Source organism: Elaeis guineensis, chromosome 7 (genome assembly GCF_000442705.2).
Source record: "Elaeis guineensis isolate ETL-2024a chromosome 7, EG11, whole genome shotgun sequence".
Taxonomy (NCBI): domain Eukaryota; kingdom Viridiplantae; phylum Streptophyta; class Magnoliopsida; order Arecales; family Arecaceae; genus Elaeis; species Elaeis guineensis.
This window is the reverse complement of record NC_025999.2, coordinates 86,283,283-86,355,371: the sequence shown is the minus strand read 5'-3', so window position 1 is coordinate 86,355,371 and position 72,089 is coordinate 86,283,283. Positions and strand designations below refer to the sequence as shown.

The 72,089-nt window shown below is 37.0% G+C and overlaps 2 protein-coding genes across 4 annotated transcripts in view; both read left to right on the top strand.

The window, feature by feature from the left end:
* LOC105048678 (uncharacterized) overlaps positions 1–2,973 on the top strand; it is a 20,495-nt gene extending 17,522 nt beyond the window's left edge. For 2 of the 3 annotated variants that reach the window (XM_010928070.4, XM_073261372.1), the window contains exons 4-6: positions 2,048–2,227; positions 2,325–2,480; positions 2,541–2,973. In XM_010928070.4, coding sequence (XP_010926372.2) covers positions 2,048–2,227; positions 2,325–2,480; positions 2,541–2,735 — 531 coding nt within the window. In that variant the 3' untranslated portion in view covers positions 2,736–2,973. The remainder of the gene's footprint in view (positions 1–2,047; positions 2,228–2,324; positions 2,481–2,540) is intronic. The other variant, XM_010928071.4, reaches the window with a different exon arrangement.
* A 35,111-nt stretch (positions 2,974–38,084) lies between these two features.
* LOC105048677 (polyadenylate-binding protein RBP47) lies at positions 38,085–59,839 on the top strand. The gene is made up of 6 exons (XM_010928069.3): positions 38,085–38,464; positions 42,505–42,958; positions 57,834–57,901; positions 57,984–58,114; positions 58,227–58,323; positions 59,341–59,839. Exons 1-6 carry the CDS (start codon positions 38,132–38,134, stop codon positions 59,494–59,496), a joined length of 1,239 nt encoding a protein of 412 aa, XP_010926371.2. The 5' UTR covers positions 38,085–38,131; the 3' UTR covers positions 59,497–59,839.
* Positions 59,840–72,089: the final 12,250 nt, after the last annotated feature.

The following is a 72,089-nucleotide window of genomic DNA, read 5'->3' as shown; positions in this document are numbered from 1 at the left end:
TGGATGGTTTCAGCATCCTGGCACCCAGATGGGTGCCAGTTTTGCATCTGAATGATAGAATACCAATGGCACCATCTCTTTCTGGCAATTTTTGAATCCATGATTTAAACAAGTTACTGCCGAGGTATTTATGCTAACCTAATCATTTAAGCAGTTACTTAAGCACTTAAGTGGCCATCTTGGTGATGTTTGTCTAAAGTGATTTCTCTCCTTCGTTACAAGTCTCTTGCCATTCCATAATAGGAAAAGTGATTTCTCTCCGCTAGTTAGTTTTATGTTATGATTTGCTGAATGTATGTAGATCACAACAGAGAGAACATGTTCTCATAAGTCACATTGTCATATTTTCACTTATTTAATGTGCTCAAAATGAGATATCCTCCTTTTCTTTCTTTTGGATAAGATGGGATCAAATTATTGACTATTCCCTATTTATGAAAGTTTATGGGTGCATGTGAGCAGGTATGATGAGGGTGAAGGTTGTAACTATCAACCCTATTTGCTTGACCTCTAGGCTTGGATGCAGCCCATAAGTTAATGGGATGTCCCTTAGTAGGAATTGTCAGTCCAGTGGATGTGCTTGTTAAGAAAAGGTTCCAACTTTCCTATGGATATCTCTTTGGAAAAGTGACCAACTATTCAATGGACATATATCTTGGAAACCCTTTACACCCAAGATATGTCTTTTCTGAGGCAACTCAAATTAGAGGAACAGCATAAATGTGAAAGGATGTTTACATTCAGAGGAGAACTAAAATATAAATTAGCAAGACCTTTAATTAAATTTGAATTGTAGACAAATAAAAAATTTACCAAGGTAATCCAACAAAGAAGAACTAAGAAAGTTTTACAATGTGTAGACTGAGTAGCCTTATATGGTGAACTGCTATATCCAAGAACTGTTTTTGATGCTTCAAGACGTTATTTGTTATGATGAAATTGCTGTTCACAACAGCAAAGATTTATATACTCTATATGATGAAATGGTAGTGTTTGTTTGACAGGAAGATATGAAGAAACCCTTTGATTTTGGGGATACATTATTTTCCTGATGAGAGAGAGGTTGCTAAGTTTATTCCATGTAGAAATTTATCTTGGAAGACAAATTTTGTATCTTTATCTGCTCATTAATCTGTTTAACAGCATTGCCATGGACATGGATTATAAGAATCGGATTTAGATGCGTATCGAAGTGTCTAACTCGACGACAAGGAAAAATGAGATATTGGATACATAGGATAAACTATAATTTTAACTAATATATGTATATTGCCTTTAATATTATCTCTTTAAATGTTAAAAATAAATAGTAAAAGGATATTGTTTGCTAAGGTCTTTCAATACATGTTTCTCATTTAAACTTTTCAATTAACTTAAGAATATAAGAAAAAGAACATTTTTTCCAAGTTATTTTAATACCTACATTGCTGGCATCACTAAAAAGAATGAATACTCACTTCTAACATGTAAATGGAGGGTCAAACTCATTGTTGGAAGAGTTCAAGTCTCAGCCAATATGTAAAGCGGCAACGGTAGAACTCCATGAGTATCCAATTATCTGATAGATATATCCAACTAGCATACAAATTTTATACAGATTTTTGGAGTCCAGGTCACACAACTCTTTTTAGGCCTAAATAAGTCACCCTTTTTATCATCAACTCTTCTGGACATTTACAGAAGTTCTTCCAAGCACTTCCTCTGTATGCAATTGGGGAACTTCTCGTGCATATTGGCCATCATGTATTGTCCTATATGATATAAAAAATTGAGAAGGACTTCATCTCGATCACAGAAATTTAGTGGAGAAGAATGGTACAATAGATTGTTCTTGTGCGAGTTTGCATAGTTGCTTATCTTTTACTTTCAATCACCTATTCCATTTCTCTGTGTATGTTTGATAAAATCTTCCGTCATTAGGGCCACTCCACTTGTTGTATATCAAATAATGTCTTGTATACTAGTATCTGTTCTCTTGGTTTGTTCTCTTAAAATATTGTAGAATATGACGGTCTACCCAACATCCGTGGTTTTATTGCTACTGCAGGGTCTCGTGACATATCATGAAGAAATAGTTGATTACTTCAAGATGAGAGGGGTCTCTGCAATATTCCTCTTCAGAAGAAACCTACTTCGCCAGATGGTTTCAGTACTAGCTAACAATTATGATCGAAATACTAAGCAGTTAAATGGAACACATAAAGCTCACGTGCACTCAAGAGATGAGGTCACTCTCTCTCATCATATGCTAGCACAGACTCTTAAAAATCAAAACAAGATTCTATGGCAGGTTCTTAGGATTTTTGGTTGATAATTGTTTGCAGGCTTATGTGCTTGCACGATACAAGCCCACAATCAATGCAACATCATTGATTCCAGATCTAAGAAACACAAGGGAGTCGACCACCAAAACTCTCAAATACTTTAAGAGCACACGCCACATTGTTCTCTACTATGAGGACCTCATTCAGAACCATACTGTGAGTTCGATACTTCTCTGCTTTTAATTTAGAAAACATTTAAATTGTTCCTCAAACCAGCCTTGTTTCCTCCAGAAAATGGTGGATGTTCTGGACTTCCTTAGAGTGCCTCGGAGAAAGCTGGTCAGTCGTCATGTAAAAATACACACAAGGCCATTGTCTGAGCAGGTGCAGAACTGGAATGATGTCTACCATGCCCTTGAAGGAACTCGATACGAGAACTTCTTGACTGCTGACTACAAAATATTTTCTTGACTGCTGACTGCAAAATTAGAGTGTGACCATGAGCTCAGTAGGTGTAAATAATTTCCTTTCTTTTCTCCCTGTTCCAGTAGCTGGCTTTGTTTATCCAATGTTTAGCCAGAAAGTTGTCGTTGTTGAAATAGCATTTGATGCTAAAAGAATTATTGCGTAAGCCTTCCCAAGTTTTCAGCTTCCTGAAGAAGATCATTCCAGGTATACAAGTTGGTCTTATACGCAGATTGTTCTCATCTTCATCTTGTGTCGGCACCTTATCATTCTTGATCATTTTCTCACTTGGTACCGGTCATTGATGGCAAAGTGATCTTGTTTACGGCAGGTGTCGTAGTTATAACATGATCTGCTTGCGAGGAATCGAGTGATCTCTTGTTATAACAGTTCTTTTTTATCTATATATTTCATTTTGGGTGCAGAGAGGGCTTTTGAAGTTTTGTAGATGATAAGTGAGTTTTTCCTCACTCTGCCGGGTATTCTGTGCAATTCTTGAAATCGTTGTCACATTCCACATTGTGCGGTATATTTTAGTGGCTCTCAACCCACTTCCAACTTTAGGACATTGCAGATTGGGAACTCTCTTCTGCACGCGTCTATGAGGATTGTTAGATTTTTGTCCCCGTGGGCTGCTAACATTTATTCAGACTAAATTAATTACTTCTTTCCTTGAGGACTGAGAAGGCAACAGCAGTGGTAATAGGAAGGGTATTGACCCCCCTGCAAGAGTTTTTCATGCGTGGGCACTCAAACTCGGAAGCTGGTCAGATGGACTTCCTCCTGTACATTGCCCTTTTGGAAGAAATGTTCTTAACATTAACCAGCACAACGTCATAGTGGTTAGCCATAGCCATTACATATCAATTATCTTGTTTAAAGCTCAAACCAAGACCAGCTTCCGGTGGGGCTTTCAATAAAATTCTCTCTTTGCTGCAAAAATATCAGACTAAATCTCGATTTGACTCTGGGTGTGGACGAGATTGGAAGTATGTACAGTGACCTCAACGATGCAGTCAACGTGGAAGCCAGCTACCTAATGGAGGCATTATCATCATAATTTCAAATTTTTTTGAGAAAATTTTAGGACTAGATTGGCTCAAAAGCTCTCCCTCTCCCCCCTTCCTGTGAGAGATACAAGGAGGGACCCATCACCATGGCGCCTAGAATCTCTCTCCTAATGAGAGGGGTATCGATCAGCTGACCTCAATCTTGCGCGCAGCTACAGAACAAATTTATTCCAGCTGACAAAAATATCGAGTTTTTGGACTTCTTCCTGGTGTATCTGGTACATGTTTAGCCCTGTGCCATCTTTCATGTGAAGTAAGAGATATATACAAGTGGCATAAGGAAACAGAGGTCAATTTGCTGTAACTCTTGTTTTATTTGGTATGCTATAGTTCTTGTTTGAAGTATCCTTTCTGAAAAGAAGAGATTGGTGACGGCTATCACATACTTAGCCTGTCTGTGAATGACGTTAAGTTTACATTAATCCTTATGTTTGGTTCAATTATTTTCAAGGACTCGTCTGTATCAATATTTATTGTGTGAGAATAACTTGATGGCAATGGACGAGCTAGCCAAGTGTTTGGGTTTTGAAGGCAAGGAGGTAAGCCGTCCTTCTGTTCATCATCACTTTAATCACTATATATATATATATATATATATATATATATATATATATATATATATATATATATATATATATATATATATATATATGTTGGGATATACCGACGGACGACCCCGACGGACGATCCCGACCGACCCCACTCACGCCGACTCATCGTCGGGCTTACATGATCAGCGCTCGACTCTGCCGACCGACCAATGGCTGCCGTTACCGATTGACCGAGGATACGTCGGTCAAGCAGACCCTTTCCTCTCTTCCGACCGGCTACACTATGGAGTCCGTTGCCCGACTTTTGCGACGCGCCCGACTGACTGTCGGAGGGGCCCCGAGTTACCACCCGACGCCCCTCAGTTAGCCGCCGACCTATGGTCGGTCGGCTCCTTCAGACGCCATACGGCTGCTGGGAATTGTCAGCCCTGACAACGGCATGCGGCACTACCGCCTAGGGGCATTATCCCACCTAAGGCATGAGTCAACCCTAGCGATTTGACAGCCCCACGGCGATTTGACATCCTCGCGGCGACTCTGACAGTCCTCAGTGAGTTGACAATTCTTCAATTATCTGCGCCATTAATGACGGCGCCATACCATGCTCCACTATATATATCGGAGAAGGCAACAGTGCTAGGGGGATTCGAAACCCCCTCTCCCTCTCTCTCTCTCTCGTTGAGCTCCTTGTTTTCTTTTCACTGTTGCCTAGTCTCCTCTCTGACTTGACCGTCGGAGGGTCCCCGCCGGAGCCACCTCCGGTCAGTGCAGACTTTCTTTTGCAGGCGCTCGTTCCCCGCAACCAGGCGACGAGGGGATTGGCCGCAACAGATTGGCGCACCAGGTAGGGGGTAGGGCAACGCACGGGACGTTATGGGTTCTCGTAACGGTACAGTATCCCCATAAAATTCGAGATGACAAAGACAAGAGCCCAACGGTCGAGGGTCACTGGATCGGCGAGGCGCTCTTCCCGCTGGGAAGAGGCCTCCCCTCCACCCTCCATGGCGGAGCTCAGCTCTCCGCGTCCCGCGGTGACCGCGGAGGCACAGATTGCGGCAATAATTCGGCAGATGACCGTGCTGACGGACGCGGTCAAAAGCCTTCAGCAACAACCGATCCGGCTGCCGCCTTCTTCGGGCAAGCAACCGGCGGCACGTCCGATACCCTCCAGGAGCAGCCGCCGACGCCCGCACCGATTGCCGTCGCCTTCTCCGGAGTCCCTGTCACGCCGCTCCCACCGGAAGGAGAAGGAGCACCCACGGCGTGACATCCGTCGGTCTCGACGGCCCTCCCCTTCCCAGCTGGAACGAACAAGGAAGGAGAAGCGACCGCGAACACCGTCCGCCTCTCTCTCGGACTCCTCTGGAGACTCCACTCTTGGGATCTCCCAGTACCGGTGGATCGACGACTACGAACGCAGGTTCGACGAGATCGACCGTCGGCTTGCCCAGTTGCAGGTGGACGGACAGAAGTCCTCGAACGACGTTGACTTCCAGACCTCCCAACCTCTCTCCCGACTCATCCTTGACGAGCCGATCCCCAATCGGTTCAAAATGCCACACGTGGAGCCTTACGACGGCTCCACCGACCCGATTGACCACCTGGAGAGCTACAGAGCTCTCATGACGATCCAAGGGGCAACCGACGCTCTCCTTTGCATCGGCTTCTCCGCCACGCTACGCAAAGCTGTCAGGGCCTGGTACTTCGGTCTTCGATCGGAAAGTATCCACTCCTTCGGACAGCTTGAGCACTCCTTCGCAGCCCACTTCAGCACCAGCCGAAAGCCATCTCGAACATCGGACAGCCTTTTCTCTCTTAAACAAGGGAAAATGAGACGCTCCGACACTTCGTGGCACGATTCAACGCGGCCACGCTCGAGGTTCGGGACCTCAATGAGGACATGGCCGTCTCGGCCATGAAGCATGGGCTGAGGGCATCCCGGCTCACCTACTCCCTGAACAAAACCCTCCCCCGAACGTACGCTGAACTGCTGGAGCGCACATACAAGTACATGCGTGCGGACGAGGGAGCTTCCGACCGACGTCTGGCCGAGCCCAAAGGCCCGAAGGAGAAGCGGAGGAAGGGTCGGGACCCCGCTGTGCCTAGCAGGCCCCCGACCGACAGTCGGGCCTCACCCCCACAACGGGGCCAGAGGTCGCCCCGACGGCGGAGCCCGAGGCCGACACGCCCCAGGTACGATTCCTACACCCCCCTCTCTGCTCCTCGTGTGCAGATTTTGATGGAGATCGAAGGGGAAGAGTACCTGCGACGGCCCCTGCCTCTGAAGGCAAAGGGCTTCGACCAATGCAGCTGGCTAACTTGCCAACTTAGCTTCGACTAAGAAAGGGTAAAACACCAAGACAACCGCGACATACCCGTCCGACCAAGGTCTGGGCAACGGGTATTCGACTTGCGACATACCGACCCGGTCACGATCGGTCGAAGGATATTCGGCTTGCCACCGTCTATCATACGACTCGACATGCTACGTCGACGGGTATTCGACTTGCGACATACCGACTCGGTCACGACCGATCGAAGGATATTCGGCTTGCCACCATCTATCATACGACTCGACATGCTACGTCGATGGATATTCGACTTGTCATTGTTATCCTATTCGAATACGCCGGACGCTACTCGACTATCAGACTCTGCGGAACGATCGTGTCGACGAGCAACGTTCGGAGGTTGGCCGACCTCCGACCCGACGTGCATGCTCGACCTACTGTCGAGACGACCGACATCGGATCATTCGTTGATGCGATCTCCAGAGTCGGGGCAAGACGTGATGGAAAACCACTCCTTTCGTCCGAAGCCGTCGCCCATATGTTCATGCGAGCCAACACGCCATCGGACTCAGGAGTGGGGGGGCAATTGTTGGGATATACTGACGGACGACCCCGACGGACGACCCCGACCGACCCCACTCACGCCGACTCATCGTCGGGCTTACATGATCGGCGCTCGACTCTGCCGACCGACCGACGGCTGTCGTTACCGACCGACCGAGGATACGTCGGTCAAGCAGACCCTTTCCTCTCCCGACCGGCTACACTATGGAGTCCGTTGCCCGACTTTTGCGACGTGCCCGACTGACTGTCGGAGGGGCCTCGAGTTACCACCCGACGCCCCTCAGCTAGCCGCCGACCTATGGTCGATTGGCTCCTTCAGACGCCGTACGACTGCTGGAAATTGTCAGCCCTGACAACGGCATGCGGCACTACCGCCTAGGGGCATTATCCCACCTAAGGCATGAGTCAACCCTAGCGATTTGACAGCCCCACGGTGATTTGACATCCTCGCGGCGACTCTGACAGTCCTCAGTGAGTTGACAATTCTTCAATTATCTGCGCCATTAATGACGGCGCCATACCATGCTCCACTATATATATCGGGGAAGGCAACAGTGCTAGGGGGATTCGAAACCTCCGAACCTTCTCCCTCTCTCTCTCTCGTTGAGCTCCTTGTTTTCTTTTCACTGTTGCCTAGTCTCCTCTCTGACTTGACCGTCGGAGGGTTCCCGCCGGAGCCACCTCCGGTCAGTGTGGACTTTCTTTTGCAGGCACTCGTTCCCGACGACCAGGCGACGAGGGGATTGACCGCAACAATATATATATATATATATATATATATATATATATATATATATATATGAACCATCCTCATTCCACAAACAATAATTCATCTATAAAAGGAAGAATCATTTTAGGCTGCCATGGATATGACAACGGTCAACATTTATCTACATTCATTAGAAGGCAAAACCTATTCCGAGGACTTCAGAAGAATCAATTTAGGCTGCCATGGATGTCTCACCTTAAACTCAAAATGCTTGCCATCTTAACACGAAATCAATGTGTGCGCCATTGGTGCACACATGCAGCTCTTCATGCAACCATGGGGGTGCGAACACAGTGAGCTACAACTCTACAGTTGCTCGTCATGTGATAGACACCCTTCGTCTCCTTGTGCGCTCCCCTGGCGTAGATTCCACGTTCAGTCCCCACTATTCCGGAGGATTCTCTTATCGATATCTTTAAATAAACTGTAAATAAATATAAATTTTATATAGATAAATAAAAATTATGTATAATAAAAATAAATTTTATGTTGATAAATAAAAACTTCTCAGAATAAACATAAATTCGAGATTCAAAAGTTAAATGATCTTGGAGTCCACTCACGATAAACAACAATAAAAGAGGAAGGGAAGAAGATAAACACTAAGTCATACGGAAATAAATATAAACTATCAGATAATAAACACAAACTTCAAATAATAAACAGAAACTGTAAATAATAAATATAAGTTCTGTGCAGGTAAATAGAAACTACGAATAATAAACGCAAATTCTATACCAATAAACAGAAACCTTTCATAATATATACAAACTCGAATTGGGCTTTGATTGGAGTTTGTGTTTATTATTTAGAATTTATATTTATTATTTGGAGTTTATGTTTATCCTCCGATAATTTGTATTTATTTCCATAGGACTAGTACTTATCCTCCTTCCTCTCTTGTTGTTTATTGTGGTAAACCAGGACCACTCGATAAATTTGTATTTATCCTGAAAAATTTCTATTTATCGGCATAGAGTTTGTATTTTTTATTCATAGTTTCTGTTTATTATTCAAAATTTATATTTATTATTCACAGTTTCTATTTATTATTTGGAGTTTGTATTTTTCTTCAAATAGTTTGTATTTATTTGGATAGGACTTAGTGTTTATCATCCTCTCTTATGTTTTATCCTGGATAGATCATTGGATCATTCAACTTTTGAACCCCAAGTCTGTATTTATTTTGAAAATTTTTTATTTATTGATATGAAGTTTGCATTTTGTTAGGATTTGACGTCTCGAGATTCAGCCCATATTGAGCCCACAGCGAGGTTCGCAGCGAAAAACGGAGTCCAACGAGATCAAGATCATCCCAAACGGAGCTCGGATGGAGGAGATACGAGCTTTTGAAATCGACACGAGACTCGAGGTGGTGGAGGACCGTCGGTAGGCGGCGGCGGGCCGGCGAAGCGGCGGTGGTGCGACCATAGGTGGCGGCGCGCTGCCCAGGTGGGGCCAACGCGCGGGATGCGCAACCCAGGCCAGTGGCCCGGTGGGCGGGCGGTCCGATGGGCACGCGGCCCAGGCAGGCGCGCGTCCCAGGCCCAGGCGCCCTGCCTAGGCCTGTATCCCGATCTACCATAGACCGGGTGGTCCACGACTGGGCATGTAGATCGCATGGGCGTTTTCCATGCATCTCTCACGGTCCACGATACTATTTCGTGGATCAGAGCGCGATCGGAGGGCGTAGGGTTGATCTGGTTTTCGATCCAACGGTCCAGGTCCTTATATGGGTTGATTAAAGAGTCTTAAACCTAATCTAATTAGGTTAAGCCATTTAAAAGGGCCTGTGAGGCAACAGAGAAGTGTATGGTCTGGTTTTTTGTAGAGAGTGCCGCACGGAACCCGAAGAGAAGGAGAGAGAGGCGTGAGGCCACTGTGAGAGAAGGAGCAGGGCTCCTGGACAGCGAACGTCGGTCACTTCAGGGGTTCAAGAGGTCTTTCAAGAGAGAGAAAGCTTTTGAGAGGAAAACTTCTAGAGAAAGAGAATTGGGTGTACAAGGGTTGAGGATAAGGTCTCCTCTTATAAAATTTTCTTTTTCATAGTGAAATTTGCATGCCTCGTAGAGGCAAGCTTTTTTGTGGCTGATCCACGTATTTTAATTGTTTTGTTTCTTCTTTCTTCCTACTGCATCACGTGGTACTGAAAAGGTCTTGAGAGGTGGTGTCCTGGCCAGATATCCACCCAACAAGTGGTATCAGAGCCAGGTTGTACAAGGATGCAGATTGCAGCGGTGGTGAGCAAGACTGAAGATGGAGAAAATAGGAACAATCAAGATGGAGATCAACAAGTTTGATGGTAATAGCAATTTCTCCTTGTGGCAGGCAAGGGTGAAGGACGTGCTCATCCAACAGGGGTTGATTGATGCTCTCTTGTGCAATGAGAAGCCGACCACCATGGAGGTGCGGTATTGAAAATAGCTACAGATGCAGGCGGTGAGTACCATCTGCATGTACCTGACGGATGAGGTGGTGATCCATGTGCTGAGCGAGACTTCTCCGACGGTATTGTGGTCGAAGCTCGAAGAGTTGTACATGGCAAAGTCTCTCACCAACACTTTTTTCCTCTGGAGGCAGTTCCACCAACTGCGGATGATTGAGGGATAGAGCATGCAAGAGCATCTCAGCCACTTTTAGAAAATCCTCACCGACCTTCTCAGCGTTGGTGAGAATGTTGAGGAGAAGACCAGGGCGTAGATTTTGCTGGCGTCACTTCTCCCTTCATATGAGTCCTTGGTGACTGCTCTTCTAGTGGAGAAGAGCACCATCAAAATGGATGAGGTCACCATGGCGATACTCCAGAATGAGGTTCTCAGAAGGGAGAACCCAACTTTGAGCTCAGGTGACGGTAGCTCAGCTTTTGTGGCTTCTGGAGAAGCAGGAGGTGGTAGATGGAGCTACGGGAGATCGCAACAAGGGCGGTCCAAGTCCAGGAGGAATTTGAGCAAAACTAGGTATTACCGGTGTGAGGAGTTGGGGCATCTAGCCAGAGATTGCCCTCAACTCAAAAATCGAACGGTGGCTGCTGTAGCAACGACCGGCAGCGATTCAGATGGAGATGTTCTAGAGATATCTGACGAGGTATCTACTTCTTTCCAGTAGTGGATATTAGATTCTGCATGCCTTTATCATGTATGTTGCAGAGAGGAGCAGTTTGACTCTTTGGAGAATAGTGAGGGCACTTTATATCTGTCGGATGGATCGAGCTGTGCGATCAGAGGCATTGGGACGGTCAGCTGGAGGACACATGACGGTGCAGTGAGGAGATTGGGGGAGGTCCGATACATACCCGATTTCAGATAGAATCTTATCTCACTTAGCAGACTGGATTTAAGAGGCTACATGACGGTAGCTGATGGAGGAATCCTGAGGGTGCTACGCGGCGATAGGATTGTGCTGGAGGGGAAGAAGAGGAGCAGAGGATATTATTATCTAGCGGGGAGCCCAGTGCGAGGTGGAGCTTCGGGAGTCAGGTGGAGCCCAGAGTGAGGTGGAGCTCCAGGAGGCGGATCGGGCACGAGACAAGAGACTCGGGAGGACGAGAGACGATGTCGCAAAGTAAGATTCCTATTACCGCAGGATGATGCCCCGAGCAGGTCTCAGGTCAGGAGGAGCACAGCATACGATGGAGATGGGATCGAGCAGCCTAGCTCGACTCCCATGTTTGCCCATCCATGATCAGCAGGCGATTGTCATAGTGCATGGAGGTGAGGAGATCCAGAAGCTCTCGGAGTTTGGAGGAGGCCAAATATCGAGTCGAGGTAGAGATTGTTAGGATTTGATGTCTCGAGATTCAGCCCATATTGAGCTCACAACGAGGTTTGCGATGAAAAACGGAGTCCAACGAGATCAAGATCATCCCAAATAGAGCTCGGATGGAGGAGATACGAGCTTTTGAAGACGGCACGAGACCCGAGATGGCGAAGGACCGTCGGTGGCCGGCGGCGGGCCGGCGGAGCGGCAGCAGCGTGCGGCCAGGTGGGGCCAACATGCGGGACATGCGACCCAGGCCCGCGGGTGGCCCAGGCGGGCACGCGGCCCAGTCCATGCGCGGGCGCGGCCCAGGCCCGCGCGCGCGGGCCGGCCCAGGCCCAAGTGCCCTGCCTAGGCCTGTACCTCGGTCCACCATGGATCGGGCTGTCCACGGCTGGGCCTGTGGACCGCGTGGGCATTTTTCATGCATTTCTCATGGTCCACGGTACTATTCTGTGGATCGAAGTATGATCGGAGGGCGTAGGGTTGATCTGGTTCTCGATCCAACGGTCCAGGTCCTTATATGGGTTGATTAAGGAGTCTTAAACCTAATCTAATTGTGTTTAAGCCCTTTAAAAAGGCCTGTGAGGCAACAGAGAAGTGTATGGTTTGGTTTTTTGCAAAGAGTGTCACACGGAACCCGAAGAGAAGGAGAGAGAGGCGTGAGGCCGCTGTGAGAGGAGTAGGGCTCTTGGACAGCGGACGTCGGTCACTTCAGGAGTTCAGGGGGTCTTCCAAGAGAGAGAGCTTTTGAGAGGAGAATTTCTAGAGAGAGAGAATTGGGTGTACAAGGATTGAGGGTGAGGTCTCCTCTTGTAAACTTTTTTTTTTCATAGTGAAATTTGCATGCCCCGTAGAGGCGAGTCCTTTTGTGGCTGATCCACGTATTTTGATTATTTTGTTTTGTTTCTTCTTTCTTCCTGCTGCATCACGTGGTACTGAAAAGGTCTTGGAAGGTGGTGTCCTGGCCAGACATCCACCCAACATATTTATTATGAATTGTAGATGCCTACATGAGGTGGGACAGTGGATGTCGGCGGTGGGCTGGTGGATAAGCGAACGCCTCATCTAGGAGAACGTAGTGTCTACATGTGAATTGTAGATGCCTATAATTCAATTGTAGACGTCTATATGTGAATTGTAGGCACCTACAATTCACATGTAGGTGCCTACAATTGCCTTCAATTCATATGTAGGCGTCTACATGCTCCATGTAGGTGAGGTGCATGCATTCGTCGGGTCTGACTGTGCCGCTGTCAGCTTCTGCCGGCCTGCCGCACCCCGTGGGCCATGCCATCTGCTTCGGACTTCTCTTGCACGTATTTTTGCCGTCTGAAATCTATTTGGGATGTTCTTGGCTCGTTGGACTCTGCTCATCGTCCTGAACTTTGTTCTAGGCTTATTATGGGCCGAATCTCTAGAGTGAGGGAAGCGTAGAGCCGAGAGGTGGAGGACGGGGTGGTGGGGCGGGTGCCTGGGGGAGGGGGACCACGGTAGGTGTGGGGCTAGGGGGATGGCACGGAGGAGCGATGGAACCGCGGGTGGCATCGGATGGGGTAGGGCGGTCGCAGGAAGAGGAAAGCAGAGGATCCGAGGGGGGAATCGAAGGAGATGCGTGCGGGGCGGCCGCATCTGTCCATCACTTTTTTTTTGTTTATGGTGAATAAAAGTGCCTCCATGGTTCATGAAGGCGCCTTCAGTAATGTAGCATAATGGAAGGGAGAGGGTGGCATCGCATCGCATTCAATGCGTGCTTTCTCCGTCGTGTCTCTCTTTCTTTTTAAAAATAATGCCAGATCAACTAACGAGCAAGGGAAGTCTTTCGTTTGCTTTTTAAGAAGTCTTGAAGATGCGCGCCGATCCAAGGACCGGGGATTCGATTGTATATAGATTGAAATCCGATCGATCGGAACCTAATCTACCTCTCTCTCTCTCTCTCTCTCTCTCTCTCTCTCTCTATATATATATATATATATATATATATATATATATATGAACCATCTTTATTTGACAAATAATAATTCATCTATATAAAAAAAAAAAAAAAAAGGATACGACAACCGTCAATATTTATCTACATTCATTAGAAGGCAAAACCTATTCTGAGGACTTCAGAAGAACCAACTTAGGCTGCCATGGATGTCTCACCTTAAACTCAAAATGCTAACCATCTTAACAGGAAATCATTGTGTGCGCCGTTGGTGCACACATGCAGCTCTTCATGCAACCATGGGGGTGCGAACACAGCAAGCTACAACTCTACAGTTGCTCGTCATGTGATAGATACCCTTGGTTTCCATGTGCGCTCCCCTGGCGTAGATTCTATGTTCAGCCCCCTCTATTCTGGGGGATTCTCTTGCCGACATCCTATGTTGGAAGAGATTCTCCACCAGTCTTGGTAGTTAACACTCTCCTCCTTGCTCCATCGTGATGCCATTATCTAATACCCACCTATGAAACAATAAAGACATCAAATGGGTCAGTAGATGTCACGGTTTATAATGAGTTCCTGACTCTTTACGGGTAGTTAAATGCAATGTGACAGGTAGCACACAGTTTGCCTATTCAATGCTTTGTATTAAAAAAGACAATAGAAAACCGTAGCCTCTTGCCATAGCATGTCCTAACGCCATCTAAACTAGTATAAATAAATCAAAGTTCCCTCCCTAGTCTAAGGAAAGCAATTTGGTCCTCCTACCCTTCCGAAAGGACTACCACAATGAAGGAATCTGTTTGAAGCTTTTGGCTTCTAATATGATCACACATACAACTTAAAGGGCTCCAATCTCAAAAGAACGGGCCTCTTGTTCAGAGGATTTCCGGTTGGAAAGCAGGCTTTGTCGACCAATACTTTGCTAAGCTCTCCAGGAGCCGTCCAATTAAACGAAATTATTTATCTAAGCTTAGTGGGAACGAGGGAATCCCTATCTTGTTGGTGCATTTGAATAGGGGGAGCTTTAAGGGCTATCATCCCCATGCCAACTTGTTCCTCAGTGCACTTTAGTTGGGAGATAAAATATAGATCTCTAAAGTCCCCGTCCAATATTATACTAATTACACCTTAAAACAACTTTCGAGGCTGTAGAAAGGCCTCCAGAGAGTGAATCACTAAGGCAGTGTTTGGATACCAATAGCCGAATGTAAGTCAACCCTACTTACAGGAGATCTTTAGATTGCTACATGTAAGTTGACTAAGATTGAGCAAATAATTGAGATTCGAAGAAACCCATCCAATCCGACCGAATAAACATAAGTTTCAGTCGGTTGAAAGATATAAATCGGGTGGAATCATGTTAGAATTTGTAAAAAATCGATTATCTACGATCAGATTTGGTTCCTACACTTTTAATCTATATGAAATCAAAATCCAATCGATTTAATATTTCATAAACTCACTTTCATTTTGGAATGATGTCATTTAGACTTCAATACTTCGTTTAGACTTCATTCTAAAGATTTAGATCTTTTTTGTATTAAATTAATAAGAAAAAAAATAAATTAGTTTAAGTGGGTCGATATTGAACTTAAAATCAAAATTGGATCAATAGTAAAGTCCAAACCGATACAATCTATCCGAATCTACTACAAACCATTCACTTCGATTCCAAACAATTTATACATGATAAACGATCGGCAATGGGTTGAATTTTTTTTAATTTGATTGTGTTCGGTCGGATGAAATTTTTTTCTCAATCCGATCGAATTCGATTCATGTGCAATCCTAAAGTTGACCAAAATCCATTTAAGATTTTTTTTTTTTTTATTGAAATGGAAGGTAGCAGGATGCTATCATTTTTTATTGCTAGTAATAAGGAGCAAAGGAGTTACAATTACAAGAGAAGTAAGGGAGAGAAAGTATATTAATTAGAAAAAATTAAAAAAAAAAAAGGAGAAAATTTCAGTAGTTCATTATACTTATAACTAAAGTTTCCAATCTCATCCAGAATCTCATACGGTTGCCTTCAATTTTCAAAGAACAGAGACGTTCCCAGCCACGAAAGACCTTTAAATATATCATAATTAAAGATGTCTCTGATGCCTTTTCCAATTGTAGTAGTTTATCTTATAATTAACCAGCTGTAAAAAAGGACCTTCAAAAAGGGACCTTTGGGTCAAACTCTATTTAAAGGTCCTTTTACACCCAGCTAGTTATGAGATAAACTATTACAATTGGAAAAGGGGTCAACTTTGTGATATATTTAAGTCCCAACAAGGATTCTGGATGATAAATATACAACTCAATATAACTACGATTCTTATTTCATGTAATTAAATACGAAATTTTACTTTACTGCAAACTCATGGAACCAAAAATTGGAAATGTAGTTACAAATATAGCAAATAAGATCACCTATAACCCCAACTACGTTCATTTTTCAGCCACAGAGAACCCAACGCAGCTTAAAATAGATCCGTGTGAACTGCATATATGCTCAGGAATTGCTACGCTTCACAAGCCTTGTCCATGGGCGAATGTGGAAGCACAAACTACGTCCCAAGGACTATCTGTTGCCCATAAGCTTGAAAACTTTATTTTCGTCAAATTTTTTTTTTTAGGGAAATAAATAGGAACAGCATAGGTCATGTTATATGCGACTGCAGAATCGCAGCAACTGTGGGATTACACGCTCATACTTGACAAGACTAAAGAATTAATGTAGCTAATGTAAAAGCTTTCCATTCTGTGGTGGATGCAACTTTGCAGTCCAACAAGCATTTTTCAAGTATATAGTGGGCGCCAACTGCATTCTTCGTTTCATGGTGCTTGAGGCTTAGGCCGGAAAAATAAAAGCACCACTTGTCATATGATTCTCTTTTTTAATGCTAGAGGGGTATCCCAACTGCCAATTAACGGTTAGGTATTATATTTGGGCAGTGTTAATGGATCTAGTTTCGTTATTCCAAATATTACTAGTATATATATTGTAGTTGAAGATATTTTTTATGACAGCGTGCTGTCCAGAAAGATTTGCTATATGCTGTATACAATTTACGAGCTCCATAAATTTGGATGGAGGATGATTTTATGATAGTTGTTGAATGATTTTCTAATCCACCATTTAGCAGGCTGCATCCATTATTACAGAATTATTGAAAAATATTGAGATATATGATTACTATTGAAGTTTTCTATGTATTCGGAAGCTGATAGTACCTCTAACTGGATGACTTCTTTCATGATTGGATATTCTGGATCAATACTATGCAATTTTATGATTGATTTATCTGTTTAATTTTTTTTAAATATTTTATTTTTTAATTTTTGAGATGTACCTACTCACATTTAATTTAATATAATACATTAGTTTTTACCAAAAAAAGCAAGAAGGGAAAAAAAGAACATCTAAGATAAACGGTCCAAATGATGCAAGAAGAGAAACAAGAGCGTGCTTACATGGGACATACGAAGGAACACCATGCCACACTCCATTTTCTTAGATAGTGTTTGGATGTCCTTATTCTGAGTGGAATAAAGACTTATTCTTCCTTATTCCCGTAAACAAGTGAAAAAGTGATGGTGGGCCATCTTGGCTTAGCAATTCCGGTCAATCCTCCTTTATTCTTGTCTATCCATATTTCATAGTGGACCATAGAATAGCTTATTCTAGGTCTTTAATGAACACCATTTAACCGGATGAAATAAGGACTGCATTAATTATACTATATTAATTGTTTATTCTAGATGGGATAGCAGATTTTCAATCAAACAGAAATCTAAAATAAAAAGGATGGATAATTATTTTTTAGAAATTCATATTTTAATTTTAAAAATAAAAAAAATATTCAAATACTACCTTATGGAATGAGCTCTTCCTTATTTTTTCTTTTCGATTTGGGGGTGGGTGGGGGGTGGGGTTGGGCGGTGGAGATTGCAGGTTGAGCTTTTAATATTTGAGATGACAGACCGACCGATTATTATTCTCCCTTTGCATGTACCATTATGCAAAAGCCCCATCGTGGTGGGAGCTTCCGAATCCACTGGTTAGTGCTATAAATAGCCTCGCCTGTAAGAGTTGAGCATCGTCCCTCGCTATCTTCATTTCCTTAGCTCTCTCCTCTCTCTCTCTCTAATGGCTGTCAACATGCCCTCGTACACATGCGCACTTCTTATTGTCATGGTCCTTGCGTTTGAAACCGTCACTTCTGAGGGAAGGACTTTAAAGGAGGACAAGGCTATGGTGTGCAGGAGATGCTTGGTGGAGAACGCTAGTGCCAAAGGTATGGTGGAAGGCCCGATTATCCCACCCACAGACGATGGAGACAATGCATCTACGGTGGACACAGAGGATACCCGACCCACGACTCCCGGGCACAGTCCCGGTGTCGGCCATACTTTTAACAACAAGGACGTGATCAAGAAGAACATCTAGGCTATTATTCTCTGTGTTTGGGTTGTATCCTTCCCGCAAATGGATCTTCTTTCGTGAGATCAACCGTGGGTTCACGTTTGGCACACTTTTGAAAGCCCTCCGACCTCCCCATTGCATCCGTTAGCATGGATCACGAGGTAGCATCGGCTTTGAAAGCTGTGCAAAGTGCAATCCAATGGTTCATACCATGAGAGAAGAACATTCATTCTTTCGCGTGAAAGATATAACCCTCACCCATATAAATATATATATATATTTCTCTAGGATCATGCTCCCTGTATGTATGTATTCTGTGTAATGATGTGTATTCTACTGTATGCATTGCTAAGGAAGTTGGATTTCTCCTTCTTCTTTGGAGCTTCCTTTAGCATTTTATGTATCCTATTTGTGTAACATGGCAATTCTATCTAATGTATGCTGTTTAAATTTTATGTACATAATTCTCTCTCTCTCTCTCTAGATCTCCCTCCCTCCTAACTGTGTAAGCAAACTACATCACTTGCATTTTCTACACAAAGAGAAGCTAGAAGCAAATAACGTTCTTTGCATTTTTTTTTTTTTTTTACATAAAATGTATCCTAAACATAAAACAAGTTCTTGTATTTGCATGTTTTGTTGCAAGAGTAATGGTGAGAACGCCACTAACCACTTTATATATGAAGACAATGGAAACTGTGCTCATGTCAATTACTTAGGAAATTAAAACTAGTGTCTGCTATTTAGAAAGGGTCCTGATCAACATGAAATGAATCGTTCGTATGTAACAATATTGCCCCTTCATAGCATTTAGATCCCAGTGCATCTTCGGCTGGACGTGATAATAAGTGGCATCATGGTCGGAGCCTAGTGATGATTGTAAGCCCACCCCCGATTAAGGTTTAGGTGCCTGAGTGTTGACTAACAATTCAAATTTTCGCATGATCGATGTTCATATCAGCACAGCAACCAAGACTCTACTCTTATTCAATAACAAGATGACAGATTTATTTAGGTTGTATTTTCTTCGTGACAGCAATTGAAATTGGAATGACCATACTCTCCAACACATTTGATCCATGATTAAAATTGAAATTAGACTATCTCAAAAGTTAAATTTTTTAGAAAATCAATTAAAAATATTTCTTTTAAAAAATTATTATTGGAAATAGATCTAACATAATATGATTTTGAATAATAGAGGAAATCGGAATTAGATTTTGAAGGATTGGAAAGCATTCCTATTTTGGAAAAAGAATCCCTTGATCAAATATATAGTTAAAGTGCGAGTCACTCATTTCTTTTTCTGTTGCTGAGCCCAATTCTCTCCAACCAAACAACGATGTCATACCCAAATCAGACTGGAACCAACCCTAACATTTGATGCAGTTACATCAGAGCTATGCCCTTCTTTTTGACTGTAGTTAGAGCTATGCCATTCAAGACAGCCTGGCAGTAGGAAAGAAGGAATCTATGTTCCCAATTTTCAATTCTTTAACGGCAGTAGGATAGTTCCTGGACCTGAGGAGCCAACCCAGTGCGATGGAATGTCCGAAAGAAAAATTATTGTGGGCAGCCGTACGTTATGTGCACCCGAAAGGCTTCTTAGACCTACTTGTGCTTGCTTGGCAATCTCATAGCTGCTGATCATTTCAGTTCCAAGACCAAGGTGGAACTTATTTGCGTGCAACAAACGGGATCCCAGCAGCATTATTCCTCTCAAAACGGGACCCCCAGTTTAGCTCACATTCTATTTGCCTCCAACTTGCTTTATACAAATTAAATAGCAGCCCTCCTTTTTTGTAAAATAAACACGAGTGGGAGTGGGTCCTTTGTTTTCTTCTTAAAAGCCACATGTAGCATGGGAAGTGCTCAACTACTTTGAAGTTTACCATTCTCTCTCTTATATGCACACACATGCATGCATGCACATACAGCACACATGCATGTCCAATGAACAAGTAAAAATTTACAAGATTGTCAGCTTAAGCATCCCATGAATTCTGTATAAATTAAATTTTAATTATGCGTCATTGTTCACCTCGAAAGAATTCTATATCATTGAACTGGAATTCTGCCTCAGTCGCCGTATCTCAGCGTTTAGCAATCAGAAGTTCTAGATTTGTTTCTTAACTACGGTTTCGGGGCCGGGCCTTCCTCCTTTTCTCTCTTTCAAACAAAAGACCAGGACAGAGTATTTGTTGAAGTATATTGTATCTTTGGATATTGGTAAAATAGTGCAATTTTATTTATTTTATTGTTGAGATTAAGATGTTTTTGTATTCGGGTTGAATTAACATGGCCCGGTCCTAGATCTTGAGCCATTCTTTTATTGGGTGAAAATAATATGCCAAGGTATCTTACAAGGAAGAAAAATACTAAATTTATGCAAATTAATTGGGTTATAGTTTTATATGCCCATCATCTATATAGGGCCGTGCTTGAACCCCTAATGAGTTACAGTGTCAGTGTGTCTTCCTTTCTCTCTCTCGAAGCAAAAAACCAACACAGATTATTTGTTGAAGTATGTTATACCTTCTCGAAATTAGTAAATAGTACAAATATTGAGTGCATTTTTAAGCCGATATATTTTCCTATTTAGGGAACTAGAGAGGTCCGGTTCTGCATCATAAGCCATCCATTTATCAGAGAAAAATAATATCATTAAAATATCTTACAAAAAGGAACAAAAATACTAAATTTATACAAATTGATGTGATATATGAACCGCAGCCAATAAAAGTACTGTCTAGCCAGAGTGTCTTAAGCTTCTAAGGTGTGTTTTGATTGCATATGTTTCCATTGCTTGCAATCAAAATTTTAGCACGGGGAAAAATATCTTATGCATTTCAAGTTATACTTAGTGATCATGTATCATAGTTATAGCTGAGAGTGCGAACTAATATTTTTGGCAGGTATTGTTGTTATATAAACTCTAAGCTTGGACTGAAGTCGGTAAAATTGAAATGAATTGAGGTGGTATAGCTGCCGAAGCTTCTAATTGACTGCTAAATCTAAAAAGAAGTTTTTTTATTTGAATTTTTTCAGTGAGAAATTCTCTGATGCTTAAGTCGGTCTGAATCTAGAGAACAGTGGAAGAGAGAATAAAAGATAGAGAGAGTGGCAAAGTAAAAAAATGAGCAGTTGAATAGGCTCTTCATCCTTATTTGGGGCATTCTATCTCCATTTATAGAGGAATCGATAGCTATTTTGCAACAATTGGTGCGTATAGTAACTACACATAATGACTAGTTCATAACTTAAGTGAGCTGCAGTGGCTAACTACATCCTTTGTAGTTACAAACACCTTAATCACGTAATAATGGTTGTAGGTGCAACTATTACCAACATTTTCGGATTGATGTAATTGTGCTTTCAAATTAATCATCCATGTACGAAGTGCTGGCGTTGGTCGTATTGAGCTTGTCCACTTTAGATCATACAGAGGTTAGCCGAAATATTCCCCACATCAATAGATAATCAGATCTCCTCAGAATTCATCAAGGATGTGAAAGGAGTAGGGTGATGTGGCATATGGTAGGTGATAGCAGGGTGCAAGTTAATTTCCCTATGCCACACAAATAATAGTTTGTAAATTGGCTTGTGGCCAATTTGGTTGCAAGTGGAGTTGCTTGGAAATAACTTAAGTCGTCCCAAATGCTGCAAGTCAAGACACTTGTAGTTAGCCAAAACAATGCTAAAGACCCAATTGCAAGTCAGAATCTTGCAAGGCAATGTTTTTATCCATAAAATAGTGCCTTAGTATAATAGCATTCAAACAATAGGTTATCAAAAGAAAAAAAAATTATATTACAAATAACTTGCTCGCTCGTTGATAAATACATGCAAATCCCTAATACTTGCTTGGTTTACGGTGATGAACAAATCCAAGCTTCCTAAAAGTTAAAGAACCAAAAATATCATAATAGACTAAAAGTTTGATTAATTAAAGTTGTAGTTAGAGAGGAAATTTTATGGAATTCTTTTTTCGTTAATTGTATATTAATGGTAGAAGTTTTCTATGAGCAACTTAACTTGTTAAGGATACGTGCATTCACAAAATTAGAGATTTTCTTATAATATTTAATTCAAAGGGGTTTATGTATTGTGCAACAAATGTATTTGGTTTAATGGATCTAGCATCCTCATTGTCACCTTCCTACTTTCCTTTGATTATCTGTTGTATATGTGACGAACTTCAAGTAAGTGTAAAGGTAAAACAAGATCCGCTACAAAATTGCCAAACTGAAAAAAATTAAAGATCTCAATCCAAAGTTGCAAATATAACTACTTAAAAAAGTAACGAGTTGATCTGGAGAGTCTCATTAAGAACTATTCTGTCCATCCTAAGCAGATCTAGATATGATTCTAAAGCGCTTAATCATAAAACACAACTTCTAAAAATTATAACTTCTTTACTGGATGTTTGATTTTAGCATACTAGATACCAAAACAAACCTCTTAATAAATATTATGATGGTATAACCATCATTAAAGGATTCGTTACATGCAGTAGCTAAGGATAAACGATAACAATTGGATCTTGAAATAGGTAGGTCAAAGAAAAAAAATTATTTTTTTAGGAGAGACTTTGACCAAGCATTGATTACAATCTAAAAAAAATTGAGCAATCTAAAAAAAATTGAGCGATGAAAAAAATTGAGTTGAAATTTAGTTCCAGAAGAATTAATTTCGGTTGTTTCATGATTTATTTCATTAGTCATGATTATTCTAGAAGAGTTATAACATCTCCGAGCTAGAAGAGGAATCTTAAAGATGAAACTCGCTAGTATAAACAAGGGAATTGTAATTTATTTTATAATTTGATTAATGAAATAAGAAGATTTAGAGCTTTACTTTCCCAATTCTCTTATTTTCCAATTATCCTTTTGAGAATTGGATTGTAAAAGTTGCTTTCTTCTTCCTCAAACTAGATCATACGTAGTGAATCTTAAACTGAATCTCAAATCAATAAATTATTGACACTTGAGTTCGTAACTCCATATACATCCACCCACTGAATTAAACAAGTAAAAAAAAAAACTTTAAATGGACGACATACCACCGCCTTTCCCAATTTATATAGTCCCTAACAACCACATTAATTGGCCTTTCTCCATTAATATAGTCCCTAGTTAACAAACACATTAGTTGGAACTCTAAGATGGCATCTGTACTTCAATGGAATAAGAGATGTCAAGTGGTGCTTAAATTAAGAATAGGAAACCTAAGATTCTTAGAGGATATCAGAGCCTTATTGGGACCTACATGTGTAAATATATACACTGTGCCATTGGGTCGCCTAAGAGTCAAGATATCCTTCCTTTGGGACACTAGAATCGGACACAAAGTCTAGTGTAGTGGCAGCTCATGGCTTTTTTGTTGTACCAATGGCCTCACCTAATGCCTTTCTTTTAGGAACTTATTACTTTTATTTAATCAAAATTAACAGTATATCTAATACGGAAGCATAAGAGTCCAAGGGACCAGAGCATGTTGAATACAACCTTGGTCTCACATTGAGCAGAGCAAGCACCCTGTAGGAACTAAAATATCTACTTGGTGGCAAGGAATCATTCCTTTTCTGGTTCCAAGCCCCAGCTGGCTTGCCTAATCCCTCCAATGTATACGGGATAGTGGGCTGGTATAGTAGCCATTATTATTATTATTATTTTTTAAGGTACAGTACCTGTTATTCTTTTGAAAATGATAGTAGAATAAAAAGGTGGCAATGATATGAGTGGAATAGTGCGTCGAACTCCTTTCTCAGGGTTATGCTTGTCATAATCGTCATCCTTTTGGGGTGATAGAGACCCTAGTAGCCAAAGCGGGAAATAGATGCAGAAAAAGACTGTTAAGTTTAAAGTGAGCTATGGAGAGCAAATGGTAGGCTAAACTCTGCAGAAGCATGTGTAGATATATGGAAAACCAAACAAAATCATAAGCAGTTGAAAAGCTAGTCTAGTGATTATAATAAAATGTATACAAATAAATAAAATAGGAGTTCCTCATTGAAGTTGTTTGCAGTTTAAAAGCTAACTTGGTGCCCCATCTCAACCACCTTCGTGTACATGCTTTCTTCTTCCACTCTCTCTTACCATCCTGCTATTCAATAAAAGACTAGTTTTTTACCAAAAAAATAAAAAATTAAAGACTTGTTTGTCTTTCCATCATATGATCTCTTATGCTTATATTTTAGGTGTTTGAACTCATTATAGAATCTGTGTCACATTGCGAGATATATGTATTGGATTTTCTACATATACTAGTGTATATGGATTTTAAAATTTTTCTAAATCCCAAATGCAGGAAAAAATCAGATTAAAATACTTTTAATCTAAACATGCATTCATCATATGAAAGCACCTATGGATCTAGTTCATATACTGAAATTAATATAAACTGATTTTAGGAATAACAAATGAAAGTTTGTAATTAATTCACATACCTAAATCGCTTTTTCTTTACTTCAAACCTGTAACCGGGGTTGAATCTAATTCAATCACTGAATTTAGGGCTTGAACAGGTTCTGAATCAGCAGCACAAGCATCCTGCCTCTTCGAATATCCACAAGGCCGGTCTGAATCGATTCTCTTGACTCCTGCTTACTTGAACCAAAAATTTGAATATGCTTAAACTAAGTTTGGATAGGGATAAACCCTTTGTGGACCTTTTGATCTTTTTTTTTTTAATTCTTGAAGAAACCAAGAATCTTTTTTGATCTCTCAACTAACCAAGAAGAACAACAATCAAGAAGTGGTTGTAACTAATTCTCAACAAACTTGAGATGGAAGGGAACAAACCAAGAGCAAGTGGTGCCAACAATTGACACCACCTCCTATGATGCCACCCACCCCTCTTTTGGCTCCAGAAGGATTCTTAGAGAGAGAGAGGGCATGGGCTAGAGAGAGGAAGGGAAGATGAGGCGTGGGCTCAATAATAGGTGGCGGCAAGATGGGAGGAAGAGAGCTTATGTGAGAAGTAAAGATTAGGATCCTTTATATAGATAACTTAAGGGCGTCCTAATCAAATTAAGATCCCTCCTCCTAATTATATTAGAAGTCCTAGCCATAATATACTTGGACCAAATAAATAAAGCGCCACCTATATCTCACCCAAGTCCACACCCAATGCTAGATGTCCCATCACATTGGATCCAATTAAATGCTTAAATCAGTCACATGATTTCATAAATTCTTTTCAAAAATTTTTAATGAATAAAATCAAAAAAAAAAATTGATTTAATCCGAGCCATAAATTAAACATCCAACCATTGGATCTTATTGAATCAAATTCAATTAGGTTCAAATCAAATGTAGGAATTGATTAAAATTTATCATATAAATAAACTAATCATAAGAAAATTGGGTTCACCCAAGTGCTAGCAAGATTAACATGAACCCAATAGGATTTCTCTAAGTCTATATAAATTGATACTTCATAAGCCCAATTATTAATCAATTCAGTTCTTCTCCCTTTATGTGTGATCCCATAGGTTTAATTTTGTCTGGTAGTGAGATATACCATGATCTTTATCATAGGTATCACTGAAATCTCTTTCAGTGGGTCAGAACAATTTCACTCTAACTCGACAAGATCATTGATCTAAGACAATCCTATTGAGCTCTCATAATCTATCAGTGATATCTAGCAATATATAGTGACAATCCAGCAGAATCAAAATAAAATTTTTAAGTATAATTAATGTATGATACAGTTTCTTTATCATGAGTCCCAACTAGATGGCATGTCATGGATAATTCGTTAAACCTTATCATCAGTCATATGATAAATTCGATCAGTTCAAGTCCATTAGTAATACCAAATAGAAACTCTTTTCTATCAATTACACTGCTATAGCCATAGACTTGTGGACTTAGCTTCTTAAATCTCATAGGACTACTCCTCTCTATTAAGGTTGATAGATCCCATATAGATGTACACGTTGTTCGCACAGCTCAACCAACTGAAGCCAACATCCACTACAAAAACTCATAATCAAGTTAATATTTATGTGTAGTCAAACTACAACAGTTTTACTGTGAGCAACTATAACACCGCAGGTCAAAAAATCAGTCACACAACTATAATATTAAGATAATCACTGACGATTGAATAGAAATCTATGTGATCTCTCATATCATCATGCTCAGTACTAGTTATTCTCTAACAACTATCCACACTTTTCACTCAGTATTTCTACACCATAGATTAGAGACTCATCTACTCTGAAAGAAGTAAATCGTGTACTGATCAATCTGGATAAATCACCATCTTCATGACTATCCTAAAATCGAAAGCAATTTAGGAATCGATCATATATGCCTCTAATTCTCAATATTTGAGAATATATATCATAACATCAATTTTAAGGATGATTTAAGGACAGATAACACTTGAATGAAAAAGAAAAACTTATCTTTTATTAATTAAATCAATAGTTTAAGTACATATTTATGTCACAGAATAAATTATATCAGTCAATAATTGGCTTTTAGGATATACATCTAATAATCTCCTACTTAGACTAAAGCCAATTGGCCATTACTCTAAACCTCATCTTCTCAAGGTGAGTTTCTATTTTGCACTGGCTCAACTATTTTATTAGTAGATCTACCATATTATCTGTAGAGTCTACTCTTCGTACCTCGACATATTGCTTTTCAAGATAGTCGCATATGATAAGGATCCGTCCTTCAATATGCTTTAATTTTTGATAAAATCGGAGCTCCTTAGTAAGTGCTATGGCTCTATTATTATCGCAGTATAGTGGTATAGCATCCGATGTCATTGCACCAAGTTCTGCGGTAAACTTTTTGAACTAGAAGCTTTTTTTTGTAGCATTTAAAGCGGTGACATACTCAGCCTCTGTGGTCGAATCTACGATGATGCTCTACTTGGAATACTTCCATTTGACTGCACCATCATTGCATACGAACATATATCTCGATGTAGACTTTCTATCATCCGGATCTGACATGAAGTCCGAATCTGTATAACCCTCAATCTGCAATTTAGGTGCTCCTCCAAAAATCAAAATAGATTCTTAATCTTTCATAAGTACTTGAGAATATTCTTCATAGCTATCTAGTACTTTTTGTTTGAATTCGACTGATACCTACTCGTGATACTCATAACAAAAGCAATATCAGGTCGAGTATATAGCATGACGTACATGAGGCTTCCAATTGTCGAAGTATAAGGGATCCTACTCATGCATTCGATCTCCTCAGAAGTATTAGGATACATCATCTTGGAGAGTCAAATACCATACCTAAGGGGTAGCAAACTCTTTTTGGAGGTTTCTATGCTGAACTACTTCAGCACCTTTTCTATATACAGCTTTTGTGATAGACCAAGTATCCTTCTAAATCTATCTCTGTAGACCTTTATCCTAAGGATATAGGATGTTTTCTTTAGATCTTTCATCGAGAATTCTTTAGACAATCAAGCCTTGACCGAAGTCAGCATGAAAATATCATTCTCAATAAGGAGAATATCATCGACGTACAATACGAGGAAGGCAAGCATTCTCCCATTGATCTTTTTATAAACATAAGATTCTTCTTCATTTTTTATGAAACCAAATGACTTGATTGCATCATCAAAATGAAGATTCCAGCTCTAAGAAGTCTGCTTTAGTTATAGATGGACCTTTGCAGCTTGCAGACTCGATGATCACTATCACGGATGTAAAACTCAGAGGCTGCTCCATATAGATATCTTCCTCAAGATATCTATTCAGAAAAATAGTTTTCACATCTATTGCCAGATTTCATAATCATAGTAAGCTGCAATAGCAAGTAATGTACAGATGGATTTCAGCATGGCTATAGGTGAAAAAGTATCATGATAGTCAATACCTTCACACTGACTATAATCCTTCACCACCAATCTTGCTTTATAGATCTTTACCTTATCATCAGCATCTATTTTTTTTTTGTAGATTCATTTACACCAATGAAAATAATTTCCTCCGGTGGATGCACTAAGGTCCATTCCTGGTTCGAGTGTATTGAGTCAATTTTTGATTTTATTGCATCTAATCATTTCTCGAAATCGATGTCAAACATCATCTCGTCAAAAGTACTAGGATCATTACCATGACCCCCATCTTCCATAAAAAATACTTTCTCTACATCATCTTTTAGCATACCCATGTATCTTTCAGGAGGATGGAGATTCTACTTGATCTACGAGATGAAAGTGGAATATTGACTATTGACTCATCATGAACAGGTTTCTGAGGATCTATAGCTTGCTGCTTTTCAGAGACTTTCTCATTGAGCTCAACTAACCTCTCACTACCTCCATCTTGAATAAACTATTTTTCTAAAACTATGGCATTGCAACACACAATCACATTGTGATCATATGAAAAGTAAAAATAGTATCTCAAAGATTATTTGGGATACTTTATAAATCGAGCTATAACTGATCTATCCTCTAATTTATCAACTTTTTATTTTTTAACATAAGCTGGATATTTTCAAGTCTTAAGGTAACTCAAACTTGACTTTTTACCATGCCATATCTCATATGGTATGGTAGAAATAGACTTAGAAAGAATCTTATTTAAAATATGCATTACGATAAGTAAGGCATGTTCCCAAAAAATATTGATAAATCAGTGAAGCTCATCATAGATTGGACCATATCCAATATGATCCTATTTCTCATTTTGGATATCCTATTAAGTTGAGGTATGCTGGGAGGAGTCCATTGAGAGACAATGTCATTCTCCTTAAAATATTCCAACAATTCAACACTTAAGTATTTTTCTCCTCGATCAGATCATAGGACTTTGATGGATTTATCTATTTGCTTCTCACCTCTTACCTAAATTTTCTGAATCTTTCAAAAGCTTCAGACTTGTATTTCATAAGAAATACATACCCCTACCTTGATAGATCATCAATAAAGATAATGAAATAGCTATAACCATTCCTGATCAGCACATCAAATGGGCCACATACATCGATGTGTATCAGAGCTAGTAACTCAGTGGTCCTTTCTTCTTATCCCACAAAGGATAACTTAGTCATTTTTTCTCAAAGACATGATTCACAGGTCAGAATCGACTCAGATTTAACTAAGTCAAAGATTTTATCCTTTTTCAGTATGTTTATTCTATCATCTTCGATATGACCAAGCCTATGGATCCACAAGTACTTATGGTTAAATTCATCTCTGGATCTCTTTTGACCTACGGTACTCACTATTTACTCATTTAAATTCACATTAGCATCAACATGCAAGTGATAAAGACTGTCAATTAAAAGATTAGATGTAACCAATTTATTTTATGAATAAATAAAATAAAAATATTTATTAAATTAAAAAATAAATCCATCCTGTCTAGTATAGAGACTAAAATCAAATTTGACTAGCTACAGAAATAAAATAACAGTCTTTTAAATGTAATCTAAAGCTTGATGTAATCAAAGAGGATAAGTTCCAACGACTTCTGCAGCAACCTTTGTTCTATTATCAATTCGAAGGGTCATGTCACCTTGTCTCAACTTCTTACTTCCTCTTAAATCTTGTATTGAAGTATATATATGAGTACTAGAATCAGAGTCCAATACCCAACTAGAAGTAGAAGAAATCGTTAGGTTAGATTCTATTATGAGTATACCTTCAGAAAGTTGATCACCCTTTTTTTATCTTCAGGCTCTTCAAATAAGATGGACAGTTTTTTCTCTAGTGACCATCAGAGTTACAGTGAAAATACTTTTTTTCTCCACAGCTTTCTTCGGAGTATCCTTTTTAGGCTTGCTCTTCTTCTTCTTCTACTTCTTTGCAGGTTTATTCTTTTTCTTTCTTTGAGACTTTCTCTTGGAAGATACCTACTCAACAGCAAGAACATAGTCCTTTGAACTTTTCAAGGTACCCTCAGCAGTGACTAGCATATTGACCAACTCAGGTAAGTTGCAGTCCAATTTGTTTATATGATAGCTTATGATAAACTGTCAAAACAAACTAGTCAGGGATTGAAGGACTAAATCGACCTTTAATTCCCTCTGCATGTTAAGTCCGAGCTTCTCAAGCTCCTCTAGATCTTTGATCATTGTCATGATCGTGGACTGATTGCTCATCATGCATCTTCATATTGAATAACCGCTTAGACAATTCATAGCGTGCGGTTCGGCTCTGCTCACCATACAACTCTTACAGATGAGTAATTATGGCATGAGTAGTGGGTATGTGTTCATACTGGCTCTGCAACTCATTTGACATGGAAGCCCATACATAGCACTTCACCCTGAGGTCATCATCCGTCCATTTGTTGAGAGCAGCTCTTTATTCTATCGTAGGATGAGTTAGTAGGCTAGAACATCCTGATCGAGTACATATCCAATCTTTTCGGATGTCAGGACTATCTTAAGATTTCTAAGCCAGTCCTTATAATTTGTATCGGTCAGTCGGTTGGTTTCAAGGATGTGGGCTAGTGGGTCAAAGGTCGATATTATTTATCTGCGAGAGTAAAAATTTTAGTTAGATATTTATACTTAAAATTTATATTTGCTCTAGAAACTTTTAGATGCAAATAGACCTCCACTATTTTTCAGATTTCGATACTCTCCAGATAAAAAATAAAAATCCGACGTGACTATTGTAAAATTTTTAGTGGATGTTGCGGTCCCACCGATATCGTGCACCTCATCTAATAGTTATTAGTAATACGCACACCGATGCATAGATAGCTCTTTGCCCAGATACTTCTCTAAGCATATTGCAGCGATTGATCTCTAAGTCATGAGATCTTAGATAACACATATTGTCCCATTCCTTAGTTAAGCCTGACTCACCGTTCACAAGCAGGTGTGAAGCCGTCATTGAGTCTCTCAGATAACACATATTGAGCCCAACCCCATCTTCATGTTGGAGTAACTCTTTGCTAGTAGAGTGGTTGCATATTTTTGATACAACTGAACTACTGTAACCAGCTGAGAACAATCAACACCAGTAGCACGTCTGTATTTCTACAATGGTGGAAGATCATAAGGCTTAATATTAATTAAAAAAATTTAGGTTATGTCTCATCTAATCAGTCATCACATGATCGATCTAATTGACATGGGCTAAATTAAAACTCCTTAGCAACTAATGAACCCAATCATCCAATTGGCTAGATAAGTGAGACCAGTGGGAGGATACGCCATTAACTTATCGTAGGTAAAATTATCTAGGTGAGTAGCCTTCCAATTAAAAATCACCAATCGAGACTTGTCTTAGATACCAAATGACTTATTGGTATCAATTAATCGGCTTAGGTGAATCGGATTCAAGCCATAAAGTCAGATTTTTAGATTGACACAATTTATATATAGGGTTTAATCAACTCAATTTATAATATTTGTAGAATCATAAACTCAATTGATCTAATCCAAATCAATGCTTAACTCGATTTGATCAATAGCTACATCGATTTCAACCCTATATGATCTAATTGTAACCTAAGATGCAATTCATTAACTTAATGTAAAACTACTATGCCCAACAATTTATGCACATACTAATTTCAGATCATAGAAATAAATTGTAGATCTAAATTTATTGAATAAAAAGTAATTTTTGATTCTCAAAATATTTTCAAAATATACATGCAATCATACATCATGTACATAAAAAATTTTAAATTTTTTAGAAATCAATTTCAGATCTAAACATACCATCATATATTATATATACGAAAAATTCAGATCGTAAAAATTTAATTTCTAACCTATACATGCTTTTATATTTCGAATATATGAATAAAAATTAGATCTAAAATATTTTTCAGATCTGAACATAAATATATACATCTCATGTATAATCTAAAATCAAAATTTTAAAAATAATTTTTAAAATTTTTATACTACTTTCATACATATGAACCTGATTCTGATATCACTGTTAGATTTTCTACAGGTACTAGTGCATATAGATTTCAAAACTTTTTAAATTCAAAATACAGAAAAAAATTAAATTAAAATATTTTTAATTTAAGTATGTATTCATCATATAAAAATACTTATGGATCTAGTTCATATGCTGAAATTAACATAAACTGATTTTAGGAATAACAAATGAAAGTCTATAATCAATTTACATATCTGAATCGCTTTCCCTTTGCTTCAAACCTATAATGGAGTTGAATCTAATTCAATCCCTGAATCTGAGGTCTGAACAGATTCTGAATCAGCAGTACAAGCATCCTGCCTCTACGGATATCCATAAGATCGTCTGAATCGATTCTCTTGACTCCTGTTTGCTTGAACCAAAAATCTGAATAGGCTTGAACCAAGTTTGGATATGGATAAACCCTTTATGGACCCTTTTGATCTTTCTTTCTTGATTTTTGAAGAAGCCAAGAATCTTTCTGATCTTTCAACTAATCAAGAAGAACAATAATAAAGAAGTAGTGGTAACTAACTCTCAACAAACTTGAGATGGAAGGGAACAAACCAAGAGCAAGTGGCACCAACAATTGACACCACCTCCTATGATACTGCCCACCCCTCTTTTGGCTCCAAGGAAGGATGCTTAGAGAGAGAGAGGGCATGGGCTAGAGAGAGGAAGGAAAGATGAAGCATGGGCCCAATAATAGGTGGTGGCAAGATGGGAGGAAGAGAGCTTATGTGAGAAGTAATGGCTAAGATCCTTTATATAGACAACTTAAGGGTGTCCTAATCAAATTAAGATCCTTCCTCCTAATCATATTAAAAATTCTAGCCATAATATACTTGGACTAAATAAATTGGGTGCCACTCATATCTCACTCAAGTCCATACCCAATGCTAGGTGTCCCATCATATGAGATCCAATTAAATGCTCAAATCAGCCCACATATTTTCATAAATTCTCTTCAAGAATTCTTAATGAAAAAAATCAAGAAACTCTTTCTTATTTTAATCCAAGTCATAAATTAAACATCAAACTATTGGATTTATTGAATCAAATTCAATTAGGTTCAAATCAAGTGTAGAAATTGGTTAAAACTTATCATGTAAGTAAACCAATCACAAAAAAAATTGGGTTCATCTAGATGCTAGCAAGGTTAACATGAACCCAATAGAATTATTCTAAATTCATATAAATTGATACTTCATAAGTCCAATTATTAATCAATCTAGATCTTCTCTTTTTATGTGTAATCCCATAAATTTAATTCTATCTGATAGTGAGATATACTATGATCTCTATCATAGGTATCACTGAAATCTCTTTTAGTGGATCAGAATAATTTTACTCTATCTGAATAAGGATCATTGATCCAAAATAATCCTATTAAATTTCACCATCCATCAGTGATATCTAGCAATATATAGTGACAACTCAGCAAAATTAAAATAAAACTCTAAGTGCAGTTAATATATGATACAGCCTTCTATCATGAGTCCCAACTAGATAGTAGGTCATGAATAATTCGTCAAACCTTATCAGTTATATGATAAATTCGATCAGCTCAAGTCTATTATGATATCAAATAAAAAATTTTTTCTACCAATCACACTGCTATGGCTATAGACTTGTGGACTTAGCTTCTCAAATCTTATAGAATTACTCTTTCTATCAAGATCGATGGACCCCATACAGATGCACACGTCATTCGCACAGCTCAATCAATTGAAGCCAACATCCACTATAAAAACTCATAATCGAGTTAATATTTATGTGTAGTCAAACTACAGTAGTTTTACTGTGAGCAACTGTGATACCGCAGGTCAAAGGACCAGTCACACAACTACAACATTGAGATAATCACTGACAATCGAATAGAAATCCATATGATTTTTTATATGGTCACGCTCAGTACTAGTTATTCTCTAATAACTATCTGTACTTTTCGCTCAGTATTTCTGTATCATAGATTAGAGACTCATCTATTCCAAAAAAAATAATCGTACACCAGTCTATCTGGATAAATCACCATCCCATGACTATCCTAAAATCGAAAGTAATTTAGGAATTGATCATACATGCCTCTAATTCTCAATATTTGAGAATATGTATCGTAACATCAATAATAAGGATGATTCAAGGATACATAACACTTGAATGAAAAAAAATATTTTTTATTGATTAAATCAATAGTTTAAGTATAAATTTATATCGTAAAATAAAATACATCAACCAACAATTGACTTCTAGAATATGCATCTAACAATATGGTCAGTCCACATAGTGCCAAATTGCATCACTACAATAGAAAAGATTTTTAGTAATGTTTAGGTGCCTAGTGATATTAACAATTTTGTGGCAATGATTTGAGTCATTAAGAGATAGTTTGTAACTATTAATATAACTTATTGCAAGCAAGTTTGTTATATATATTTAAAAATTATTCATATTATAAAATATATTATGGTAATTTATATTTAATAATTAATTATTTTCATAAAAAATTCAATCCTCTTCTTTTTGATAGAAAAAAATGAATAACTTCATCTTATTCTTTATAATATTTTGAAAATATTTTCATTCAAAATATTAAAAAATATTTTGTAATAATATATATTTTATAATATCTTTTAAAAATAGATAATTCATGATTTTTTTTTATTCATACTATTTTAAGAAGTAAGGGTATTTGTTACCACAGGGCTTTAGAGTGCTACCGATGTAGCTTGAACAGGACGTTGCCCGAGCTCTACTACATCGGAAGATACTTACAAAGAAAGTCCACACTTGTCGGGGTGTTCTAGCAGGGGATCCTCCGATGTTTAAGTTAGCCATAGATTTGAGAACAATAAATAGAAAAGAAAGTGAGAGTCAGGAGAGAGGAGAGGGCTTATCCTTCTCTCGAGCATTTGTATTTTCTTATTGTTGCTTACCTGAAGGTTTCTTCATACTTCTTTTGTATGGAGGTAGAGCCTGTAGGCCAATAGCTGAAATTTGTGAGTTTGTTAGATCTAGGTTTGTAGGTCATTAGACCACATTTTGATCTTTTATTGAAGGAGAAATCTCTCTCACCTTCTCTGAATCGAGGTTGTTAGTTGTGGATGTCAGACACTGGCTTTTCTCGCGTAGTTGGCCAAATTGATGGTCCTGGGTCTACAACTGGTGTGACCTCACTATGTCATCTTGGATGCATCTCAATGGAGGATTGATCCCAGTAGGCGGGTTTCTCCGGCAACAATATTTAATATAAAATATTTTTAATATATATTTAGTGATGAACTATTATCATTGTAAAAAAAATCTAAATCAGCTTGCAACGATAAATAATAAATAATTAGTAATCAAAACTATTATTTTTGCAGTAATGTCTAGGTGGCAAAATTTATTTGATCGATAAATAGTTGATATTCTATCATAAAATTATATAGACGGGATATTTGGTAGTATGTAATCCTGACAGGATTATATGTAATTTTACAGCAGGTGATTAGATTATACTATTTGTTTCACCACTTTCACAGTAATGCTGTATTATATGTAATATAACATTACCTCAAAAAGAGGTAATCTGATTGTCTAAGGGAAGGTAGCTATGTAATTATATGTAATTTTACAATCCCGCGATCTTGCAACAAGATAACTTTAGGACCAAAATATCCCGTCAAAATAAATTAAAATATATATTAAATAAATTATGGATAGTCCCGGTTGGTGAAAATAAAAAGGAAAACATAATGGGTGGTTTCGACTGGTGATGTCACCGAAAATGGTTAGATCGTGAAATTAAGTTATCCCTATAGAATAGACAATAATCAATAAATAAAGATGGAGATACTTTGAAAAAATTAATTTATATTATATATAATCTAAATTGTATACTAAACACTACAATATAGGTTTCTCTATTATTTTACAACAACATTACTACATATACTAAACACTGCAACGTAGGATTTCTTGTTATTTTATCAGATAATCACATCCTTTTACAATCACATTATCATAGCAACATTACCTATGTAATGCACCCATAGTATTATTGCCAATTAAATTCTATTTAACTAAAAAATATTCTCCATACAATATACCATCACAATATAAAAAAATTAGCAACATCTATAAATAATATCCTTTTGCAATAATTTTTAAAATTTATTATAATAAAATATAATTTTTTATAGTGGTTATAAGGAACCATCGCTATACAATAACTTTTAGTAATACCTTGACAAATCGCTATAATGTTATGTATCTTTTATGATTTTTTTTAAAATTATTACTAGAAAGTATTTGTAATAATGCATTTTGCCGGGTTACTAAAATTTTATTACTATATAGATTATTTTTGTTGTAGTGCATTTTGATCGCACTAACCGACACCATTTATCTAAACAACACCTTAGGAGAACTTCGTAGGATTTGATCGTAAATACCTCCTTATAGGTAACTAGTTGAGAAAGGTGTCACCATGGAATTACTATCCAGATTATTATGCAATTGATATGGAAAGATTGTTGAAAGGAGGAGGGTGCTTGTTTTTAAATTTTAATAGTTCACTAGCAATTGGGGGAAAATAAACTATTAATAAATCATACATTTCATAATTTTCTTTTATCTCATGATAATTGTGGTTAATTTGCTTTCAAAGGTAAAATATTATGAGGGATGGACCGATACGCTAGAGCATTCTCAAACATTCACATGAATAAAAACCAAAGATATAAAGATGCAAAGTTAGATCTACATGCATGTTCCTGTGGAATAAAAGACCACTTTCCACTAATCGTTGGATCTTATAATGGCATCCTCTTGTTAATGCAATAGCAAGAAGAGGATGGTTTGCTTTAGAGTCGTCGTTCCTTATGAATCAACTTATCTAGGTACCTATACCATACAAGCATGATTTAAAAGAATAAAATAAATCAAATGGCCTGAAGGCAAAATAACGTTTAAGCACAAAAGCTGACTATATTCGTGAAGTGGGGACTTAACATCAGGGACAATATAACTTAATACAGTGCAACAATATGTGTTGATTTTTTACATGAACAAGCTTGGCTCATGGGCTTGTTCAAACTTCTGATCCAAATGCAAGAGGGCTATAACTCTATTTCCATGACTAACAACTAAAACAACTAAATGCTATTCTAAAACATGGAAGAAATCGTTCCAACTTGACATGTTGTGCAGTGACGCTGGACGAGGAACGATCCTCTTGGAACCAACAATAAGCTGGTTAAGTCAAATAAGTCAGAACCATATTCTTCGTCTCATTCATATAATCCATTTTGATGATCCAACTAGTCCCATGCAAGTTCCATTTCACCAATTGTCCAACCATTCCAAGTATACAAATGGAAGTATACAAAAGAGTCTTAAATTTTCACTATCCATGGAAAATAATTTCTCTTTCTTGGTAAACTTCTAAAGGATAAACAATGCAAAATGAATTTTTCATGATTGCTTGTGAAGGGAAAAGAAAAAAAAAAAATCCAATGAACAAAGCAAATCTTTCTACTAAGGCAAGATGGGGGGAAATAGAATAATTTACATTGAAATTGTAAAACTTTATAAATTACAAGTGCTAGGTAACACCAAAAGATGTTGGAGAGTAAACATGGGTTTGTAATTACTTCTCTTTTTTCTCTCAAAATCTCCCTCTCCCTCATCTTTTCTTTTCAATTTTCCTTGCTTTTTCCTTTGGTCATGTGCATTAACATGCCTTGCTTGTGAAGCACTATGTCACTTTATATCACCAAATCCTAGCCCACAAAAGTTAATTATCTCCAATCCGATAAGGAGAGACTAGCGTAGTACTTCCTATTGGGCCTCCTTAGCAAACCCTAGTCCAGTCACCCAATGGTCCAACAGAAGGCCCAGCCCGGCCTGTTAACCGATATCCTTATCAGCTGATACGCCAATCTTTATTTTTCAAGTATTTTTAGTTATTTATAAACACATGGCAAGGTAGCCAGGAGAGACCCGACAACCACGCGGATACCGTCAACAGCGGCAGGACCTCCCACGCGCTCCAATCAACGGCCACCATCCCCTCCAACCCCTCGATCCGACGGTTGATATCAAACCTCGCCTTGAAGCCGCCTACTATTAAACCCACCCCATCCCCTGAACGCTCTCCCTCTGACCTCATCGAACCGGCGGCGATGATGCAAGCGGTGGCCGGTGGAGATCCCCAGCTGCAGAAGCCGCTGCAGCCGCCGTCGCAGCCGTGGGTGGCGGTGCAGTACCCGGCGGCGATGGCGATGCAGCACCAGATGGTGGGGGCGGTGCCGCCGCCGCAGTTCGCGCAGGTCTTCATGCCGTACCCCCAGCGCTCTCTAGCGCCGCCGCCGCCGCCGCCGCCGAAGCAGCAGAACCACCAGCAGGGAGGGGCCGCGGCTTTGGCCTCGGATGAGAACAAGACGATCTGGGTGGGGGATCTCCATTACTGGATGGACGAGAGCTATCTCCACAGCTGCTTCGGCCACACCGGCGAGGTTCGGGCTCCGCCTTCTCCAATCTACGCGCCTTCTTGTGGTTCTTCTTTATCGCGCTTCGTTTTGGCAATGAAATTGAGATTCTTGATGAGAATTTTCTTTTCTTTCTTTCCTAGTTGTAGAAGTCTTTTGATCGTATATATATTTGTTCAATAACTGTCTTCGATCTGATTAATATGTCATATTTACGAACATATTCCTGAAAAGAATTCTTTTTTAATTGCATCTGCATTGAATATGGTGAAAGAAAGAGAGATAAAATTATAGGAGCGCTTCAAAAAATATTTGGACCTCTTAACTTAATTATTTTCAAGAGCTTAAAGTGGGGAAATTGTTAATTGAAGGAAAGGTTATGTATATGAAAGCAGCCTTTTCTTCTGAAAGTTACTGTTAATTGTAACAGAATAATGAAGGATGTGTTGCTGGTTTCATAAGCTGTCTTCCCATATCTGTTCACTGAGAAATAACCGTGGTTGAACTTGAATTTTCATTTTCTAATTATTTTCTCTATTATACCTGCGTGTATCATCATAAACTTTTTATTTGTTGTGACTCAAAGATTATATAAGTGGTGATAATTTGTTGAGAATTGGCTTTGGTGCAACATAGATCATGATGTGAGCTTTCAAATGTCTGAATTGTCTGCAATCTGTTTGCTGCTATGTGATTAATTATTGCTGTTATATGATAATTTGTTAAAAATTGCCTTCGGTGCAACATAGATCATGATGTGAGATTTCAAATGTCTGAATTGTCTGCAATCTGTTTACTGCTATATGATTAATAATGGTGTTATATGCTCAGAAATTATACCATCACCTTCCTTTTGATTTATAGATGGATGTCTTGAAATAATCTAACAATTGGATTGATGAGATGAAATTCATAGGTACAACAGAGTTTCTTAAGAAGAAAGGGAGAACAAGAATGTTTAATAAAATCCATGCCAAAAGTTGTATTCCACCATTCACATACACAAAAAAAAAAAAAAAAGAGAGAGAGAGAGAGGACAATTTTCATAGGTTGTTGTTTCAAAAGTATAATCCACCTCATGGCTGGCCATTTTAAACTATAACCTTTTTGGTTAAGAATTTTGCTATATTCAAAGTTCCGAAGAAAGTAGATGTAACTGCAAGTTTAGTGATACAAGCCCTATTTTAAAGAAAAATAATTGAAATAAATTGACTAAATTATTTTATTGAATTTTTGTGCTTACACATTAAGTTTTAGGCAATCTGTATTACTCTTTATGACTTTCTTAATTAATAACCCCTTTAGCACATGATTGAGTCACTTGCTTACTCTTGAAGTACGATCACACCCCGCACATACCAATCTTCTTTCACAAGCTAGGGGTGTCAATGGGCCTGGTCTGGCCTAGGACTGAAGCAAGCCCAAAGTTTGAACCTCAGGCTTGAACTTGGTCCAACCTGGATTTGGCTCAAAGTTGTCAGGCCAAAGCCCAACACAACATAGTATGTTCTTTCAGGTTGGGCCAGGCTCATAACCGACCTCCATTGAATATTTTCCATTTCTTTAGCTTTGGCTTGGCTCGAAATTGATTGGCCTCAATTTTCAAGAACGAGCCCAGCCTATGCTCTATAACCTTAGGTGCTGTTTGATAGGAGGTGATATTTCACATCAACCCAGTGATGTGAGTTAGGTGATGTGATCACCTTGTTTGGTATTGCAAAATTCTATCCAGTGATGAAGGATCCAGTGATAAATTCGGTGATAGCATCGCTGCACAATGCAGTGATGCTATCACCACACATACCTCAAGTGATAGCACATCATCGAGTACTGGTGATGGGCTAAAATTATTTTGGAACAAAAATATCTCTAGTTAGTAAATTGGGAAGAAAATAAAAATTCTCCTCGTCTTTTTCTATAGATGCCGATCTACTAGATGTATTTTTTATTTTTATTGACAGATTTAGTTAAATGATGTGGATACCTTTTATTTATTTATTAGGTACCTATTTTATTTATATAGGTAGATACGGTTAATTGGCATGGATGAATCATGCTGAATCTTTGGTGCTTTTTTTTTCTCAATTTATTTTGATGGGCTAAATCATTCCTAATGGGCAGTCCTGATATTGATGGTCAAAATTGGCTGAGCTTAGTCAAGCTTGATTATATATAATATTATTGTAATATCATTTTAATAGGTTCATCAAAATAAATACCTATAATAATAAATAAATAAATAAATAAGATTATTATTACTACTGCGATATATTTTTGTGAGGGGTTATAAATGAAGAATGTTTAATCAAGTTGTAGAGTAATTATTATGTACTAATGTATAAGACTATTAATGGTATTTATACATTATCACTATCACTATTTGGTGATATATTAAATACAGCGAAGTTTTATTTTCAATGATATTCTAGTGATATACCAAACACGATGATTACATATCATTTCAGTATTTGCATATCACCCCAGTGTTCATATTATCCCAATGATCATATCACTCCAGTGATTACATCATCGGTGATATACCAAACAGCACCTTAGGCTGAGCTTGGTTTTTTCTAAGTCAAGTCTTAGGGCTATGTGGACCAACCCAATCCATTGATGGCCTTATCATAAGTAAATAGTGGATGGGTAGCCTCTAGTCACCTGAAAATTTTTGGAAATATAAGAGAAGAAATACAATTTTCATAACTAATGAAATTTTCTTGCCATTCTTGCAATGAGAAAAAAAGGCAAAATAGTAATCATCATGTTTAGAAACTCGGAAAAAGGTCTTATTATGAAATCTCACCTAAATCACCATTATAGGATTATAGGGTGTGATGTAGAAAGATGTTGAACCTGTACAACCCCAACTACCCCCTGCCCCCCCAAAAAAAAAGGAAGATGTCTGTTGAACCAGGTTACACAATGAACTGCCACAGCAAACCAAACATCCTGAACATATAGAAAATTTTGAGAAGTGCACATTTGAACAAGTCAAACTGTCAAATGCCATAACCTACTATCAATAAGTGATTGCAGTTGGTGATCTCTCCAATGATCACTAAGAAATAGTATCCAGAACAAATGATTATCTGAAGCCACCTCTTTATTTTTGATGGTAAAATAAAAAGTTTTCAGTGAAGGAAAAGCTTTACATTGCTTAAGTTGTGATCATAATTTTCAGATATGCTAACAGCTATATCATTTTTTGCCATGTAAGGACTAAGGAATAGAATTAGCATATTCTATTGAGGTGAGGTTGAGCCATAACCATCAAATCATGCCTCATTTTCTTCATATTAAATTTATGGGTTTTTGCCTCCTAAATATGCAAAATTGCATCAATATCCTTGCAAAGTTGCTATTTGCGTATATATCCTTATAAATTTTTCTTTTTGCATGTTTACCTATTAAAGGTCATTTTAATTTTAAATCGCGTATTTCTTAATGGCATTAGATGGCATGGGTACATATGCAAAAAAGAAAGAAAAAGAAGGGTATACATGCAACATAAGTGTTTTATAAGGGTACACATGCAAATAGCAACTTTACAAGGGTATTCATGTAATTTCTCATATTTAAGAGGGTATACATGCCAAAAAATCCTAAATTTATCAATCTTATTTCCTCCGGTTGTTTCTGTTAAAGATAATATTTAATGTAATTATGTCTCTACAATCTTCACCCATGTGAGGTAGGTCTTACCTTATTTCTAGAACAAATGACCATCGTGAGCATTACTTCTTACCAGTACTTCCTCAAAACTGTTGTTGTTGGACACAAACTCTAATGAAAAGTGGTGAAGTTGATTATTATACTCAAAAGGCAGTTCAACCCTCCATCCCCCACCCCAAACACACACACACACACACACACCAAAAAAAAAAAAAAGGTGCAGAGTGGGAGGGGGTGGGATGTGCATACCCGCTGCCTTTCATTTAGATTGGATACTTTACAACATTCTAGCTATCTCTTCAGTTATGATACTCCATGATTAGGCATTTGAAGCCATCCAAATTCTTCACCGAAATTGGATTTTAATATTTTTATGCCGTGGTTTCATGCAGGTTGTCTCCATTAAAGTTATTCGCAATAAGAAGACTGGACAATCAGAGGGATATGGATTTGTGGAGTTCTTCTCACATGCAGCAGCTGAGAAAGTACTTCAGAACTTCAATGGCTATGCAATGCCTAACACAGAACAGCTTTTTCGGTTGAACTGGGCATCGTTTAGCATGGGTGATAAACGTTCAGATGCTTCTTCTGATCATTCTCTATTTGTTGGTGATTTAGCTTCTGATGTGACTGATGCCATTTTGCAAGAAACTTTTGCTAGTAGGTATTCATCAGTAAAAGGTGCAAAAGTTGTTATTGATGCCAATACTGGCCGTTCAAAGGGTTATGGGTTTGTAAGGTTTGGAGATGATAATGAGAAAACACATGCCATGACTGAAATGAATGGTGTATTTTGCTCTACTAGGCCCATGCGCCTTGGTCTTGCAACTCCTAGAAAGTGTTCTGGTATGTTATGGGTTTACCTTAGTTTTGCACTTCCATCCTTGTATGTGAGATTTCTTTTTTTTTTTTTCCTTAAAAAATATTATTTGCTTAATAGAAATTGTTAGTTTTAGTCAATTTTCTTGTTGTGTTTTCCATTCTGTAACTTGGGCATCATTAGTTCATATTACAGTTAACATGTTATTTTTATTTTCACATCAAGAAAGATTGGATACTATCTGTAACTTGCTTGACTTCATCTAGTCCTGAATCCTGATTGCAGAATTTAAGTTTTTTCTTATGGAGCATGTCTGGTCTGTTTCTCTGTGGGCAATCTGATTGGCCAACAAACCATAGGTTCCACATTATGCCATAAAAATTATCGGATGCTTGGACATGATGTCAGTGCTTCATGGCTTTGGTGTTGACAATGCTTACTATGTATCTATGCTCTTTGGAGGCACAATGTGTGGGCCAAGCTGCTCCGAAAATTTTAAGTTGTCCAATGGCTTCTAACTTAACCCTTTCTTCTGTAGCCTTGTATTGTTGGCCATTTCTGCCGCTGGTTGATGTTTGAAAAACTTCTGACTGTTTATTTTCTGTGCTTTAGTGGGACCTTGTGCTAGTGTCTCAAGAAAATCATCATAAGCTTAAATGTCTTAGTTTCATTCCTTTTCCATGCTTTTTTCCCTTTCCTTATTAAGTCCTGGGGTTTTCCTGGGAGGTCAGAGCTTGCTTGCTTGTTGTAAGTATGCAATTAATATTGAGCACGTCCATTTCATGCAGTCCTTGGATACGTGAAGTGCATGGACAGCTGGAGCTTGATCAATATACTATATTAACTTAACACATGCACTTGTTACTTGGCATATATTTGAATATTAAGAATGAGTTAATTGTTAACCATTTTACCGAATTATGTGCAATTTTTTCTTTAATTGTGCTGAGCCCAGATAATCAGGACAAGGCTAGGTGGTTATGCTTATGGTTATTTGAAGTCAAACATAAAGATCAGGGGTTCATCTAGAATGTTATGTTTGTCAGGGTTTCCTACCACTTGTTAGGAGTTGGACTCTGGGAGACCATGGACACCCTAGCATTTATTCTATACGTTTGTAATTATATCATTCTATTTATGGATATAGGATGATATAGGTTCACTGAAGATTTTATGTGGATGATTTTAATGGTTGTGTTCTTAGATGTTGAAAATGAAGGACATTTATATAATACATAGTATAAGGGGTTGAGTTGAAGATTTTTATTTTTTTTAATTTGTCAAAGTTGAATATTACGAGAACTTTTGTTCAGGATATGGATTTTTTTTTTCTTTTTTTCGGGGCAGGGGGGTGTGGGGGTTTGGGTTGGTATATGAGTATATTTGCTAGATCCTAGATCCTTGCTCCTAACGTCCATTTAGGTTAGCTTTAATCCTTCCATTTCCTTAGCCTTGGGTTGGGCTTCCACATTTCACGTGCTTAAATCATCATAAATTGGCTCTTCATTACTTTCCATCAATAGGTGCAAGCTCCATTTTTCCTCCTTATGTCTTCTTTCCTCACCCTAGCTGCCCCAAATTTACCATATGCTCATCATTCTCATATTTAATAGGTTCATCTTGTTTTTGCAAAACATCTCCATTGCCCAAAATTCTGAAATGCAGAACATCATAAGCCTCTCAAATTCACCTTAAAACTGTGCTCAGGTGTGCACTGGTTGCATAACATCCCACAAGGACCACTCTACTTCACCCACCTAAATTTTATTTTGTTAGATATGTCCTCATCTATCTCTCCATTCTTTTGTATGATGTTATCCAAGATATTAAAACCAATGGCACCAGTATCTCTTGGCTATTTGTTCTGATTTTAGTCATATTAAGATCACTATCTCTAGTCTCTCTCAGCTATTAATTTGGTTAGAGTCATATTAAAACCAATTGCACCATTTTCTCTGGAGTATTGATTTTGGTTAGTGTCTTATTTTCATTTCAATTACATTGAAATTGCATTCAGTATACTTTCATTCTAATAAGGTTTAAGCTCTATCCTCTCAGGGTTTGTCCAAGATTCCAACTTGACAATTAGCATTGCCCTCATCTGATCAAACTTAATATATATATATTGCGTGAAATAAGTATTATCATACTTCTCAAAATATCTGCTATGAGTTCATCCATGACTAAGGTAGATATATATGGGCTTATTGATGACTCTTCGTGTAAACTCATTGAAACTAACTTTCTCTTTCATAACCTTAGGGACATAATTTCGTGAGGGCATCTATGGAACTAACTTTATAAGAGTACATGTTATACCATCACATTGTTATGAATATAATTAAGATCATCGGCTTTTTCTCTGCATGGTGCTTTTTAATCTTACAAACATGAGATTTCTGTATCTTCGTTAAATCTCACTTCTTCTGCCATAGTTAGTTTCTATTTTGTGAATGGCACCTCTCTCTGTCTGGCCCTTTCTTTGCCAAATTTGGTTTTCAATCCTGAATTTGTGGCTGATAAGTTATGCTCTGCCTTGTTTAATGCCATTTATTATGATCAAATCATGAATGCTTGCTAAATATATCACCTCTTTTGTAGAGTTTCGGGTGGACATGCACAGCGGAAGCATAATGGATTTCAAAAATTTAAATTAAAAAATCCTAAATATTAAACCCATAAACCAGCACCTCCTTGATGATTAACAATCATATATAACATATTCATAATAAAATTCAAGCTATAGAAGAATACCTGAAACGTTTATTCCAAATTTCGGCAGAACCTCCATCAGACGTCCAAGTGTTCGCCCTCCAACGGTGATCCACACAGGGCTATGATCAGGACACCAACTCGTTAGGACGATTCCTCCAAAATTTCACTCTGAGAATTTTCTTGGGCAGTAGGATCTCAAGACATTCTTTTTCTCTTCCTAACCTTCCTATTCCTACCTTTCTTCTCTCCTTGTCTTCCTTATATCTCTTTTTAAGTCCTTGTCCTAAAATCGGACTTGTCCTTACTATTTTTGGACTTGTCCTAACAAGGGAAGGAAGAGACTAACTGGACAATAGGGAGAATATGTAAGAAAGAAGGGAAGAAATTAGAAATCTGAATAAAACAAATCTCCGGCGCAGCCCCCTTTAAATAGTTAGCGATGGGTTGCATTCGGGAATGACTCGCGCCCTCTCCATGCACCATCTTGCACCCATTCAAATTATCTCACGCCCCATGACAAAATCCCACGCCCATCTGGAAGCTTTTGACATTTGGCAATCATCGAGAAAAAAATCCGAGAGACGCTTCGCGCAGAAACACTCTTCGAAATATTTTTTTCGATGTTTCTCCGATGCGTCACGAGGCTTTACTTGGTGCATTTTTTCTCCACCACACATCAGCACATTTTGGCCATCCAAGGGATCAAAATGAAGGCGCTAACTTCAGAATGCACGAAAAAAATTCAGAATTAAAAGGTGGCATGACAATTAGATAAGAGTCCTTAACAACATGGATTCTTAATTAAGTGCATGGATTGATTTGGCTGGTTTTCAAACTTTATCAAATTTTCATAATTATTCCACGAAGTGACTTAGCCATAGAAGGACTCCTCTGTGCCCAGAAATAAATCACGATTCTTCGAAAAATTATTTCACTGTGGAATCAATGGATAAGGATGAGGAAGGGGCATGGGATGCCACTTTGGTCTTTTGCACACAAAACTCACCCCACGTGCAAAAAAAAAATTCTTGGCGCATGGGAACTTGGTTATATGGTGCCCAAGCCTTGGTTCATGCAGCCATGGGTTGACCCAACTCAAACCTAAAATTGGTTTGAATTAATTTGGATTTAATTAGCCCAATCTAGAATTAATTTCGAATCCAATTTGAAACAAGAAGCTAGAATTTGCAACATGTGCTAGCATGTCAATTTTGCAAGCATGATCTAATTCAATTAGACTCCTGATCAATTTTTTTTGTGTGTGATCTATTGAGTTCTACATCTAGCCAGCAGTGGGTTTGAGTGCAAGGCGATCTGATTTGATTAAAATTTAATCTAACCGATCTAGATCAATCGAGTTAATCCGATTTCAGCAATTAAAATTCTTTCTATTTGACGATCGAATTAAACTCTTTAATTCGATCAAATCTACAAGACAAGATTGACGTCTAGCAACGTATTATGTCTACCTGGAAGATATAAAATTTTGATAAAAATACTAAAAATATCTTTCAGTGGAAAGCTATCATGTAATTCGATCATATGATCACCCTGCATCTCGAATATGACTCTGGATATGGAATGATGTCAAATTCAATATCATATTCATAGTTCTCTTAATCTTTATTGATGATTTAATTAATGAAACATTAGAAACTCTTTCTAATTTTTATCCTGCTTTGATCAAAGGCTTCCTGAATCATCAATCGATTAGAGCAAGTAGGATGCGATCTCTTATTAGGAGCGATCGATTCCATATTGACTTACTCACAACCTCTATACACATTCTATCATATCCAGATCATCCCGTATATGATTAAGTCATGAATGAGTATGAACCAAAATATGGATTCATGTATATAAGATTCTATGGTAGTTTAAAGTCAAAAGGATTACATGCACAACTCCCACTATAAGAAAATATCTTTTGACGGATAAGTAGATTTCATAAGATGTTTCTTAAGTCGGATCAATTCAGTGAACTCATTCTCTAATGAGCACTTACATCCTTATATTAGTGTCTCACACAAGTGGCTTATGAGATCAGCCAGCCTCTCCATCGAGCATACGTAGGAAGTGCTAGTCTATCCAAAATATTAATCCCCTACTCAATTCTCTTATGATTAGAAATATTCTAAATCAGGATTTTTAGGATTTTAAATCTCATAGGTATGATCTCATCATAACCCTAAAACCATTGTTCTGATTTATGGAGTTCATCATAATCATTACAATAGTAAGATGCAGCATATGATGAAAAATATCTTTATTATTAAAGTGTCAATTACATGAGTCTGGAAGATTACAAGAAAAATCCATCAAAATATAAATTTCGATTGACTTGTAGGGCATACTCCTTTCAATCTCTCACTTGCACTAAAGTCAATCGCCTTTATATTTTATCCCCATACAATTGAGGTGGCGATCGAACTGCTGCTGTGGTAGAGCCTTAGTGAACGGATCTGCTATGTTGTTCTTTGTTTCTAATCGTTCAATGACTACATTTTGTCTTTCGACTATTTCATGAATGAGATGGAAGCATCTTAGAATGTGCTTGGATTTATGATGAGATCTTGATTCTTTTGCTTGAGCAACTGCTTCAGTATTATCACAATAAAGTGGTATTGGATTCTCAATCTCAGTAACGACATCCAACTCAGTGATGAACTTTTTCATCCAGACAACTTCCTTTGTGGCTTCACTTGTAGCTATGTATTCTGTCTTAGTGGTTGAGTCAGCTACAGTCTGCTGTTTAGAATTTTTTCAACTAATTGCTCCTTCATTTAAAGTAAAAACATATCCTGAAGTAGACTTGCTATCATTAGGATATGATTGAAAACTGAAGTCAGAATAACCTTCTAGTTTCAGATCAGATCCTCCATATACCAAAAAAATATCTTTAGTCCTTTTCAAGTATTTAAGAATATTTTTCACTATTTTTCAATGATCCTCTTCTGGATCAGTCTGAAATCTACTATGCTTAAGGCATAGGCAACATCAGGCTTGGTACATAGCATAGCATATATAATCGATCCTACTGCCGAAGCATAGGGTATAGAACTCATTCTATTTCTCTCTTTCGATGTTTTAGGAGACATCTTTTTAGAGAGATGTATGCTTTGGCTCATGGGTAAGTAACCTCTTTTACTCCCATCCATGCTCAACCTTTTTAGCACTAAATCTATGTATCTGGATTGGGACAAGTCTAACATCCTCTTAGATCTATCTCTATAGATCTTTATACCTAGTATATTGGATGCTTCGCCCAAATTCTTCATAAAAAATTTGATAGCCATGTCTTGATCGATTGTAACATTGGGACATCATTTCCAATGAGAAGTATGTCATCCATATATAAAACTAAGAAGATAATACACTCCCACTAGTCTTCTTGTATACACAAGGTTCATCCATATTTTTGATAAAGTCAAATTCTGACTGTAAGATTAAAGCGAATGTTCCAACTCCTTGAGGTTTGTTTTAATCCATAAATAGATATTTTAAGCTGCATATCTGATTTATTTTTCCTTTTAGGACAAATTCTTCTGGCTGAGATATATAAACCTCTTCCTCAAGATAACCATTAAGGAAGGCGGTCTTCACATCTATTTGTCAAATTTCATAATCATGGTATACTGCTATTTCAAGCATAATCCGTATAGATTTGAGCAATGCAACAGATGAAAATGTTTCATCATAATCAATACTCTATTTTTGCGTGAACCTTTAGCCACTAATCTGGCTTTATAGGTTTCAACTTGGCCATTTGCTCTAATTTTTTTCTTATAGATCCATTTGCATCCAATAGGGGTCACTCTCTGGTGCTTCAACCAAAGTCCATACTTGGTTGAAATACATAGAGTCCATCTTGGATTTCATAGCCTTTAGTCATTTGTCTGAGTTTCTACTCATGATGGCTTCCGTATAGGTCAAAGGTTCATCATTCTCAATGATGTGGCTTCATTATTCTCAATAACGAACCCATACCTTAGAGGTATATTTCGCACTCTATCCGACCTTCGGAGAAGAGGTGTATTTGGTGGTTATACCTCATCAATGGGTATTTCTGGTTGAGGATTATCTTGTGCTTCTATTTGTAGGTTTTAAACTTCTCCAAGTTCAATTTTTTTCTCACTGCCTCTTTCTGGAATAAACTTTTTTTCATAAAAGTAGCATGTTTACTGATAAACATCTTTTGTTCAGTAGGATGGTAAAAGAGGTATCCTACACTCTCTTTAGGATAATCTATAAATAAGCATTTATCTGTCCTAGCACTCAACTTATATCCAAAGTTTTTTTTAACATAAGCTGGACAGTCCTATATCTCAAGATACTTAATATTAGGCTTCTTTCCTCTTCATATCTCATATGGAGTGTTTGGCATAGATTTTGAAGGTACTTGGTTCAGAATTTATACAGCAGTCTCTAGGGCATATCTCCAGAAAAAAATAAGCAAGTTTGTAAGGCACATCATGGACCGCACCATATCTAATAAAGTGCGATTTCTCCTTTCTGCTACATCATTTAGCTGTGATGTATAAGGAGGTGTCCACTCTGAGAGAATTTCATTTTCTTTAAGATGATCTAAAAATTTATTGGATAAGTATTCTCTTCTCGATCAGATCGAAGGATTTTAATATTTTTTCAGTTTATTTCTCGATCATACTTTGATATTCTTTAAATTTATCAAAGGTCTCAGATTTGTGTTTCATAAGATACACATATCCAAATTTAGATAAATCATCAGTAAACGTAATAAAATAAGAGTATTCTCCTTTGGCTTCTATTGTCATAGGACCATATACATCAGTATGTACAAGTCCTAATAACTCATTTGTCCTTTCTCTATGTCCACTAAATGGAGTCTTAGTCATTTTTCCCATAAAACAAGATTCACAAGTTCCTAATGATTCATAATCATAAGATTCAAAGAACTCTTCTTTGTATAACTTGTTAATCCTCGTCTCACTTATATGATCAAGTCGATAATGCCAAAGTAAAATATTATTTATTTTTTCTCTCTTTCGCTTTTTGCTTTTATTAATATGAAAAACATTGTCATTAGATAGAATCAGAAGATTATTATTAACAACGCTATGACAAAGAATTTTATTAGAAAAAGAAATTGAGCAACTATTGTTCTTTTTATTTATTTCAAAATCTTATTGCAATAGTAACAGTACAGAAATAATATTTCTAATGATCTTAGGCATATAATAACAGTTTTCTAGCTTTAAGATCTTTTCAGAAGGTAACTTTAACATATATGTCCCTACAGCCTCTGCTTGGATGGACTCTTCTCCAGTGTCGTAGAGCTCGAAGTCACCCTTCCTCAACACTTTAATGTTCTGCAATCCCTGTAATGACTACATATATGAGAACCGCAGGTGGTATCCAATACCCAAGAGTTTGAATTGGAAGAACTTAATGATAAAATTGTATGTATCTCATACATACCTTTTGGTGCATTGCTTGTACCAGCCTTTACAATTGCAAGATATAACTTGCAATTCCTTTTTCAATGTCCTGCCTTGCCATAGTGAAAGCAGATATCTTGTCCAGAGCCTTTCTTCTCATTCTTCTTCATCTTGCCATCCTTAGGATTCAGTACTTTCTTTGAACCCTTAAAGCCTGACTTCTTCTTAGAGATTTTACCCACAAGAAGACGTGGAGCTTTTTCTTTCTTTATATGACTCTCAGCTGTCTTGAACATGTTTAACAGTTCAGGCAATGAGGTATTCAGTTTGTTCATGTGATAGTTCACGACAAACTGAGCGAATGACTCGGAGAGAGATTGCAGGATCAAATCCTGACTTAATTCTCCATCCATCACGAAACCCAGTTGACCCAATTTGGTGATTAGGTCAATAACCTTCAGGATATGGTTTTGTACAGATGACCCCTCAGTCATTCTAGTACGGAATAACTGCTTTGATATCTCAGATCTAGCAGTTCTACTCTGTTCTCCATATAACTCTTTAAGATTGAGAAGTATGGATTGAGTATCCATGCTCTCATGCTGTCTCTGTAATTCATTGCTCATAGAGGTCAGTATGATACACTTGACAGTTAAACTGTCATTCTTCCACATCCTGTATGTGGATATCTCCTCCTCAATGGCATCATCCCCAACCTCTTATGGTTCAGGGACATCAAGAATATAGTAGAGTTTCTCCTGAGTGTATACAATCTTTAAATTTCTCAACCAATCCACGTAATTGAGACCGATCAACTTGTTGGAATCTAAAATTTCTCACAATGATAATGAAGATGCCATTTGTAGAATTTAATATATAATAAATAAAGAATATTATATAAGCAAACAACTCATGTTGACTTACACAATTAAATAAGATCTTTTAGATTTAATTGTGTCTCCCACTATTTTATCGAACATCATAATCCTCTACTATGATGAACGAGATATATTGCATATTTATCTTAGTGGGATTGAGACCTTAATTCTTCATAATGATCTTGTGTTAACACAATAAACCCTTATGAGTTTATAGGTAGGAAACTCTTTCCAATTGCATCTCATGCAATTTTCAATATTATATCTTGGCCTCTAAAATATTATTAGCCTTGTGGTAACACAACAACTTATAATATTTTAGTTAAGTAAGATCCTTCATTTCAATACAATCAAATTCGAATATAATTATCCTTGTGGTAACACAACAAAGCAGTACACCCAAAATTGCCGTAAGTATCTTTTATGCACCAGGATTATATTATATCATTCCTTATAACAAGCGTTGTGGTAACACAATAAGCTCGTCATAATTCATGATGTAATACTAACCTAGCATGAAAGAAAGCCCCTAGTAGTGTTTTCAATATTAGGATTTTTCAATATCAAGATCGCTTAACCAAATTGGTCAGGTAAGTAGGTGGGGGTCTCTTCGTTACTTTTCTTAGACACCAATAAATTAGCTAGTTTAGTCAACGAAATCAATTAAAGAACCACCTGTAGTACTTTCTTAGACATCAATTGATCAATTAATCAAGAATTGGTTAATCCATAGTTGCTTATCACTACCACTTAATATAATTTTTATGAGGATTTTTTTGATCTCATGCACATTCTAACTATATAATGCTAATTCATATTAATATATATCAGCATTAAAATATTCTATATGTGCCAGTGTAATATATGGACTTTCATCATCCTAGGCAACCTTGCAGCATAATCTCATTATGCTAGGACAACCTTATGTCAGGATGATGAAGTGGTGCATCAATTCATATCATCATATGAAAACATAATTCATAGCATAATTAATTTTATAGCATGAATCATAATATGCATCATATAAACATTATGTATATATGATTGAACCAAATAAGGCCGGCTTTGATATCACTGTAGGGTTTCGGGGTGGACATGCACAGCGGAAGCATAATGGATTTCAAAAATTTAAATTAAGAAATCCTAAATATTAAATCCATAAACTAGTACCTCTTTGATAATTAACAATCATATATAATATATTCATAACAAAATTCAAACTATAGAAGAATACCTACAATGCTTATTCCAAATTTCGGCAGAATCTCCACCAGGCGCCCAAGTGTTCGCCCTCCAACAGTGATCCATACAGGGCTATGATCAAGACACCAACTCCTTTGGACGATTCCTCCAAAATTCTCATTCTAAGAATTTTCTTGGGTAGTAAGACCTCAAGACCTTCTTCCTTTCCTCCTAGCCTTTCTATCCCTACCTTTCTTCTCTTCTTGTCTTTCTTATATCTCTTCTTATGCCCTTGTCCTAAAATCGGACTTGTCCTTACTATTTTTAGACTTGTCCTAACAAGAGAAAGAAGAGACTAATTGGACAATAGGGAGAGAATGTAAGAAAGAAGGAAAGGAATTAAAAATCTGAATGAAATAAATCCCTGGCGCAGCCCCCTTTAAATAGTTAGCGATGGATTGCATTCGAGAATGACTTGCGCCCTCTCCACGCGCCATCTCGCACCCATTCAAATTATCTCATGCCCCATGACAAAATCCCACGCCCATCTAGAAGCTTTTGACACTTGGCAATCGTCAAGAAAAAAAATCCGAGAGACGCTTCGCGCAGAAAGACTCTTCAGAATATTTTTTTTCTGATATTTCTTCGATGCATCGCAAGGCTTCACTTGACGTATTTTTTCTCCACCATACATCAGCGCATTTTAGCCATCCAAGGGACCAAAATGAAGGCGCTAACTTCAGAATGGCATGGAAAAAATTCAGAATTAAAAGGTGACATGACAATTAGATAAGAGTCCTTAACAACATGGACTCTTAATTAGGCGCATGGATTGATTTGGCTAGTCTTCAAATTTTATCAAATTTTCATAATTATTTCACGAAGTGATTTAGCCACAGGACTCCTCGACGCCCAGAAATAAATCACGATTCTTCGAAAAATTATTTCACCATGGAATCAATGGATAAGGATGAGGAAGGGGGGTGATGGGACGCCACTTGGTCTTTTGCGCACAAAACTCATCCCACGCACAACAAAATTCTTGACGCATGGGGACCTGGTTATATGGCACCCAAGCCCTGGTTCATGCAGCCATGGGTTGATCCAACTCAAACCCAAAATTGGTTTGAATTAATTTGGATTTAATTAGCCCAATCTGGAATCAATTTCGAATTCGATTCGAAACAAGGAGATAGGATTTGCAACATGTACTAGTATGTGAATTTTACAAACATGATCTAATCCAATTAGACCTCTGATCAATTTTTTTTGTGTGTGACCCATTTGGTTCCACATCTAGCCAGCAGTGGATCCGAGTGCAAGTAGATCTGATTTGATTAGAATTAATCTAATCGATCTAGATCCAATCGAACTAATCCGATTTCAGCAATTAGAATCTTTTCTAATTGACGATCGAATTAAATTCTTTAATTCGATCAAATCCACGAAATAAGATTGACATCTAGCAACGTATCATGTCTATCTGGAAGATACGAAATTTTGATGAAAATATCAAAAATATCCTTCAGTGGAAAACTATCGTGCAATTCGATCCTGCGATCATCCTGCATCCCGAATATGATTCTGGATATGGAATGATGTCAAATCCAATATCATATTCATATTTCTCTTAATCTTTAATGATGATTCGATTAATGAAATATTAGAAATTTTTTTTAATTTTCATCCCGCTTTGATCAAAGGCTTCCTGAATCATCAATCGATTAGAGCAAGTAGGATGCAATCTCCTTTTATCAGGAGTGATCGATTTCATGTTGACCTATTCACAACTTCCATACACATTCCACAATATCCAGATCATCCCGTACATGACTAAGTCATGAATGAGTATGAATCAAAATATGAATTCATGTATATAAGGTTCTATGATAGTCTCAGGTCAAAGAATTATATGCACAACTCCCACTATAAGAAAACATCTTTTGACGGATAAGTAGATTCTATAAGATGTTTCTTAAGTCGGATCAATTCAGTGAACTTATTCTCTAATGAGCACCCACATCCTTGTATTAGTGTCTCACATAAGTGGTTTATGAGATCAGCCACACTCTCCATCGAGCATACATAGAAGTACTAGTCTATCCGGAATATTGATTTCCTACTTAATGCTCTTATGATTAGGAATATTCGAAATCAAGATTTTTAGGATTTTAGGTCTCATAGATATGATCTCATCATAACCCTAAAATCATTGTCCTGATTTATGGAGTTCATCATAATCATTATAATAGTAAGATGCAGCATACGATGAAAAATACCTTTTATTATTAAAGTTTCAATTACATGAGTTTGGTAGATTACAAGAAAAATTCATCAAAATACAAATTTCGATTGGCTTGTAGGGCATACTCTTTTCATCTTTATCTAAAAAGCTACAATCTACAATAGTTATTCATCTCGAAATGGCTTTAAGTCCTCTATCACTTTATCAGGTACCCATCAATATACATTTATGTGCAAATGTTCCCAAAAATTAAGATCATTAGTTGTAATTGATAAATTGTTAACTAAGATATAGACTAGATTTTGTTATGACTTATGCAATTGATAAATTGTTAACTAAGATGTAGGCTAGATTTTGTTATAACTTATACAATTTCTTTATTTTTTTTCATCATGTTCTACATGCCTATGTGCTAGTAAACACTGACCTTTTCTGAAAGTATGTCAGCAGATTGTGACATAAAGAAACACATGCATCTGGTTAGGTAAGGAAAGTTTGCAAGTCTGATGCCAAGGTGTCCATATATTGAGAAGCTTAGGTGATTTAAATATAACCCTTCTAGGAAAGTGAGTTTTGAGGTGTAAGAATAACTAAAAGGATTTCTGGAACCATGGATGGTGAAGATACACGCACGCACGCACGCACGCACGCAATAGAAAAGTTGCACAAAAGTTCAACCATTTTGTCTCTGGTAGTTGGAATTCCAAATGTTTAGTTGCCTTTAGCCCCAGAGTAATGCTGAATGACTTTATTTGATGGGTTGAGAACTGAGAAGAGGGGCAATGTTGACTTACTAAAAACTTGAGTGATGCTATGGTGTTCCACTTGGTCACCTCGCCAGTTCCTTGTGCTGATGTTGCACCTTGGTGTTATTCATGACATTTGATGTGATGCATGATGGGATCGATGCAATTTACAAGGGTTAGCATGATTTAAAGAGGGTGGCCAATCACGACATGCCATGCTGGCACTGTCAACACAAGAAACTCACAGGGTGATAGAGAGAATCCTTATAGCATTTTCCTTAGAAAGGAAATTTTATGGTATGGGAACATAATGTTCATGAATCGTCACTTGGCTATGCAGTTGCTGAGCTGGACACAGTTCTATGAATATCATATTTTGGATAGGGGAAGGCAGTGGTATCTTTTCTGGATAATCTATACATGTTACTTTGTGGTGGTGCAGTCCATCGCATCTCATGGAACATGGCATGGAGCCAACGAGTTCCACTTTAGATTAATGACTTTATGGGCAAACTTTTTGAATAGGACTGTAATTGGTGATAACTTTGCCATGGAGAGTTAAACTTTGAGAGTAAACACTTCACATCATGGAAGAAGAGAACGCATTGTATCTCCTATTGAGTGTCCTATTAAAGGATAAAGACTGTCAGTTTATTTGGAGTTTCTGTTCATTTTCTTTTAGTACTTGGAATTTTTTTATTGGTTATTGCAAGCTAGAATGAAGTACATTTCCAGATCTAAGTAATGTTTGTTCGAGCTATGTAGGTAATATTTGTTTTTGGAATGGATTGGCCTGTACCCCTGTTGTCAGTCAACATCATTGTGGAAGGTCTTCATAATTCACAGTTGAAGAGATACTAGTGGTTTTCTGAAGAAGAGTTGTTCAAGTCTTCTCTTATCTGAAAATGTCATAGTACAGTACATGTTTTAGATGTTTTTAACTTCGTGAGACATGGAGTTTTCATGGGGAAGATTGGTTTTGCATAAACTCATTACAAATGCTACTACCAGATGAGCTTCTCTGAATGTTTCAATATGTGTATTTTCTGTAAACAAACTGCTGTATATCAAGGTGACTTCTTACATTTGACACTTAAGCTGCAGGTTTATAAAACCTAGGGAAAGATATTAGAGGTTGCTGACAAGGCTGGATATATTTGTACTGACCAACAAAATATAGGCATTCACCATTCCCTCAGAAATAGGTTGCAAATGAATTAAGTGTTAGACAACATTCGCCCAAAATTGTCTCGGTCTGCCCTGATGCTGAACATTTAGATCCAACCTGCAATACACCATCCATATACTGCTGATGATAGTATATTAGCTTGGTTCAACTGGATCTATTCATTCAATAGGTCAGTTCTCGGTCAGCATTTTCAAATCAGCTGTAAATTAAGCCTACTATCTGATGCAGAATGGTCCATTTGTTGTTCTTTCAGCAATTCTTGTTGCTTAGTCTTCTGCCATTAGCTGGTTATCAGCTCTTGACCTTTGAACTAGCAATGATATCGTAGGCCAACAGTATTGATTTGTTTACTGGATGATTTGGCTGGGTCATATCTGATATGTTTTTCTGAAAGAATGTTCCTCGGGCTTCTCATTCATTTCACTTTGAGCTATAAGCATCTGGTAGAACTTTTCTTTTTGGTGATTGGGTGTGGTTATGCTGAACTGGCATGTCCTTTCACTTTTGCTGACTATCAGTTTTTTTTTAGGTGGTTTTGGGTCCAATTGTGCTTCTGCACAAAGCTTCCAGTCAAATGGAGATCCAACTAACACAACAGTGAGCAGGATTTTCACCTTCATGGGTTTGAGGGTGGTGTATAATTTTATCATTTTGTTTAGAGATCTTTTTCCTGCTGTAGGTTTTTGTTGGAGGGCTTGACCCAAATGTCAGTGAAGAAGATTTGAAGCAAGCCTTTTCTCAATATGGTGAGCTTGCCTCTGTCAAAATTCCAGTTGGGAAGCAATGTGGTTTTGTGCAATTTGTCCACAGGTAATCCAACTAATATTTGCTTCTGGATATTGTGATGGAATTAGCTTATCATAGTGCATCCTTTTTAGAGCCCCTACAGGGTACACTTCATAAATATGGTTACTTTTGACAGAAACAATGCTGAAGAAGCATTGCAACAGTTAAATGGAACGGCAATTGGGAAGCAGGTGGTTCGCCTTTCATGGGGTCGCAACCCTACAAATAAACAGGTATGGGCTTTTTTACTGTTTTGAAAATTTATACATGTGCACAGAAGGAATTAGTGTTTCCCAAGGTTGTGATTAACCTTGTAGTATGTAAATGATTTGTTTGTTCATTGTCTTTTAGATTTGAGATTGCTTATTCTCAGTTTGAAATCATCCTGGGTGAAAATAAGTCTGATGACATCTGAGTTTTTATTTTCAGTTTCAGTCCTAACCAATAAAAAGATCAGGCTAGTAAGATCCAACTATGGTTGGCATGCTTCCTAAAATTTATCTAAACTTGTTCACAAAGTTACAGTTTCAGCTTATTCAACTGGAATAAAACTCTTGCAGTGCTGTATACCTATTGCAATCGAAATGATTAGGAGAAAACCCTTGTTTGACCATGTAAAACATATGCTTCAGATGACAGCAACTTGGATTTTATCAAAATCAAATTAGCAAGTCCATACCATATGAATGGTAACCATAAATATCAAGTTTGGACTGACCATTTGGAGTGGGCAAACCTATAAGCGGTAATAATTACAACCCGACAGCTGCTTCCTATCATAATTATAATCACATATTTACATTTGTTACTAAGTGGTCATAATATACAGACTCTACTTTCTTAAGATCACTGTTTTATAGCTGAAGTTTCTTAAATTATCAAGTAAACTACTGATATTCCTTATTTCGAGTTTAAAAATGTTTTAATTTGACTCTGATTTCATCTGAAACTGTCCACAAAGAAACAAGCCTATATATTTTGGCCCAAGACATGCTCTGAGAAGCTGAAACACGCTTAGATAATGAATTATAACTTTAAAGAGATGCCCCAGTTCGTTTAGTGCATTTGATAAATGTACTAAAAGAATTTGTTGGCATCGGAAATGTAAACAAATGACGTTAGCTAAGGGAAAAATTATATGTTCGCAAAAAACAAAATTCCTGACCTATCAATGTCTTGATTAACTGAAATGATAGGCAACATAATATCAGTCCATATTGTTAATATATCGATATCTGTGCTTTTGACAGTTGAGAACTGATCCTGGCAGTCATTGGAATGGTGCATACTATGGAGGACAGGTTTACAATGGATATGGTTATGTCTTACCAGCTCATGATCCGAGAATGTATGCTGCAGCATATGGGGCTTATGCATTGTACGGTAATCAACAGCAAGTAAGCTAAAAAAAAAAAAAAAAAAAAAACAAGAGAGACTTGTTGTTGGATCTGGCAAGGCTTTACTGAGTTATGTGGAAACCGGCTTAGTTTTAGCAACTGATAAAGAGCAGAAGATTGTGAGTAAGTTGGCATAAAATACCTCCTATGTTTTGTGCGTTCTTGTGAGCAACAGTTTTTACCTAAGGTCTCTATGGTCATTTAAGATTCTATCCGAACTAATCTTGCAATTTTGTCTGCTAGCTGTAAGAAAGGGGAAAAACCTAGTTTGTTGCTGTGTGGAAATGGTTGTGTTATTCATTTAGGGTACAATTAATATTTTATAATCAGCTTATGGGCTTCTAAGTTCTTATATTTTTCCAACAACGATTTAGAGAACGAATGTTTTGCTGGAGAGCTATTGTTAGGCATCAAGACTTGAAGATGTTCAACATGCCTGTATGGCAGAAGCAGGCAATTTGATGCACATTGCATGTATGTCGGGCCCCTCGTCATGGCAGGACACTTCAGTTAGTATGGAGCATTCATAAACAACAGAGTGGATCAAATGGTGGTTCTATTTTAAAATAATGCTATATCAACTGGTTTTGAATCTCTGGGAGGTGCATCTATTGGCCTGGATAGCAGTGGCAAAAGCTATACCATTACCAAAAGCTGATGAGAGGTTCCCATGATGGGCTCAATGGTTGATCATTCATGGGATTACCTTGAATTTTTGCCATATAACTCACTGCTTCTGTTCGGGTATAAATTTGAAGACTTCCCGGGAATTCATTGCTTCATCTGAAATATTACTTTCAGATACAACAGAAAGGTCAATTCAATTCTGAGATAGAAATTTATATTTGGTTATGGCTGTCATTCTAATCTGCAGAGCTGCTGTCCGATCCGCGTCCAACCCAAACCCGAACTGAACCCTACGACGAATGGGTTGGGTATGGGCCGAATGGCAAGCTTTTCGACTTGAGGCTTTTTGACCTGACCAAATCTAAAGCTGACCTGGAGATGCATAAATACAAGGTTTACTGCTTATATTTATTCCTGCACAAATATACATGTATACTATTAGTTTTATTTATATATCTTTTAATTTCTAAACTCTTAGTATATGGAACTTAGTTATATAACTTATAGAGAGGTATAAATAATAAAAATAAATGACATGTTGGAACATGTTTGAGTCTTTAGGTAAAGAATATCTATTCGATTTTAACTTAATCATTGCTATATAGTTAACCATCAAGTGCTTCTTGTTAATGATTTAATTTTTGTAACATGTATTGGATGTTTCATTGATAAAATACTTGGACTCAGACTTGATCTCCATCTGATCAACCGCAATGTATATTTGATCACCTGAATTCGACCAATCCGTCAAGAGATTAGGAATGGAACAAAAGTTAGACCTAAAACACCAAAAGATATGGTTCTGGATTTAGTGAAACCCGGACCCATTCCGATACCACCCCTATGTATGGCATCAAAGGCGGGAAACATTACGATCATAAACGGTTGTCATATTAGTGGTTGGTACAGGCGCCTGTCAAGCGCTTGTCTTGTAAATATGTCATCAAAAAATATTTCCTGTTTCATTGGTTGGCCATGTGGAAAGAGGAGATCGGATAATTCATAGGATTAGGCGTGTTGCAGAGGTGGTTTATGGTGTGTGACGCCAATTCCTCCGTGCCATTGCCCAGTAACTGGTTTGGACATTTTACCCTTTTATTTTTTTTTATTTTTTGTGTTGCAGTTTTCATTTATAAATTACCAAGCTTGTGCAAGCAAGTTGTTCATGAGTGGGTGTCTAAGAGATTGACCTAAGGTTGCATTTGATAGCTGGCAATCTATCGAGATTATCAGTAATTTAAAGTAGTTCGTTGGATTGCTGCATTTGGTATGCTTTTTGGATGGCAATTCAATTATCTTGGCAATCTATATTACCTTCCACGAGGCAATCTAGATAGTTTTGGAAAGGAATGGCTATGCAGATTATCACTTCTTTAACAATATTATAATAAAAATTTTAGACAAAATTATCCCTAAAAAAATTCATACAAAATCCATTGTCCAATCCTCTCCCCTCCCCACCCCCCTCCTCTGGCACCACCCATGACTCATCCATGCGCACCCCCCACCTGCGGCTCTTCCACCTCTTGCTTGCTCATGGCTCCTTTATCTCCCCCCTCCTCTCCGTAGGATCCGTGACTCCTTCGCCCCTCGTCCTCTAACCCCCCCACTCTTTAGTGCTCGTTTTCACCACCTTCATGGCTCCTCTATGCCCTCCTCTCCTACCATCTATGGGTCTCTGCCCTCGGCATACTCGCAGTTCCTCCGTCCTCGTCCCCCATCATGCCCCCTCCCCCCTGTGTGACTCCTCTACACTCATCCCCATTGCCCCCATGCTCATCTCCACATCCTTTGCTTCACTGTTTCTTTGCACCACCATCCACCCATATCACTCCCGATGTTTCTCACCAAGAAGAAAGAAGAAAGAAGAGCACTAGAACAAAATTTTATCGGGGTTTTTGAAAATTTGATTTTACATTATCGATAATTTGATTATTATATCAAATATGCTAATCCAGATCTCAATAATTTTACTGCAACATTATCTTTGTGTATCAAATACAGTAGTCAACATTATTGACAATTTAATGATGATAATCTATTTTAAAGGCAATCTCCATTATCTTCCAAGATTGTCTGGTGATGCATTAAACGCAAGATCAAAATTTTCTTAGATTGTTTAAATACATAATATCATGTTTTAAATCATTAAATCATTGGTATATGTGAATCATTTATCCCATGGATGAGTGATAGAAACTTTAAATATTCATTTATTGCCTTCCAAATTTAAGTTCTCAAACTTACCAACTTATTGTTGCCGTTATTACATATGCATGTCACCATTATATTGTGATAACTTCCTAGAGTTACTATTATTTTTTGGAAAGAGAGCTCTTATTTACCTAGTTCCAGGATTTTTTGAGTAAATTATGGACACATGTTTATTATTCTTACCTGTTATAGCTGAATAGAACGGATCTCCTTTTTTTTTTAAGAATAAAAGAAAAACAAATAATAACAGCAAAAGAGGATGTTATTAAAGACATTATGATCAGTGACAAAAAAAAATAAAATTGTGTTCAATTGAAATCTGATCTGACCTCAGAATTAAGCTAAGTAGGTGGCTTTGGAACATTGATGGATTTTTCATTCAAGTCCGCAGGTTGGTCCAAGCCTTCAGCCGATCTTCAAGCTAAGATAGAAAAGCTTGACGTCGGCAGTTATGCCCGGTTATAGAGGTCTGGTTGTTGGAGGGTGTCTGATTCAAAACCTCCGATGCCTAAATGAGATGCTGATCTCCATTTTAATGTTAACAATAACTCCTTCCTTGTTCAGGCTAATAGCCATACATGAAACCAAGAAAAAAAACTAAGACTTTAATTAAGAAAAAGAATGAAAGAAAAACTCACAGGAAAGCATTTATAAAAATTATGAACCATCCGTACCAGTAGCGGCCATTCTCTCTTGTTACGCTGCCGGGGTCCAAGGATTAGCGGCCTCGTCCACTTTCTCTTCTCATATATCTAACTTATCATTACCTGGATAGTAAAATGTACCAAGGAACACTAAAAGAGCAAACAACGGCTACTGGAAGTCTAGGACCCCTGCATATTATAGCTACATGAAACGGTCATAATTTATATAACACCATTATAACACTCGTAAGGCCTAAGGTACATGTACATGATGGCAGTGATGCTGCCATCTGGCCATTTCCTATCATGATTGTTATGTTGCAATTGGGACAGTAAACCATTGGTAACGGCTACTATTTTAAACTGTGCATCATACCGTTGGAAATATACTATCATAGTAGACCTTTTTTTCTTTTTCCTGGGGGGATGTATGGTAGACACTTCGAGATATTGTTCTCCCTTTGGAAGCAAATACCCTCCGACATGGTAGGATCTTTATCACAATTTTTTTTTTTTTTAAATCACTTTAACTGTTGGAAATCATTCATCTAGGCAATGGTTCCACTCTTTCGACGTGGGTGCCAAGCATGATAACTTGGCTCCCATCCCTTGTGTCGTGCTATCACTGCTTCAGAGGTTGTGGGCCCCACGTTTCATGCTATTAGGAAGGAACGTGTCGGCTCGAAATGCTGTTTGCTGTGCTATCACAATCAGCTCATAGCTGCTCAGAACCGAATCTGCCAGGCAATCACCAAAAGCGAGCTTCTCTGCTCCTTCCGGTCCGGCTGCAGCGTTTACGATTACGATTATGGCCACCCCCATGTGAGCTTAACCCCTCCCCGAAATTAATGTTGACTTGCTCCAGATCATAAATTGAGGACGGTAACTTTTCCTTTACCTTTTTTCGTAAATAACCAAAAAAAACAGAGAAGAAAAAAAAGAAAGTAAAGAAAAGAGGAGGTGAGGGAGTGAGGGCGGAACGGGAGAAAAAAAAATAGAAAAAATATAAAAATATTGAAAAATATCATCATAATTTCAGCCACTAAATTATGATTCAAAGTCTATTTTGCTTATCAACTTTATCAAATTTTTTATACGCCAACTATTGTGATGTTTTGATTGATGTTTTATCAAATCTTATAAAACATCTACCACAATATAGTCATATAACTTCATTACTCATCAAATATAATTGCTCTAGTGGTCGTGATGATATAGGAGGCTTATATATAATAGCCCATGATTTTATCATCCAAGTAACATTACTTTATGAATTCAGTTAATGTTATTTTTTTATTATATAATATTTTTGTTTTTGTCTGACAATAGCATGTTATATACATAGTTGGCTTTATGAAAATTGTCACGTCCTCGATCCGAGATTGTGAATCGAGAGTCATGGCAACCACCGCATACTCATAGAAAATTCTTCCCATAAGCATGCAAGGCATCTTATCATACTATCCTAAAACAACAACGAAATAATTAATCAATAATTTAAATCCAAAATATAACAATCTAAATTTTTTTCTTTAATATCTCAATAAATTCAACAATGATTCATAGTCCTTACATCAAATTCAATAAGACTTTCAACCGAAAATAAAAGTATAGAGATTCTGCTTCTGATCACTCTTCCATTCATATCTTGTATCATCTTAATTCCTCAACATCTGTAAAAACAGTAAAATAGGAGGTAATGAGCTAGACAGCACAGTAAGCAATGATCACTTCTCAACAGATTTCATCAGGCATTTAAGTAAATAATCATTTATAGAAAATAAGCATATAGAGTTCATCAATTCGAAATCAATTTGAATTATGCAACATAATTCATGCCAAATTCATTTCTTTTTCGAAAATTCAAATTTCTTTTCGGTTTTAATTTCTTTCGTTCTTCAATTCTTTTCGTCAACCATGAGCTATGACCACATTTTTTCTGTGACAGGGTCATAACACTGCGTATCTTCTTGCGGTGAGCTGCGAATCATCTAGTAGCAAAGTCCTTCGAACCGCTGGTCTCTCTGGCGGTTTGTCGCTGGTCTCTCTAGCGACGTAAATCCTCAGGACAAATCAATTGCCAACGTATATGCCTCCATTGGCAGGGTCCTTTACATAGTCAGGTTGTCAATTCATATTGTTCTTATATCATAATTCTTCATAAATCATATTTCATATTCTAATATCGATAATAAAATATATAATCATGTAATATCGAAATCAATCAATATAATACATCATGGAATCAATATGTTCAATCATGATTCATCATAACATTTCAAATAAGATATTTTCATAACAAAATATCATTCATCCAATTCATGCATCGTTTCACAAATCATATCAGAAAAATACATTATAATTTATCGATAAATCTAGAAAAAGTGAAACATTACTTACCTCGAATGCATTCCAATAAATCCACATAATTCTATAAATTTTCTTTCAAAAATTCTATTCGTAGATCATATCGCGATATCCATGATCAAACATCCATAATTCTATACAGAATCAATTTCAATAATTAGAAAAAATACGAATATCATATTTCAACGGTTTAGATTAGGTCCGATCATCTAATTTTATCTAATCAAAATCTAATTAGGACCTAAACGATCTAAAGTTTGACTATCAGATCAAATCGGATAAGAAGTGATAGGATCGAGATTTCTTCATCGATTTCATAAAATCAAGTAGAGAAAAAATCAGAGGAGAGAGAATTCATGAGGTACAATTCAAATTGATCAGGTGACACAATCCAATATTAGATTGGTCCAATATCTCGATTGGTGAAATCAACATGATCAAATCATGTCATGACTAGATCGGGATCATGGATGATCAAATCTAAAGATTCATGGACTGATTAAGGTGGGTGCCAGTACATTGTCTGACAACCATGGATCAGGATTCTTCATTAGAATCAGATTAGGACTATTAAAAGAAATTTTTTTATTCACTAACCTTTTTAGAAAGAGAATCAATCAAGAGAGAGAATATTTTAAAGAGAGAAAATTTTAGAGAGAGAAAATTCTAGAGAGAAAAAACTCATCTTGAATTCTTCAGACAATATGATTCAACAAATCCGATCGATCAGATCAAATCATGCTGAAATTATCATGTGGATAATTTAATAAAATTATAAAAATTAAAATCTTAAAAATACCTAATCTGATCAAAGTGGGTGTCGGTATACCGTCCGACGATCGCAGATCAAAAATCCATCACTAGGATCATTTAAATTCATCATCATTCTTCTCAAAATTCTAAAAATCTTAAGAGAGAGAAATAATCTAGAGAGAGGATTCTAGAGAAAAAATAGAGAGAGAAAGTTCAATTTAGAGAGAGAAAATACTAGTTCAGACTGAAGAGAGAGAGGGAAGAGAGAGAAAATCTCTTTCTCATATTTTATTATTTATATGATACCATATTAATTTATTTTATTTTTTTTCTTCTTTTCTTTCTTTTTTTTTCTTTTTCTTCATGAAAGAGAGAGAAGAGAAAATCCTATTTATTATTATTATATTATTTTTTTCTTCTTTTTTTCCTTTTTCTTTTCTTTTTCTTTTCTTTTCTTTTCTTCTTTTTCTTTTCTTTTTCTTTTCTTTTCCTTCTTCTTCTTTTCTTTTTCTTTTCCTTCTTCCCGTGGGTTCCTTTGGGCCGAAACAGGGGATCTCATAATCCCCTGTTGGCTGGCCGGCCGGCAGTGCAACCAGCGTGGGGTGGCCGTCGGCAGGAGGGGGGTGACCCAATGACAAGAGGAGGGCCAAATCAGTGGTCGGCGGTGACCACCGGCATCGGAAATCAAAGAAAAACGGCAAAAATAAAAATTTCTTCCGCAACAAAATCCGATGACTCCGGTCATCGACGAGCGTGCACACAGGCATGAGAAGGAAAGGGAAGAAGAGAGGAAGGGAAGGAGGCTTACCTCCGACACCGGCAAGGCTTTTCCGGCGAGCAAATTGGACGAGCACAGGTCGGTCTTCCGAGGTGGTTTTCCGGTGATTGCCGCCGACTGGGCTTAGGATCTTCGATGGAAAGGAGAGAGGAGGGATCTCCTCCTTAAATAGAGCGAGAGGAGGGATCTTTTTCGACTCCGATTGGGAGCCGGTGAGAGGAGGAAGAAGACTGCCTTCGGGAGTTCTTCTTCTCTATTTTCTTCTTTTTTTTTTTTCGTTTGGGCTTTAGCTGATTCTGGGCTGGGATTCATTACATGGGCCGGGCCATGACGTTCTTCCCCTCTAAAAGAAATTTCGTCCTCAAAATTTTTTTTGCTTGAGTCTTCATAGTTTCTTACTTGAATCTCATCCACAAATATTTCAATATTCTAATTCTTAATATAAATTCATTCTTAAATCATTTCATAAGAAAAAAGTCAGTACATCAAATATCTACCTGAAACGGAATCATTCATTTTCTTATTTATCAAAATCAGCATCTCAAAGATTTTCAATGTTTCAAGATTTCGAAATTATGATCTTATTTTCTGTAAAAATTAATGTTCAATATCTCATGACTCAAATTAAAATCAAATCTATCTCTTATAAATAGAAGAAGGTCAATGTCTCTATTCTTACATAAGAACTTCATTCATCATCATTTATTTATTTATTTATTTATTTATTTTTTAAAATATTAACCACTCTTAATTTCAACCCATCATAAGATAGGAAAACATACTTCTATGAATCATTTGATGATATCCTAATCAATCAAAATTCAAAAATATTTTTTCTTATTCGTACTTTCAAATGTTGAAGATTTATCATTTCAATCTCATTTTCGAACTTTTGATATTTAATTCTCGATGCAACTTCATCATTAAGTCATTTCATAAAGATCAATATCACCAATGTTGATTAGAATTAATATCACTATTTCTAGTCATCGAAATTTTCTTACTCAAACCCTCAAACTCTTAAATATTCTAATTTTTGAAGTAAATTTTATCATTAAGTCATTCCATAATAAAAATCAATAACTCAAAAATTGATCTAAATCAAAACTATATTTTTCTTATAATCAAAGTCAATGTCTCTATTCTAAGTAAGTATATCAATTTGCTTTGTCTAAATATTAACTACTCTTAATTAATCGATTCATTATCAAATTAAATTATAAATAACTCTAATTTATCTTTTGTAGAACAATCGTCAATATCAATAGATAACCTTAATCTTTTTCATTTAGTCAGAGAAATAATAATAATCAAAAGAATCCAAACTTCAAATTTTATTATACCCTGGAGATAATTATTTGAGTATAATAATCTAAGATCGAAACCATTATTCGATAAACAATCTCAAATTTTTCCTAATAAATAGAGAATTATAAAATTTAATTCTAAGATAGAGAAAATTTATCTCTAAATATTCTAAATCTAAAATCAAAAATCAAGGGTCCACTCATCCTAGAATCAGGATGCTAAATATTTTTGTAGCATAGTAAGTGGAAGCACTATTTTTAAAAATCACATTAGGATATCTAAATAATTCAAAATTTTAAAATATTATTCTTTCTAATATCAATAAATTTTTGTATTAAACCATATCAGCTATCATAATTCTTTAACTCAAAGAATCAACATTCCTGACTTACTCAAAGTAATCCAGATTACCATGCTTCCACTGCGCACTCTGATCTAATAATCAAAATTTTTTAGGTTCACCAAAAAAATTTTGATCAAATTATTTCTTTATCTTATCAATAGAAAAGATCTAAAATTTTAAATTTCAATTGAAGTCAAAGATTAACTTTCGATTTTCATTCATACTTTTACTGGTGTACAATAATCTTGATTAACCCTTGAGTCCAATATCATATTTAAACCATCATATAGATTTACTATAATCAATATGAATCAAATCTTAATTCTCATATCAATTCAATTCGATAATTTTCAAATCAAAAATCTTTATAAGTCAAATCAATAAAAAAAATCCTTCGATGCTCCATCAAATTTGGACATAATCAGAATATATAAGAATTTCAAATCATTATTTTTTTTCTAAAATTTCTATCATCAGGATCTTCAATATCTATCAAATATCCTTTCATAACAATCATACAAGTTTCAAAAAATCAAATCTTCATTTAATAGTAGATTCAATTAGGAGCCTTGTTAACAAAAGCAAAGGAACTCCATATCAATTCCTAAATCCAAAATTTTTAAATTATAAATTCACATGGATCCCTTAGTCTGAAATAAATATAAATCAGATCTTTTATCTTAATATGAAGATATCAATTTTTCATTAATAACCTCAACAATAATATCAGAAAATCTCTTGATCAACTTAGATACGAAATCTTTAAATTAAAATTTCATACACATCATGTAGTCTCCAAGAGACATAATAAGATCTATTATCTAGATCTAAGGATGATGATTAAAGATTCCAATACGATGAATATTCTACAATCTCATAATCGATTTCATCAATAAGAAATAAGTTTCTTTGCAATATCCTCAAATATGCATTCATCCTAATATGCCACTTTATATATATTTCACATACCAAATTTAATTTCGATAAATATTCCAATCAAGCATCATAAAAAAATTTTCTTAATCCATCCTGGAATAATATTTTATCGTCAAATCTTTATCTTGCCAATAATAGTCAACTTCTTAACTAGAAGTAATATCATAGTATTATTCTCACATCGAATTTAAACTTACGATTCACTTGAATAACCAATGATCAAATTAATAACCATAATGCACAATAAAATTTTATGTCAATCTTTTTGTGATTACTTTCGATCAAGATCTAACTAATCATATCATGATCTATAGATTATCCATCATATTTCAAACTCCATATGTCATAATCTCTTGTGATCCTTTTATATATAATCTTAATGTTTAATCAAAATTTATAAATATTTCTCCCACTACAATCATCAAAGATCTACACTATAATATCCCTGGTGTCTATCCACTTACACCCATTCTATATTTGATTCTATGTTTCATAATTCATCCACTTATGCTCTGATACCACTTTAATTTTCATGCCTCCGATCCGAGATTGTGAATCGAGGGTCATGGCAACCGCCGCATACTTATATAAAACTCTTCCCATAAGCATGCAAGACATCTTATCATACTATCCTAAAACAACAGCGGAATAATTAGTCAATAATTTAAATCCAAAATATAACGATCTAAATTTTTTTCTTTAATATCTCAATAAATTTAACAATGATTCATAGTCCTTACATCAAAGTCAATAAGACTTTCAACTGAAAATAAAAGTATAGAGATTCTGCTTCTGATCACTCTTCCATTCATATCTTGTATCATCTTAATTCCTCAACATTTGTAAAAATAGTAAAATAGAAGGTAATGAGCTAGACAGTACAGTAAGCAATGATGACTTCTCAACAAATTTCATCAGACATTTAAGTAAATAATCATTTATAGAAAATAAGCATATAGAGTTTATCAATTCAAAATCAATTTCAATTATGCAACATAATTCATGCCAAATTTATTTCTTTTTCAAAAATTCAATTTTTTTTTCAGTTTTAATTTCTTTCGTTCTTCAATTCTTTTCGTCAACCATGAGCTATGACTACATTTTCTCTATGGTAGGGTGATTTATGTCACAAATTGACATAAAAAGTATCAATTAATATCTAAATTATCTAATTTTATTAAGAAATTGATACTTGTTATTATATTTTATAGAAGAAGAGATCATCAATAGAAAGAACAAGGAAAGAGGATTCCAACGGCGCAAATTTTATGCAAAACGGAGTTAAATTGACCCAGAAATTGAAGAATGAAGAAAGAAGACTCAATTGGGTCAAACCTGAGTCAAATCAGATCAAAATTGGTCAAAAATTAACTAATTTGGTTATCTGGTTAGCCGCCTGGTCCACAGCAACAGGCGCATGGACCATGGACCCATCGGTGCACCATAAACCCCCCTAACAACCCTCTAAAACCTCTTAGTCCCACATCTAAAGTTTTGAAAACCTTATAACCCCCAAATGCCTATAAAAAGCCCCCAAAGGCCCTTGTTTTATGTATTCTTCCTTCCGATCAAGCTTGTAACCCTAGATAGTGAGATTTTTAGCTCTCTTCTCAAGCCTCGAGCTTTGAGGTTTTTGTAATAATTTTTTTTATATAAAATCTTATTTTTATGCAATTTCATCTCTTTACATTATGCAATTTATTTTTCTTGCAATTAGGATAGTTTAATTTATGCAATTTAATTTTATGCAATTAGGTTAGTTTAAATTATGCAGTTTAAATTTATGCAATTAGGATAGTTTAATTTATGAAATTAGGGTAGTTTATTTTTCTGCATTTAAATTTTGCAAGTAGATTTAGATCATGTCTAGCTAAGCATCCCTTCTAGGGTTTGCAATGAAGCTAGATCATGAGTAGGGATTTTACATAGGGTTCTTTCTTTTTCTTAGGGTTTCTTTTTCTTCCTCTTTTGCCAAAAATTTTTGATGAACTACAGTTGGGTCAGAGTCCCTTCATAGTTCATGCTTGATTCAGTGCATAGGAGGAGAAAATCCTAAGGGATCCTAGTTACTACTCCCCTGTAAAGAATCTTGATGGGTTATCGTTGGGCCTTAGTCCCTTCATAATCTATGCTTGGGAAAGACAAGAGGAGTAGTCGTTAGGATCAATAAGAAAAATTCTAGGTAGAATTCTCTAATCTAGATCTAGTGGATTCAAAAACCCTAGATCCTTAGTCTTACTGTCTTTAGCAAACAACTTTCGACTTTCGATTTTTGTTAAAGCTCGCTTGAGCATATATTTGAAAATCATTTTTAAACCAAGTCTCTGTGGGATCGACCCGTACTCGTTGGTTGTGCTACTCTGCACACCGTGTGCTTGCGGTTTTATTTACAAATTTTAAGATTTGCACATCAAGTTTTTGGCGCCGTTGCCGGGGATTTGGCTTTTTAAATTATTTTCAAATATTTGTTCTTCGTGCTTTATAACTCTCTTTCTTTTTTCTTTAGGTTTCTATATTTAGTTGGTGATTGCTGAAAAATTCAGGTACGCTTCTAATTTCTCTTTTATTATTTTTAGTTAATTACTTTTGCTTTTAGACCTAATCATTTGAATTTACTTAATCACAAAAAAAA

What these genes read in the sequence shown, in the direction of transcription:
- LOC105048677 (XM_010928069.3), top strand. Translation starts at nt 38,132, where the DNA reads ATGATGCAAGCGGTGGCCGGTGGAGATCCCCAGCTGCAGAAGCCGCTG. An exon ending in GAGATCCAACTAACACAACA is followed by an intron (nt 57,902 to 57,983) that starts GTGAGCAGGATT and finishes TTCCTGCTGTAG; the next exon opens with GTTTTTGTTGGAGGGCTTGA. An exon ending in TTTGTGCAATTTGTCCACAG is followed by an intron (nt 58,115 to 58,226) that starts GTAATCCAACTA and finishes TACTTTTGACAG; the next exon opens with AAACAATGCTGAAGAAGCAT.